At 32.8% G+C, this 72,089-nt stretch overlaps 1 protein-coding gene and 2 long non-coding RNA genes across 8 annotated transcripts in view; all 3 read right to left on the reverse strand.

Moving 5' to 3' along the window:
* Positions 1 to 2,570: 2,570 nt before the first annotated feature.
* LOC143071024 (sacsin-like) lies at positions 2,571 to 25,251 on the reverse strand. Its single transcript, XM_076245113.1, has 8 exons — positions 24,786 to 25,251; positions 23,467 to 23,586; positions 22,882 to 23,029; positions 19,082 to 20,218; positions 17,868 to 18,281; positions 6,551 to 17,472; positions 5,630 to 5,918; positions 2,571 to 4,460 (listed from the first exon to the last, which is right to left on the reverse strand). The coding sequence occupies exons 1-7, from the start codon at positions 24,909 to 24,911 to the stop codon at positions 5,631 to 5,633; spliced, it is 13,155 nt and encodes a 4,384-aa protein (XP_076101228.1). The 5' UTR covers positions 24,912 to 25,251; the 3' UTR covers positions 2,571 to 4,460; position 5,630.
* Positions 25,252 to 59,524: 34,273 nt separating this feature from the next.
* LOC143072111 (uncharacterized) lies at positions 59,525 to 61,682 on the reverse strand. The gene is made up of 2 exons (XR_012977046.1): positions 60,023 to 61,682; positions 59,525 to 59,990 (listed from the first exon to the last, which is right to left on the reverse strand). It is a non-coding gene; the product is annotated as an uncharacterized LOC143072111 (long non-coding RNA).
* Positions 61,683 to 66,140: 4,458 nt separating this feature from the next.
* Positions 66,141 to 72,089, reverse strand: part of LOC143072112 (uncharacterized) — a 7,546-nt gene continuing 1,597 nt past the window's right edge. For 2 of the 6 annotated variants that reach the window (XR_012977050.1, XR_012977047.1), the window contains 12 exons: positions 71,898 to 71,971; positions 71,469 to 71,542; positions 71,040 to 71,113; positions 70,599 to 70,672; positions 70,158 to 70,231; positions 69,729 to 69,802; positions 69,315 to 69,381; positions 68,888 to 68,961; positions 68,459 to 68,532; positions 68,045 to 68,111; positions 67,621 to 67,691; positions 66,141 to 66,879 (listed from right to left, as the gene is read on the reverse strand). This is a non-coding gene — a long non-coding RNA (uncharacterized LOC143072112). The remainder of the gene's footprint in view (positions 66,880 to 67,620; positions 67,692 to 68,044; positions 68,112 to 68,458; positions 68,533 to 68,887; positions 68,962 to 69,314; positions 69,382 to 69,728; positions 69,803 to 70,157; positions 70,232 to 70,598; positions 70,673 to 71,039; positions 71,114 to 71,468; positions 71,543 to 71,897; positions 71,972 to 72,089) is intronic. The other 4 variants (XR_012977048.1, XR_012977049.1, XR_012977052.1 and 1 more) reach the window with 4 other exon arrangements.

Consider the following 72,089-nt stretch of genomic DNA (forward strand, 5'->3'; position numbering starts at 1 on the left):
TATGTCCTGCTTTTCCTCTTGCTACATGTACAATGAAATAACCCAATGGCTGCCCTGTAATCCTCAATGCTGAATCCCATATTTTGTAGGATGTACAGTAATTAAGAATAACGAGAGCCAAGTGCATTGCTTGTGTGGTAACTTTCACACATCACCATCATCAGAAGTAGAAATAGAGGAAACAACAATAAAACAAGAAAATTAAGAAATAAAATTGTTGGAAAAACAAATAGATATCATAATACCTGGAGTCATACTTGATGATAAAATGGGATTTTACTTCGGTTATTTCTTCTTTTGTAAATCATTGAGAACCGTGATCAAGCCATTATGTTTTAGAGACAAGTTGTGTGACTTATAAGGTCAAAGATAGAGTTGGTTTACAGCTAATTTCCTACTGCATGCAGGGTAAGACTTTGGTTAGCTTGCTTGCTTTGTTTGTATATTGACAATTGTAATTGGAATAACTGTCAATCAAATTTAAATTTAATATATGCTAGTTTAATAATGTAATGCGTGTATATAGTGTTTGCAGACGTCAATCTTAATTACAATGCATGAGCTAATGTTTATACAAACATAGCAAGCAAGCCCCCAAAGTTTTACTCTACAAGCAGCAGAAAATTAACTGTAAAAATGATCTTCCACATAAATGTATTTAGTATTAAAATTGGCCTTTTCTTACTTGCACCTTGAATATACAGTTTTACATAGTATGCATACATTCAGACTCGGACTTCTGTTGAACTGAATTTTAATTTGCGTATTGTTATGCGTTTACTTTTCTGCATTGGCTAGAGGTATAGGGGGAGGGTTGAGATCTCACGAACATGTTTAACCCCGCCGCATTTTTGCGCCTGTCCCAAGTCAGGAGCCTCTGGCCTTTGTTAGTCTTGTATTATTTTAACTTTTAGTTTCTTGTGTACAATTTGGAGTTTAGTATGGGGTTAATTATCACTGAACCAGTATATATTTGTTTAGGGGCCGGCTGAAGGACGCCTCCGGGTACGAGAATTTCTCGTTGCATTGAAGACCTGTTGGTGACCTTCTGCTGTTGTCTGCTCTATGGTCGGGTTGTTGTCTCTTTGGCATATTCCCCATTTCCATTCTCAATTTTATATGTCACATATAATCAAACATGAATATTGTGTAAAATTGTTGATGCTTATATTATATACAATTTTGTAAAGAATTCACTGGGCAAGTTGCCGATAACTTTTAATTAAAAAAAAGATACTTTTTACAAATAACAGCTTGTTATATACCGAAAATATGTTTGTACATTTACAAATTATATTAATCTCTTGTTATGATATTGTTTTCGTGTTTAAGTTCCGCATTGGCGGTCTGACTGTTTTACTCCAGGAATATTTTTGAAAACTTCTTTTAATTTAAACAATATTTTATTTCAAAAAGTGCACAACATATTATTATACAATATGAAATACAGGGATTCGGAAACAATAAAAACTTATATAAATCCGTCTCACTTCTTTTCAGTGGTATTGACATTTTTCAATTACAAGCCATAACAATATTCAATAAGCTGAATTATAGGCTTATAACATCTGTTTGTTCACTGCTTTTCGTTTTTAATTATTGACCGATCATTGTTGAAAAAAATCATACAATATGTACAACATTCTACTTGGTCAATTTGAAATGACTCTTTAAATTGTTGACTTTTATATATTAAATATGGAAAAACTAATTTAGAGGGGATTTTTTTTGGAAGTGGTTTACAGACCCAGGTTGTTATCTAGTTATTAGAATAATTAGAAGAAAATCAGTTATTAAGTTTGACTGATTTAACCTTATACCAGTTATCATAACTTTATATATTACAGAACAAAACATAGAAAAAAAAACAGAAAAATAATTGATCAAACATAAATAACAAATGAAACGAAATACATAATGTTTAGGTTATATATTGATAAACATTATTTTGTTATCAAGTTATTAATAAATCAAATTTTTTACACAGTCACCAATTAGTCATGATCTCTAGGTTGCTGATTTGAATTGTCTGATTGATTGTTAGGCTGATTGTCAGAAGCAGCAGGCCTTTTAAGTAGCGGTCTGAGATTGCCGACGTCATGCCAATTCTGTATAATTATCTTCTGCTGTTTCCGGATTTTTTTACAATTATTTGAACTAATACTTATTTAACATTCACATATGCTGCTAAAAGTAGACTATAAAACGATCAGTTATAACTCAATGCAGAAAATTGATATAAAAAAAAGATAAGGATATTTACCAATAAGGCTGACAAAACCAACAACACATGTAGAGATTTGTATAAAATAAATCAATAACTACATGTATGCATTGATGATATTTAATGAAGACTGCACCATACCAATATGAATCATTGATATACTAGTATGTGGTTGGGGTTAGTACAGAATAAAGAAAGATGGGCAAAAACATTAAGAAAATAGAAAAAATGACCAACAAAATGAAATATTATAGAACAATGAGGTGCTAAAATATTACGAATAGAGGAAATAGGGCAAAAAGAATAAAACGAATATTACACCGTCAAGACCCTAATATATAGGTCGTAACACTATTTGCAATTTATTTCAATTTCAATAAATTTTTAATGTAAAGTTTCATTTCTCAATAAAAACAATGTTACATACAATGAAACCTTTATGCAGAATTATTAGATACTGCTTGACTGTATAAATCTATATCATTAAATAATGGAAATAAAAAAAAACATGGCCGCACTTTTCACTCGTGGCAAACGTTTTATCTCTCAGCTTCAGAAGACAAGCTATCGGGAAAGTGACTTTTCAAAGTCAAACCATTTTATCTCGAAATCCATGATTTCATCCAACCTTTATAATTTTTTCTAAATTCATATTTTATATCCCATTCCTTCCAAGCTTGTTTTTAACATACAAAATGTAGTAAAATAAAAAAAAAAGTTGATTGGACGTATAAACTATTATGCAGATGCGGGCTTAGGGGAGACAGGGCCCCCATTTTTGTGAGAAACATTTGGTTGATTATTTAGGGAATCACTGAAGTATGACTGGACAGGCCCCCTCTTGGGCAGTCAGTCCCCCCTTTTTTTTATAAAAAGTCTTGGTCCCGCCACTGTTTAGGCCTTATGTGTTATCATTGCCTATCATCATGATCATTGCAAATCGATAAGCACAGTAAGTAAAGACCAATTTAGTCTGGTCTACAAGTTTTGAGAAAAGATACAAAAAACAGAGTTTAGTTTCCATACAATGGGACCAATGTATCATATCAACTAAAGTCGCAACCGACATATTCTCGTCTCGCAACTCATTCTGTTTTTGTGTGTGTGTACACATATGATATACATGTAAAGAATCGATGCCTGCATGATAAATATTCAGAAACTTACACATTTCATCACAAACATAACAATTCTTATAAACTGAATAAAACAAACATAAAAAAAGGAAATATGATTCATCACACGTTAATAAGTATTATACAAAGTAAATAATATACAAAACCTTCTTTAAAAAATGTCATCAAGTAAAAAACAATTTTAACAAAATCAATAATACGAAACACTCAAACCATGTAAGTGGACAATCATTAGATTTTTCGGAGGGAGGGGTGCTAGAGGATTTTTTTAACAGAATATTCATGTCCCCCTTTTGCCATACTTGTTTATTTTATGAGACAGATTATTCACAATAAATCTTTTCGACAAGATTTTTTTTTTCAGTTATGAATTTATTTAAAAGATCCTCCTCCCCAGAAAATCAGATGGCCTGATCATCTAAAATGCTACAATATACATGTAACACTATTATTAAATATAATATAAACCAGAAATGAAAATGAACGTAACTTTTGTTACATGTAGGCAGTAAAAATAAACAGTTTAATATAAGAAATTGACAATAAATCCGTCACCTTCTTTAACATTTAGAAAAAGAATACAGTTTTCATCAATATTTATTTAGGCAATAGCTCTTCCGAGCACAGTTTTTCAAAAGATTTCTTTTCTCTAAAATATTGATAATGAAATGTGCTAATAAACTAGTTTTCTTATCTATTTTAGTAATTTATGTGAGATTCATATTTACATGTATTGGAAATCATGTGAAGAAGTGTAAATTCAAGATTGCAATTTTTTGTTATGTGTAAAGATATCTGTGACAAAGTGGACCAGTAATGTATATAAATTTGTCAAATTTCTCCTTTGCCGCATTTGATGAATATATTTACAATGAACATCCGACATTGAATATTAAATAAAATTAAATATTAAAGCAGAAGAATGTATATACAGAGATATACAGTTATTTGCCTTATATACATTTTGTATAATTAAATATCGTTTCACATAGTGACCAAATAACAAAAAACAAACGTATTTGGATCATTTTGAACAATTGTTTCAGGAACTTTTCATCTATTTTATCAAAGTGCAGTGCTATTCCATTCCGAATCAGTATCTACAATCAAATTACAAGAAAGATATAATAAATCACTGCACATTTTTCGAGTTAAAATTGAATATACAAGTCATGCAAACAGTTACTTTCAAGCCTGAGTGATACGCCAAACAACATTGCATTAGTAGAAAGAATATTAAATGACAAATAATAAAATATATGTTCCAAAAAAAATTATTTGGAAAAATGATAACAATAGAAGACTCCAACTGATCGAGATATAAATGAAGGTTGAGATCTTCAAACAGTTAGTTGAACCCGCCACATATGTATAAACATGTGCCACGTCACGAGTTTCGTCAGATGTTTTATTATTTTATTCTATTTTTAAGAGAATTGTGTGTTGATGACAAAGATTTGATAATTTCTGTTTGATTTACTCGGGAGATCTAGAGCCTTGCATATTGTAATTAACCACCTGTAAATTGATGACGACTTTCTATAGACCTTTACATATCCTTTCGTCGTTTGTGTTGCTCGGTTGCTGTATCTATTACATAAAAGAACATCAGAATTTATTCACAGTGACACATTTTCAGCTTATAGGTATTGATTAAGGTAGATCATAAGTAAATATTTTTTGAGACAGAATTTTCTTATACTTAGCCAGAATGAAGATTTTAATATGCTCTTTTCAAATATATAATAAAAAGGAGGGGTCAACTTGCTATTTTTCAAGCTATGAGTCGTTGAAAATTGCCTAAATTTGGTTAGATTGTTCATGGGAAAACACATTTGTGTGCATAAAAAAAAATCTATGAGATAGAATTTTGAAAAAAATTGTGAAAAGATAGGTTTTGTAATATGTTTTAAGAAAATAAAAATAAAAATGGTGTCACCGAACTTGTTTTCTTGCTACAAGTAAAAAGAAAAAAATTCCCTATCTGTCCAGTATAAATTTTTTACTAAAAGTGTTATCTTCCCTTAAACGGCTTGTTTGAAAAAAAAATGATTCTAAAAGCAAGAAAAATTATATTTGTTTAAATATTTTGGATTATACAATAAATTGCCAAGTTTTCTTTATATTATTAAACAGTCTAACCAATAAATTGCAAATATGTCTTCAAATTTGCAGATTTAGGCAAATAACTAGACCGATTGTTTACTGTGATTGTTCAATCCAAGATGGCGGTATACCATGAATCTACCTTAAATGACTTCAATCTTACCTCAGTTATATAAAGCTTTTTGTACGAACTCTATTATGTCTGTCGTTAACTGCAATGCTTGCTCAGCCATGGCTTTAGTATACATATCAAGTGGAGTCCTTGGATAGTCTGACCGTGATGGGTACATCATATTTTCTTGTTTTCCTAATAATGTTGTTAGCTGTGTAACATGTGTCTGTACCTCGCCATCAAAGTACCTTACGAGATATTGAAGATTATTTGTCCTTAAGATGTCCGTATTATTTGCATCTCTATTGTATTGTAGTGCTTTTAGAGCTTTTTCAGTAGCCTGTAATCAGAATGATTCACAAACAATCAATTAATCTTACTCGGTTTAGCATACACTGAGCTAGAACACATTTTTGTTAAGGGGCTACATGAACTCCACATGCAAGATTTTCTCGCTGTATTGAAGACCAATTGGTGGACTTCGGCTGTTTTTTGCTCTTTGGACGGTTTGTTGTCTCTTTGACACATTTCCCATTTCCATTCTCAATTTTATTGTTTTGTTCTTGATAATTGATGTAACTCGCTAGCACGGAATTCGATTTCACAATGAATATGGAATCGTGAAAATAAAGAATTCTTATATGCATTTAAGAAAGAGTACTCGAAGTTATCTATTAAAAAATCTAAAAAATGATTGAATTAACATGAATATTCGTTATAAATTTGATATTTTGAAGGGAAAATACGAAGCGAATATGCATACTAGAAGAACTTCATGACAAACATTCATAAATTGTCGTAATTTCATATAAATAGAATTAAATGAACATAATCACTATGTCACTAAAACATGTATTTGAATTTCCAAACAAAGAAAGTCAGGAAAACGAACATTAATGAAGCTATTTGCTCAACACAGGATATGCCATACACATGGAACCAATTGCCTGCATATCAAATAACAAAACTTACTTGGTAACAGAGGAAGCAGATCCAGTTATACGCAAATTCCTGCTGTTCATCTAACATCATCTTAGAGGCTACACTAATGTCACCTTTAGCTTGTTTAAACCAAATCCTTGCTTCTTGTGGAGATGGAACCGTCTGTACTACGTGATGGTGGACTGTATTTTGCGCAGAATTGTATGAGCGTGAAGCACTATTTTGTGCAAACATATTAGATGATCCTGAACTATAAGAATTAGTGCAGCTTGGCATACAGCTAGGTTGCGTCACATATATTCGATGGGTATTTTCTCTCTTTATCTGATGATCCCAGAAAATGAATTCCTCCTTAAACTCACCAGATTTTGTCTCCCTTTCATTTACTATTGACTTTATGTAGATGAATATATCATTAGCCTGCTGGTCATTCTCTATGTTTCTATCTGGGTGGTACTGCATGTACAATCTTTTTACAAGTTTTTTTCTTTCTTGCTCTGGCCTTTGCCAAGCTCGATCAATAAAGTCCTTTGTTTCTTTGTAAATAAGTTCATTGTCTTTTGACTGAACTTTTCTCTTAGGCACTGTATCAGCCGGAACAAGTTCGGAAGATTTGGGCTCTCTCGTAAATTTGTACAATCGGTAACCAGGAAGGATTTCATATCTTCCGACATCAACCTCCACTTTATATGTTAGCTGGCTGATTGAAAATAATGAGTCATCAGTTTTATTCTGGACAATTTTATCTATTTTTGCATACACATATATTGGATCGTCGCCATCCGCAGAGGCCTCACAAATTAAAACAGCAACATAATCACCGACATAAAATTCGTAAAACCCGTTATCTAAATTACAATGCCATTCATTTGGAACGCATATTCCTGGGTCAGGGAAAACGGAGTCTTTATATGGCATATCAAAGGATAAAATGCCTAAATTATCCAACATTTTTGATATTTTATCAACATTCTCACATTTTAATAGTATTTTAAGAAGGTGTCCTTCATTCCAAGAATATCTATGATTCGTGCACTCATGAAGAGCTATATTAATGATATGACTGTTGTCTGTTAGCCATGATTCTAATGTTTCCTCGTCTGATATTGCACAAAATAGTAGACATTTTTGTAGATCAAAGTAACAAGATTTTTTACAACTTCCTACTATTTCTTGCTGATAACACAAGTCAAAAGGAATTGCTTTTACAAGACATACACGTATCTTCTTTATATTCGTAAGAAGTTCGCTCACATCTTCAACTGTGAGTTTTTTCTCCAAAGTAGTGTCCTTTGATCGAGAATGAACGATGATTCGTACACATCCCTGAATAAATTCTTGCGTCTTGAACAGTTTTGATAATTTCATTCCCTTTTCATTGTCTTGGTAATCTAGATTTTCATTCATTTTTTGTTTAATTATCTGCGACAGGATCTTAGGTCTAATATTTTCTGGCAATTGATTAAGGCACCAAACAGGATCATCCACATATACTTCTAGTGCCTTTAAACCAATAAATAGGTTCTTTGAGAAATTGTCGTTTTTTATATACGCTTCAAGATCTTTGTTATCTGAGTATACGATATTGTTTGCATTAACCAGCTGGTTATTTCTTTTTGGTAAGTAAAACTTATCTACATATTCAAGATCATCTATGATATTGCCATTTTTTTTAACTACCTCTTTGAAAAGTCCAATAAGTGCTGTTTGAACTACCAGAAGATCATTTTTATTTAATACGTTAGTACCCACTTCATTGTATAAATATTCTGACATTTTTACATAATGGTAGGAACTGTTTCGAGGTTTCATGCCAAGTTTTTCGAAAACGTCAAAGTATTTCCCATAATGCGATGGAGCAAGTAACAAATATTGTTTGAATTCATCGACATCTAATTTCTGAACAATTCGTTCACAGGTAACAAACCGTCTTTGAGTAGGTAAAAATACTACTGGCTTATATCTCAAACACCGAACAATCTGTGGATCTTGGCCGATATTTTCTTGCATCCATCTATAAAGCATCTCCATTAGGTCTTCTATGGTTTTCATGTCTTCAGTTGGTATGTCTTCCTTATTCCCTTTTGCATGCAAATCATCTACAACATTGTGTATATGCTGGATCACATTTTTATTTTCTGGTCTTAGGCCAAGAGTCACTCGTAATTCTTTTCTACGTTTCCAAAAGGTAGAAAATATTTTTGGAAGAATAGTACAGGCGCTCCAACAAAGATCAGTTTGTTCGCACATTACAGATCCGGACAAACATATCAAGTTCTTCCGCTTATATGGCTTAAAAATATTTTGCAGAGGTGCAGGAATTTCATGTGGTACAATAAACGTGGTGTGTGCTATCTGTTTTAGAATACTAGCAGTAATAATGTCTGATTCTGATAAAATATGTTCGACAACAATATTCGATTTTCGAATAATATCTTTAGTAATTTTAAATTTTCCTGCCTCTGCAATTTTTTTGGTAAATTCAATTACCATATCCACTGAAATTTCTTTTTTTATTCCTGTCCATTCTAGAAGTTTTTGCCATTCTTTCTTACAAAATTCTATGCATGGAAATCTCGTAGCATCACACATTTCTGCCATTACTTGATTAAATGGGCTACAGAAATAACGTGATTGCTGTAAAATGCCATGCATATCTGGGACAAACTTAACATCTGCTAGTCTTTGTATTAATTGTAGCTGTTCTGCGTGCATTTTTCCAGAGAAGGACATTGCTAAAAGTTTATCTCGGACATACTCTAAGTGTTCTATATGGAACTGTCGTGGTAAGTTATGGAAAGATGCTAACACAAAACTTGTGTAAGTATCTCGTATACCACTTGGTACACATCTGAGTAGAAGATGCATTTTGTTTAGTTTCTCGTTCTGTCTGAGAAGAGTTATTCTTGACTGATTAGCCCAGATCCCTATGCCATTTGTTGGCATTTCGTCTGGTAGAACAAGTATCCTGTGTCCACCCTCAAGCGATACAAGGTGTCCAGTCAGAGTAACGTGGAGCGGAAGGGCCGTCATCCAAACAATTACATCATTGTCTTCTGACGATCGTTCACTTAGATATTCTGATATATATTCAAGGATTGTATTAGCCTGGACTTGAGATATATGCGACGATCTATTTTGAATGATATCTCTGTTTAAATACAAACATTTTAAAACGGCTCGTGTTTTCCTAAATGAAGGCAATTTGGTTTGTAAAAAATTGTTTTGTATGTCTAACGTAGGGAGTTGACAACCATCCTGCAACACATCTGCGAAATTACGTCTAAATGTTTCGATATTCAATACACATTCAAAGAAATTTATTGGGTAAAGACAATATTTATATCTTTTATCAGTGTTATGTCGTCCTATTCTCCCTATACACATGTCCATAAACATGCTTTCCACTGACTGATTTTTCTTACAAGGTAATAAACACCATGGCATCAGTTTGGTCCAACAAGCTGTTTTTGCCTCATCATTCATTTCTTTATTTTTTTCTTCAATGAATTTCCAGAGTCTTTCTATCCAATGCCCATTAGGTAATGTAGTTGAAGTTGGATTCCATTCAATAATACGGTTCAAAGTTCTGTAGGTTTCGATGGACAATGAGTATGGAAGCAACTCAATTAAATCATCAAGCCCGAAACATTTCATGCCTCTCATAATATTAGACAATATATTGACTAAACTTTCATGAAGAAAGACAGAAGCTGATTTTGGAAGTAAGTCGTTAAAACTCGTACAGAAGATAGTGTGACCATCGTCAAATTTTTGAATAACATTGTCTTGTCTTAAACAAAGTGGAAGTCCTAAGATTTCATTTTTGAATTCTTTGCATTTTAAACAATATTCCAAACAAAGTTTTAAATTTTGAATGGTGTGGTACTTTGTATGGTCTACTCGACATTCTGACTGTCCTTGTAAAACATCTACAGATTTGAGAAACATGATTAGAAATGCTGGTGAAATTTGCTTGACCTTCAAACCTGTTTTCTGCATATTTTCATAAACAAATAACGGAGTATCTACAAGTCGAATGCCAAGACATTTGAATATATTGGCAAGTGTTTGGATGTCAGTATTGTCGTACATATCGGCCAATTTACCTATGTATTTGTGGAAGAAAAATCGTGATTGGTCTCCTGGGAGTAATGTATTCCATACTGCTTGAAAAACATCGTTGTTTCCTCTAAGGGATACAAATTCTATCAATTCTGTCGTTGATCCTGGTGGTTTCCACATTGCAAGTAGCTTATCATTTTCTTTAAAGATGTGTTTATAAACACATTTAACCAAATATTTCACATATTCGTTTTTAGCGTTGTCAATATTAGGGAAAACATTGTGAAAAAAATGAAGTTTGGAGGCGATTTCATCCTTCTGTTGTGTGTCATCTGATAGGTGTAATATCGTGATCAACTTTAGTAGACCAGAAACATAACAAGGTGCAACAATTTGATCTAATATGAGCTGATTCCAGATTAGTTTGTAACTTTTATTAGGGTCGTTCCACAGATTACGCCGAGTCTCGTGGTCAAGAACAAAGTGTCCATTAAAATGAACTGGTAGTCCTGTTTTATCAGGAAGAGGTAGAAAACAGAAAGGTTTTCCTTCTAATATTGTCGATTTTGCTATATCGTCTATTAGAAACGCCACTCCACCTCGCGGAAGCAGATTTAGTTCTTCTCTGTTTATAGCTCTTTCAACATCTGTGTTGTCAAGACTATCACGCAGGCCAAGCTGTCTCACAATTAAAAATGTTTTGTTATTTTCTTTGCTGTCCCTTACAGTAAGGTGGTACTCAATATCTGATTTCTGTATTTGCTGAACTGATCGAACATCTCGTAAAATTTTAGCAGCTTCACATACTTTATGATTAAATTCATCATGGTTTGTTTTCTGTGATTTGATACCTTCAACCCAGTAAATGTCTTTTAGAGAGCCCTCTACAATTTCAGAAACCTTTATCTTTTCTACATGATTTAAAAACAACAGCAATTCATGCAGCTCATTGATTAAATTTTCCAAATTGTTCTTGACCAAAATCTCACTTGTTTCTATTTTCTTTATTTTGGACTTCTTTGCAAACAATGATGTCCTTAAAGGAAGGCGGAATATTGTTCCCTTTTCTTTAAGAAGAAGATGCGAATGGTAACAGTTAAATACGTCTGAATAGTCATCCCAAAGTTCTTCTAAGTCAAAGTATTCCACACCCGGTGCTGATGGGGTTGCTTCTGGTACATAATGACAGTTCGGGTCTAGAACACACAAAATCTGACCAGATTCAACATTTGGACCCTTAGTAAGGAACGACGGAACGTCTGTAAGATGATACACAACATTAAAGCCAATACCATACTGTCCTGTTTTTGTCGGATCATTTCTTTTACTACCGACGCCTAAATTCTGTATCCCTTCTAAATCTTGTTCCGAAAAAGAACTATCGTTATAAATTAGCAAAGCAGGTCCTTGTAATGGTTTCCAAGAGTCATCAAATACTTTGTCAGATGGGTGATGTTGAAAATCAACAACAATATGTACTTCGGAAGCTTTAGCGTCGTCCGCGTTTTGTATTAATTCTTTTAAAAACCCAGAGTCACAAGGATATCCATCCAATATACCCTTTATTCTAGTAGTCAGTTCTTCTCTCTGACCAAATGACCTTGACCGAGAACAAATCTTTATTTTTTTCTTTCTCATTGAAATAATTCCTATTGAAGATGCCAATGCATTGGATATACTGTTGTGTGAAAATTTCATTGATTTTCTTGTTTTGACACCTGTTTCCTCGACACATAACAATTTTGTTGAAGTTAAAACTCCCTTTTCATCTGGGGCAAATATTCCTGAAAATGCAGTGCTGTCTTTTTTTTCGCGCTTCATAGCTTCCTCTAGTTGGTTCAATATACACACATACTGTCCAAGGTCTGCATCTGGAAGTGGTGTAGTTTTGTACTTATTCCGAAAATGCTCAAGTATTGTCATAACTGTCTCCGTGTCAACATGTTTCTTTATTCCTAGTGAGTGTAATAAATCATTTAATCTCCTCATATTCGATGCATGTTGAAGGCTGTATAAATAAGGTCGACAGTCTGCTGATAATTCAACAAAAACTTGTGAAGGGTATTGAAAAGAATCTGCAACATAGATGCAAGGAGATGTTCGAAGTTCTTTAAATAATTGCAACTGTTTTGAGTTATGTGTCATTCCACGCTTTAGTAAGCCATTAAGATATGCGTAAATATCTGTTGTAATGGTATTCAATTGATCAACAACACTTTCTGCAATGGGTATGCCCTGGCTTTGTTTAATTATGAGTTTCAGATTATCCAAAACTGGCTTCAGTTCCAATTTGTTTCGGGATTTGACACCGAGATTATCTATCAACCCAGGATTCAGGTCGCTAATAGTTTTCATCAAGACGTTTCGTAGGGTACCAACTAGACAATAACAATCTTCAAAACAAAGATTTTCAGGAAATTGAAAGCATATTTCTAGATCCTCATGGTTGCAATCACGGTTTATTGATGTGTGTTCCACTTCTAGGTTACGACTGCTATCACCATCCCAAGAGAAAATCCATTGTTCAGGACGTCTCATAACAGGTAAAAATCTCACTGATCTCAATTGAGATAAAAGCAAGTGACTGCATCCTTGTCTTGTCATGTACTGTATCAGGTAAGAACATCTACCAACAGCACATACCGTGCAAAGGGACGACTTTGTTGTTACTGATTTAGCTCTATCGATCACCATTTCTGGAGACAGTGTGTCTTTGATTATTCGGAGGTCTTCTAATTGATTCAAAAAGTTATTTAATTGAGATGTTTTTAGAATAAAACGTTCCTCGTCAGAGTCAAAAAGGTTGCTCACGTTTCCTCTCCTGTCAACTATTTCGCCTGGGCATTTTAGTTTTCCGTTTGGTTCCGTTGGAATACATGGATAGTCTTGCAACAAGGTTATTAAATTCTGGTCATTCCTTTGTAAAGCAAATATGATAACTTCGTCCCTTTTATCATTCCAAATAGTATCTGCATAATTGGGCAGTATAACTGTTTTGTAGAACTGACAGACATCAACTATTTTATTTTTGATATACTCAAAGCAACCAGCCTCTTCAAAGCACCTTAAAATATTCCTTGGTAGCTCAATCAAAATTCGATCATACCATTTAAACTTATAACTTGCATCAATAGCTGTCTTTCCGAAGTTTGATTCGGTGATATCCGGATGCAAGAATATACACATCTCAAGAGAAACACGTGTATGCTCTGTCCTGAATACTTTTGGATTCTTTTCGCATATACATCTGTATACAGCAATTTGAAGTATGTCAATCAAGCTATGTTTTGAATTAATTGCTATTGTATGTTCTGGCCAACGTTCAAAATATTTCTCGTTTGGGGTAATACTGGTATTTTGAAGATCTTCGAGGAATTTAACATAGGCATTGCAGACAGCATCTTTCATCAATTCTTTATTCCAGCTATTTTCAAATGAAGATGATTTGTCGTCAGTTGAGTCAGAACAAAGGCGCTGGCGGTCTCCAGTAACAGCAAAGAAACCGTTTATATGCACCGGTAAGTTTGTCTCTAATGGTAACGGAAGGAAACAGAAAACATGACTAGTTTTGTAAAATCCAACCGGAAGTGCATTCAAATTTATTGTATGTATTTCCCCGTTCAACTCTTCAACTGGACATGCTATACTTGCAACTGCTAACACTCCTTTCAAATTATTATCCATTGTCATATCCCAACTGGTGGTTGTTCCTCTTTCCCAGGTTATCACCCATTTAGTATTTGAACTATATCCCTTGAATCCAATGTCGTCTTCAGCACGGGAGAAAACGGATATATCAAATATTGCACTTAATAATGAGGGAACTGATAGATTTTGCTTCAACTGTTTTTGAAGTTTTAATTTTGAAAAGGCTTTCAATACAGTTGTGATACTGTTTTCATCAATTATTTCCAAAGGTTTATCTATTGATTGTTTTAAATTTCGCTCGAATCTTAGCACTAGTTTAGATTCTTTAGGACTTCTTTCGTCATCTGGTAGATAATATAGTTCAACAGACATCACATTTTGTGTGAAGAGGAGAAGATTACCTCCGGATTCGACAAACATATTCAAAAGTCGCATCATCTCGTGTCTATCATAAACCATGTGACTGATTTCACTTTGGTCACCCTGCGATGTAGTTCTCAACGGAAACCGAAATAAAGTTCCATCGTACGTCAATTCTCTGCCATGTTTAATTGTCAGATTGCAGTCAAAAACTCCTTCAAATGGTAAAAACTGGGTACGCATGGTTTGTAACATATGTCTGTTATTTGACATGTTGATTTTTATTCCAGGCTGTTTTTTCTTCATTAGAGCTAATCCTAGATGTTTTGTATGAGGATCGAATATAACAATATTGTTTCCACTTATAAAACTTGGTACATCAGTTAGATTGTAAACTGAACAAAACCCTAAACCAAATCTCCCGATTTTAGCAGTATCTAGTTCTTTTGTTGCACCATTCAATTTTGTAATGTTTTCGAGGTCATCATTGGAAAATTGTGCATCATTAAAAGACCATAATGCTGGACCCTGGCATTCTGCCATTCCTTTATCTATCAGCCGTGTGCGAGCGTTTTTGTTTTGACGTTCGTCATATAAGAAACAAACCTTGGTTGCACCAGCATCATCTGCGTTTTGTATAAGTTCCTTAAATACTGAAAACCCATCTTTGTATTCTTTTAACAGAGTTTTGAGTCTTGTTGTTAGTTGTTCGTGTTGTCCCCATTCTTCTAACCATTCTGTATTCTGTAAGAGTCTGTCAGTAAGTGACGGCACGCCAAGTTTAGCTGCAGTGTCCATTGGTATATCATGATGTACATAATAAATATCGTCTCCGTCGTCATCAGCAGAATCTTTTAACCAATCTTCGTTGCAGTAATTGCATTTCGATGCAGGCTGCAGAACCAGTTTATTTGCTTTTTCTGTGTGTACTGGAAATAAGATAACATCTTGGTCTATTTCGTCTTCTTCTTTCAAGACATTTAGGATCTTAACGACTAGCTGCAAGTCCTCTTTGGTATCTTTTATGTTTACTTCATTAGTATCGTGTTTTTTCTTTATCAATTTAAGGACTTCAACACATAAATCCGAGGGATTATCAGACAAGCAGAATTTTGTTTCTGTGAAAAATGTTCTAAATTTTTGAAGTTGAAATTCTCCTGGCAAGGTATATAAGTAGGGTTCAAAATTAATGGCTGGAAGCTCATCTTTTGAAAAATAAATCTCGTGTGATCGAACAAACTTTGAACCTACCCATATCCATTCTTTATCTTTGAATTCATCAAGCGCCTCTTTTGGATAACTGTCGTAATTATCAACTAGAAAGTGAAAGATGTCGCTTATTAATGGCAACAACTGCGGTTTGTATATATCTTCATAGCTATCAGCTATTATCAGTAATTGTACAATGACATTTTTCACATCTGGCGTTTTGTTCCATGAACATTTTGTAGATAAACTCGCACATGCAGAACTGCTTACCAACGGCAATACACATCCCACTAGTTTCTGATATTTTTCATCCAACAAATCATTTGGTTTACAAAATGCAAACTGTGGATGGAACCATTTTAATTCGGATGGGAATGAGCACGGTTTTTTTACTGGTTCAACAAAATGATAGTCACAGATGACATCAACCAAAAGCTCTGGGCGAGATGACAAAAGCTCCATAATTTTCAGTGACCTTGCAAAGTCGATGTCACTACATCTACCATTTGTGCATTTATCATGTATTTCTTTGGTGCATCTGATAATATGGTTCTCTGTTAAGTCTTTGGCGGATTTGAGTCCTAATTTTCTTAAATATTTCAAATCAATATTTGTCTTCTTCAGATCTGGAAAGTCTGCTTCCACAAGGATAAGTTTTAAACCTTCGTCTTCTGGATCAAAATATTCACTTGCACATTTTCGTCTCCCCTCATGGTCATATACAAACCGAATATGTTTACACACTTCCAAAATTGATACATGTTGTTTATTTGGAAACCGTTTCAATTGCGTAAGTGCGTAATTGAGAACATTCCACTGATCAATTTCTGAATAACAACCGATGTCGTTTTCTAAATACGCTAAAATATTTATCACTGCACTGCTGAAATCAATTTCGTCCATCTCTAATGCAACAGCTAGGTTATGATGTGGTTTGTTACTTGCATCGATGTTTTCAACAAAGTATTGTACTGGTAGATCTCCTGTATGAACTATTAACGCCAGTTCGTTTCTTGAAACATGACGTCCCGTGTGCCGCTCCGTAAATAGTTCCAGTGACGAAAGTATTTTCGGCGCTCTGCAAGATATCGATTCAATAACAGACATGAATGACACAAACTCATCTCTATCAGCTGCTATGCATTCCTGGTTGAAAGTTTTAATGAGTTCATCCCTACAACTGCTAAAACTAACGGTCTCTAAAAGACGGCATACATTATCGACTGTCGGTTTGAAGATATATTGGTCGATAGCTGGATGTTCTGAGATCTCTCCCCACAGCGCTGGAAGTATAACGATATCCAACAAACTGAGACATCTACATACACCATCTGGTAGCTCTTTAAAGTCTTTAGATGATTTGATGATAAACTGCTTCGATAACGTACATAATATCGCTTCTTGTGTATCATGTGTATCGTCAAGCAACAAGGTATCACCACTCATGATTGGCACTATAAATAGATCTTTGAAGAAGCTGAGGTCACACTTTCTGTCCTTCAGGAAATTCCAAATTGTTTTCATCCATGTTTCATTTGTTTTTCTGTTGGTGGTTTTCCATGCAAGTCTCTCCAGTGTTGTTGTTCCAATATTTTTCTGTATGGTTGTTCCTAGTAGACCAACTATTTCTTTGTCTGTTGACCTTGAGAACTCGTGCAACTGAAATAGACCTAAACAAAAACATATTGATTATAACACTAAATATCCAAACAGATAAGAGGGAACCTGATTGTTATTGAAATCCTTCAATTTGTTTGATTTGTTGATCTTTTATACAATTAACTGATTAATATTCTGACCCAAAAAAATCACCTATTTGTTTCGTTTCCAATGCAAGAATAGCCGTAAAAATATTTAACACATTTGTTTTATGGTTCCAATGCAAGAACAATCGTAAGAATCCGAACTAGCGGTGAAATAAAAAAAAACTTGGTATAACAGTTAAACGACCAGCACAGCATAACTTTTTTTCATTTGTGCTGACCATTTAATTCTTAATGCAATTTCAATTAGACCTATTCAAGATTTAAAACAAAAATCAATATCTATAATTTACATGTATTACCTTTTGTGCAAATATTTAGAAGATTGTCATATATTTCCTTTTGAAGATCTCTTCTTGTAAATTTCTCTTCAAGTCCGGGAAACAACTCAGTAGCATCTTGACTCACATACACTATGTCGTTGGAGTTGTAGTCAAAGTCAGTAAAACATCCATTGTGAAGAGGAAGCAGCGGAACACCTTGTAGAATGCCCTGGTCTTCACAGGAAAGCAAATACTGTAAAATGTTCATTTTTTCTGATTCTGGCAAACTGTTTAGGTATGATGGGTTCATGATAGCTGCTGCAGCAACCAAGTTCCCTGTTATAATCACAATGTCGATTCCTTTTTGTTTAATGGCAGCTACAATTTTCTCCTCGCTGTGAACTATGTTTTCGTTGTTTAGCAACAGAAAATCTAGAACACTTCTTCTTATATCTATAATAAGAAGATGTATTAAGCTTAAAATGCAGTTAAAGTTGACTTTTCAAACCGTTCAGCATTCTACATGTAGTTAAAAATTAATCGGCATTAAAACTTTCAAATTGACAGTAAACTCTTTGGCCACGTATAAACATTGATAAATATTGATTTGTATTTAGAGCTTATTTCCTAATGCATGTAGAGCAAGACTTTGGTTAGCTTGCTTGCTGTGTTTGTATATTTTACAATGTATAGTAATTTGAATAACTCCCAATCAAATTCAAATATAATATATAGGTTTAACTATGCCCATATATATTGTTTTAAGATGTCAATCTGAATTACAAAGCTTGCTCATTATGGGTAAACGTTTATACAAGCAAAGCAAGCAAGCCAACAAAAGTTTTACTCAACAAGCATTAGGAAATTAGCTGTAAAGGCTTTACTCTTTTAGATGATTCACTAAACGTCCATAAAAACATTTCATGAAGTCCTGTGGTGTAGACGACAAACAATATTTGAAGGTAAAATTCAAAATTTTAAGTTATGAAAATAAAGTGCATAGTAAAGTTTATTTTATCGATGGTATCAGAGCCAAAAATTTGCCGATATCTTAACATATATCACAAGCCTATTTTTGCCTATAATTTAGGAAAACAGTTACAGAGGTAAAATTCTAAATCATAGCTATAGTAAGTCAAGATGAAAATATTAAATTAAAACTTTCAAAGATACAAAGTTGCTGCTGATAGTTTCTTTTTGAATACGAGTTTGCTTGCCGGCTATAATGTCAGTTTTGATATGACTAAGCTTACCGCTGGAAGTGTCTGCTTCAAAATCATCGAATACAGCTTCTTCAATACTAATCCAACACCCTCCATTGTTTTCTGTGAACAAAAACTTGCTTTTAAAGAGTGAATCAAACAATGGCTCTAAAATATTCTTCCAGTGTTCCGTGATCTTTCGATAATCGGGTATAGTTCTTGTAACTATGGCAACCGAGTCTGACGTGATAGTGTGCTCGATCAACTCTTCTATAACATTGTAGTATAGTTCCGCGAGAACTTCCGTTATCAGACAGTTATTCCATCTCAATGACTTGTCCTTGTAAGTTCCTTGTTTCATTTGATCTGCAGTAGGCCATTTAACATGTCGTCTATTCTGACTAAGAGCAAAGTAACCATTCACGTGCACCGGAAGTCCTGTCAAACTATTCTCTGTTAACGGCAAAGGCATAAGACAAAACACGTGCCCCTTGAACTGGTCCTCTTCCATAGGAACTGCAATGCTAGCATATGGACTATAAGACAATGATTCGTCGAGAGAAAGAATTCGCAACTCTTTAGACATATTGCCACCTTTTACACAATGAAAAATTATCCATTCGTCTGTATGGTTATTGTCGTCATCAAGTGTTTCAATCGTCATTCTGTAGTTAATGCGAAATGTTTCGTTTGCTAGCTTTTTACCATAGGTCTTTAGCTGGTTCATGACATGATTTCGTCCTTCTCTCACGTTTTGAACACACGAGTCCGAAATGTTAACACTGTAGACGGGAGAATCATCGTGGTCTTGGTCTCGTCCTAAGTCTGTAAATTTCCAGTGCAGGTCGATTCTTTCCAAACACTTAAGAAACAACAGTTCGACTGGAGCTTCAGCTTTAAATGCTTTAAATAAGTCCATTACTTTTATCTCATCATAAATGTTTTCTGAAAGTTCCGTTTTCTCTTCTCTCAAAGGGAACCTAAACAATGTGCCCTGGAAATTCCCCTTTTCTATGGTCTCTGTGGTAAATCCAAACATACCTTCAAATGCCGCAAGGCAATCAGTTACATCCATTCTCTTGTATTTCCTCATTTTATTTAATTTCATTATCATGCACACACGACCAGAACGTTTTTGGTGGGGATCTAAAATCAGTAACTGGTTTCCACTGATAATCATTGGGTAATCTAAAATGAAATGTATTCTAGATTCTCATTGCGTCTGTCAAAAGATTTTACAAAAACTTTGATGATTAAAGAACCTTAGTGAGCACGCTCACATACCATACGTCCCCACATTGTCATTGGAGGAATTAAATAAGTGTAAGAAAAAAAAATTGTATAAGAAAAAATATTGAATAATAATTTCCTGTCAATATGCACATCTACATAGTATGTCCTTATTATCTACAAATTTTCATGAAATTCTGTTGTGTGGTTTCAGAGGAGTTGAGATGACAAACTGTTGCAGAAGTACATTGAAGCAAATAAGTTCAAAGGGGCGTAACTCCTAGAAAAAAAATGAATAGGAATTTCCTGTCAATATACATGTACATCTACGTAGTATGTCCTTATTATCTACAAAGTTTCATGAAACTCTGTTGTGTGGTTTCAGAGAAGTTGAGATGACAAACTGTTGAAGTAGTACCTTAAAGCAAATAAATTCAAAGAGGTGTAACTCCTAGAAAAAAAATTGAATCGTAATTTCCTATCGATATGCACAACTACATAATATGTCCTTTTCATCTAAAAAGGTTTCGTGAAATTCTGTTGTGTGGTTTGAGAGGAGTTGCGATGACAAGAAACAGGACTGACTGATATGCACATCTACATAGTATGTCCTTATAATCTTAAAAGGTTTCATGAAATTCTGTTGTGTAGTTTCAGAGGAGTTGCGATGACAAACTGTTACAGTAGTACATTAAAGTAAATAAGTTCAAAGGGGCGTAACTCCTAGAAAAAAATTTGAATCGTAATTTCCTGTCGATATGCACATCTAGATAGTATGTCCTTATTATCTTAAAAGGTTTCATGAAATTCTGTTGTGTAGTTTCAGAGGAGTTGCGATGACAAACTGTTGCAGTAGTACATTAAAGTAAATAAGTTCAAAGGAGCGTAACTCCTAGAAAAAAAATTGAATCGTAATTTCCTATCGATATGCACAACTACATAATATGTCCTTTTCATCTAAAAAGGTTTCGTGAAATTCTGTTGTGTGGTTTGAGAGGAGTTGCGATGACAAGAAACAGGACTGACGGACGGACTGATGGATGGACTGACGGACGGACGGACGGATCAAAAACATTATATCCTCCGCAACTTCGTTGCGTGGGGTATGAATATAGTTATTTTTGTTACTGGAAAAAGCAATATCACAAAAGATACTAATATTGGTTTGTCTTTGGATCTTCCAAAGCAAGATATGTTGTCATTTCGATATAATATACCACTACATTTTACCTTTAATGGATTCATTGTATTACAATTAAAAAAACCATTTAGGGAAAAGCTAACTTTAGATAAAAAAAAAACGGCTATAAAATTTTACAAATTATAACAACAAAACAATATCAATGTCCGCCTATACCGAAAATACACGTCCACCAAGATTTAAAGTCAATGTGCTGTGTACTATCCATGTCTATAAACAGACAATTCCTTTCAGAGGACTTATATGGATAGTCATGAAACCGCAAATTGATTATAAGCATTCAGATCTTGGTGCAAATAAAAATAGACAGCAAATTAAAAAAAAACACCTTAAAATTAAAACAACAATTCTTCAGAGACCAATTGAAGGTCTTTCCACCTCGATAATAAGAATGAAATTTAAAAAACGATGCCGGTTAGAAAATGTCATTCCGTGTTGATGTAATGTGGTAAATAAAACTGATATAAAAAAAATATTAAGATTAATAGGTGTATGCAGTAGACTTAATTGTTTTATAATGAACCAGAAAGAATTTTTAGCAAAGGTCAAAATCTAGAACGTCAAATTGACCTTTGACCTTGACCTTAATTTTGAGGTCATAGGTCAGTGATCTCAAATCAACAAACCTCAGGCCATTTACTTGTATGGTGGTGGAGAAATACGGATTTCAAATACATAAGGGGAGAAAACTCCTATAAGGGTTAACCAAAACTCTTCGACTTAAATAGGTTGAAGTTGCGCCTTATTGTAAACAGTTTTTAGCAAACACATCATATCATTTACTGTAACAGTTTCTTTTGAATAACGATAACAAGCAACATTCAAAATTCATAACATGACCTTGACCTTTGACCTTGACCTCAATTTCCTTCAAATGAACCAAGGACTTCATATCAAAAGACCGTAGACCTCTACGACTTATGACGTATGAATTGATTAAACATTTCGCCTATCTTAAATTTTTAAGGGGAAATAACTCCCATAAGATATCTTCCGATCACTCCAGTCGAAAATAACCAAACCATTCTTAAGAGTAGACAAACAATTTGGTGAAAACAGTTTGAAAAAATCTTTTACGGTTTTAGAGATATAGTGATAACAAGAAAAAGGGGACGCAGGGAGATAACTCCTATAAGAATAAGTGTTCCGTCACACAGGGTTAGTTTTCAAACCCCATTACTGTACAACATCATTGGCCAAAAATCCATTCGATCTGTTGTAAGACAAAAAAGCATCTCAGACGGCAGAAGAAGAAAAAAATAATCAGAAGAAAAACAAAAATAATCAGAAGAAAAACAAAAGGTCTTTCCACGAAAAGTGGAAAGACCTTATTACAATGATTGAATACATTTATAAAATAAATATGCATATTGGAGTCCCCTTCCAGTTCCTCTTTCCGGTGTGCGTTGCATAATAATACCTGTTATATGAAATACAGATTTAAATCCTAGACCAAATCGTCCAACTTTAACCGGATCGAACTCCTTTACACTACTATAGATCATTCGTATTCCCTGCCAATCGCTTTCTGTGAAAATTGCATTGTTATAAATGCACAGCGCAGGACCCTGTAAAAACATCAGCAAATTATATAAATTTAGATCACTAGAGGTTAGTATAAGCTTCAAAACAAGCTTAACTTAATTCACTGACCAAGGTCACTATTTATTTACAATGTATTTCTTATTACAATATTACATACATCTCAATATAACTCAAGCATGATATTCAAACAATAAAAAATCTTATATCATAAAGTAACGTTTTCTGAATGAAACCTTCACATGAAAATGTAATATGCGATGAAATGCACAAAAGTAAACTCATGCTGAATGCGCTATTAATGTTTAATACCTTAAACCATTAATAGGGAATATGATGAAATGGCTCAAGCTTGGTAAATGCACTACAGCCATTAACTATGCTTTCATACCTTGAAAATTCATATCATAATTACTTAAAATAATTTGTGTGGAATATACATCCATAATTCATAAATATATACCTTGAAATACTTCTTGAAATGTTGTTTCTTAGTGCTTGATATATCTTGGTTGATTTTTCGGTCGTCATACAGAACTTTCATTAATGAGGCCTCAGCATCTTCAGCATTCTGGATTATTTCCTGCATATAAAAATGTTCACACTATAGCAGCTATGGCAACTTTAGGTTCCAAGGGCCTGAGTTGACCAGACCAACTGGTATCTATTAATACATTAGGAATCATACAAGACCCTTTATGATTATATACGTCGGCTCTATGTGGCCTACAAAATATACGCAAGGAGTGCAATCACTTGTCAACAATAGATTTAGTTGACTTACATCAGATTCTCAGTCACTTTAAGTTTGATGTCAACTATCCTTATCAATAAGAACAAACTTCCTGGACACAAAACGAGATTTCTAGAGCAAAGGATGGATTTCATATTTACTTCCAAATCCCTTCCCCATATTTTTGAAACAAAGGCATTGCATAGAAAAGGGACATCTATGAACAGCTATTCGGAAAAAAATTAACAAAACTTTAAAAACAGATTTTAAAACCAAAAACAGACTTAAAAAACGAAAACAAACATAAAATAAATTTGTACAAAAAGACGTTACAAACTTTAAAACAGAAATCAAATACGAAAACAGACCCTAAAACGAAAGCAGACAAATTTTGTTCAACTTTTGTACTCTTATGAAAAATAAAAAGCTTTTCATTAAAGCTGGCAGTGATCTTGACAAATTGGACTTAAAATCAAAACTAAACAAAAAATGATTGTCATTTTTATACCAGGAAGAGCTGAAAGAATCAAGCGTTGGTTTTTAAAAGTTATGTCCTTGGAAATCTATATATTTTCAAATTAAATTCATGATGTCTTCTCTAGTATTAAGTTCAAATCCTTTTAAAATGTGATGTACATGTAAACTGATCCCGAAAATTTCAGATGAATACAACATTTATCCCGCCAAAATTTCTAACTTTTTAATACATGTTTTTCTAATTCTTCATAATTCTGACGGATTACTAGTATACATTTACTAATACGATATAAAAGCATTTTTGTTTTCATTGTCATTAATGAGGAGCCTGATGGGTTGTTTTCGTTCTTCGTGATCAGCGCATTTTCGCTATCGTGATCCGTTTTTCTACAGATTTTTTAAGTTTTTTTTATTTTCGTGATCCGTGATCATGAAAATTTATTTTCCGTGAATCGTGATTGCCAAAAAAAATAACTCGTGAATCGTGATGACCCCCCCCCCCCCCACCCCACCCCACCCCCCCAATCAGGCCCCTCATTAATTAAAAATGAAAGCATTTAATTTCTGTATACCTTTAAAATCTGTCCATCGTCTGGGTATTCGTCTAAGATTTTCTTCAGCTGATTTATCAGAGGAGGCTGCAACATCTCCGAATACTGAACTTCATCGTCAGACGAGTCATCTGATTCCTCCTCCATTTTGTTTTCAATCACTCTCAGTTAATCTCTCCAATCTGAAGAAGTTTATAGTATACTTAGAAGTAAACATAAAAAAAAAAAATCTTTGAAACTTCATGCACCTCTTACCCCGTGCTAATTCGAGTCATATCTAAAACGAAAACGGAAACGTAGTATTGAAAATTTGAAAAATTAACGGAAACGCAATACGCCCCTTTCCTGTTGCTTTAATTCTTCCGTTGTTTGCTGTTAACATTATGGCTTTTGTATTGTTCGCATAAGAAAATCAATACAATGGTGCATAGAACGCACAAAACTGGCGACACACTTTACTTAGATTTATTATACATTCCTTCCTTTTTTGTCCCCAGACATGTGTGCTCCAAAACTGGATAGTAGGGGTAAGCTTTATATTTAATAAATGAAGTCGATATATATCTTACCTGTTGTCAAGTTTCAATATTCCGATAGTATTTATCTGTAGCAGTTTTTAAGATAATAGACTTTTAACTACTTTGCTCATTTTTTAACCATGTTAACCATGTTGGCTAGAAAGCAGAATCATCGGACACTTTCTTTGATATGGGTACTCAAATGATGATTATGACAAAGTTGATTCAGTTTCAGAGGAAAAGAGTATTTGTAAAAAACGGACGCCACGTAGTGATTAAACCTCACTTGAGCATTCGTGTTAGGTTAGCTAAAAGGAGATGTGGGATAATTACCAATGAGACAAATGTACCACAGAGATCAAAGGGTATGGGTATGATATAAGCAACTACGGGTCACTATATATGCGTCCTTCAACAATGCGCAAAAAACATACCATTTAGTAAGCGATATGCTTATGATACTTTGGGTTTCGAAAACCGTGCAGAAAATTCTATAATATAGTATTGCTTTTTTTATTAATTATTTGCTCTATCAAAAATGTATACTATCGTTTAAAAACTGGCACACATTTAATTTAGATTCATATCTCAAAACATGCAAAATTATATAAAAGGCTTACCTAATAAATGATCGAACAAAACAATATCATAAATCTATTGGGCGCAACGAAATGTGTCATTTATATACTATCTATCTGTGTGTTAGTACATGTAACCAATAGTAACCTGGTATACAAGTTACACTCAAATATTGAATTTATATTTTATGAAATAATGTTATTGAAACGTCGCACGCTACTGGTGTTACTTTGGTAAAATCACGGACAAGACACATTCATCTTATTAATTTTTAAACATAAAAATTGATATTATAAAGTGTTGTATATCATTTTAAAGCTTTTAAACTCTTCTTTCAGATTATTGCAATTTTGTATATGTAACAGACCATTTTCATTAATTAAAAATCAATAAAACCTTTATTTTGCAATATGATTTCCATGTCCCGCGTTACACTTTTAGTTTTGTGAAATTCTGAATACCGTAAAAAACATATAAATTTTATAACCAAACGATGCAGTCCAACGTTTTTATTTTGGCTTACGTCTTTGAGTGTGTAACGTTAGGTGACACCAGTATCGTGCGACGTTTCTTTACAAGTAATTGTTAATTTAACTTTTACTTTCGAAACAATGAAATGGGTCAACTTTTGAATGTGCGAGTCGTGTCATCTATGATATTTAATTAACCGCTTTATAAAAATAATCTATTTTTTTTCAAATACGATTTGTCTTTTTGAGAACAAAATTGTTTGACACTTTGTAATTGTCTGTTTCGCCTGCAGCAAGAGACTTATGGTACTAATAGCTTTAATTAGTTTCTGTAGTCTCTTAATGGTGGTTATAGGGTTGACGTAGGATTTTTTTTTATTACGGGGTCCTTTTTTGTAACTGTGTCACAGCCCTAGATAAAGCCGACGAGGAAAGGCATTACTTGACCAAAGAACGTTTTATTTTATTTAGGCCAAGTAAGTCGAGTAGTTGAGGGCGCTGGGCACAGTACAGGTAGTAATGCCACATGTGACAGAAAAAAAGGTCCCCCCCCCCTTTGAGATAAGGACAAAAATATTGCGGACCCAAAATAACAGATATAATATTGTTATATGACTTTCGTTTTATATATTTATTACATATTGTGACCTGATGTAAATCAGATTATTGTGACATCCGCTATCTTTTATCTTTTATTCAGTTACAACTTTTCTCTTTTTAAAGTTACCAAGTATGTGCTTGTCTTATTAGTGTGGCTACTCAAAAGGAATAAATCCCTTCTGAAACCTAGTGTCAGTTGCATCGGAGAATTTTCAAATTTTCACGTTATGATGAATGCATATATATAGTAAAAGCTACCATTTTTTACATCATTCTTTATTAGCCAACTTCTTCGAACATAACCCATGCTTTTGTTTAGCGTCAAGTGGCATTTGATTTGCGCAGAATCAAATCTTTCATTGGCAACACAAACCATAATTATATTCATTTGTTCCAAAATAAAACATTTCATTTGCGCCAATTATACAGGTTAATAGTATAAGACATATATAGAAAAGAGACAGACCGTGCGAGACGTTCTTAACGACCTTGACTACATATGAGTGACGTTCTTAACTACCTTGACTACATATGAGGGACGTTCTTAACGACCTTGACTACATATGAGGGTCTCGCATGGTTTGATTCTAGTCGTCCGTAAAAAAGACTTATTATTACAATGTTGCAAAATAAAGCATGACAACAATTAACCCTATGGTTGATTCGAAGTCGGTTTTCAATAGACCCGAAGGATGAAACAAACAAAATCTGTTATTGCAGTACCTCTAAATATTTTAGAACAAAGTTCAGAGTGCACACTTTTATTCATGGAACACTTCTAATGTTCCAGACTTGATGCAAGAAAATAAAACTAAGGAATAAAAGGAAAGTTATCAGTACAAAATCAGATGTTGGGTAGACTCTCGAATTTTTCGATTGTTTTTAAGATTTATATTGAATAAGGTAAACGCGTCCATTTAATATAGAAAGTTATATGCGTTGTTTTAGCCAATGAGACACACACAGTGCAGATGCATATCAACCAGAGACCAAATGACGTAGAATCTATCTATACTATTAAACGAGAAGACCTCATTTTTGGTGTCGCTTCTCTTCCTTCCACAATAAATTAATCATCATGCCTCTGTGTCCTATAGGTAACATGTATAGTCGCATTTGTCATCCATTCTTATGATCATTCAGTTTGGGTTATTTAGGGATAAAAACGAAAAAGAATGCGTCCGGATATTTTCCCGTCATTGGACAAAACTTTAAGTCAGATTAGACTTCCGGTTTGTGTTTTTCTGTACTTTGAACATATAAACACTATGAATAAAGTATAAATTTGCTTTCTGCTGTCATTTTGAGTTCTAGCATGTATCATCCTTGCTTAACGTGTTTCAGTTTGGGTTATTTTTGGAGGAAAACGAAAATGAATAATATTTGCTATTTACTATCAATTAGTTTACAGTGGCGGATCCAGAACTTTTCATAAGGGAGGGGGCACTGACTGACCTAAAAGGGGGGGGGGGTCCTCTCATGCTTCAGTGCCCCATATAATCAACAAATTTTTTCAACGAAATAGGGGGCAGGGCCTACAGCCCCCCTCCCTGGAATCCGCCTATGATTTATAATCAACGGCGGTCACTGCGGATATATTTCTGTACATACTTACATACATTTACTATGAATAACTGTATTTGTTATAATTTACTATAAATTCCTTTTCTGTACCTTGAACATACAAAGACTATGAATAAAGTATATAAATTTGCTTTCTGCTATCATTTTGAGTTCTAGCATTCATCATACTTGCTTAACGTGTTTCAGTTTGGGTTATTTGGGGAGGAAAACGAAAATGAATAATATTGGCTATTTACTATCAATTAGTTTACAGTGGCGGATCCAGAACTTTTCATAAGGGAGGGGGCACTGACTGAGTATATATGCATGTTCATAGAGTACAGAAAAACAGAAGGTATAAAAATCGGTATTTGGAAAATAGGGGGAGGGCAAAAAATGTGCCCAGTCCCTAAGTACCTTTGACTTTTGATATCTCTCCTGAAATTCTCCAGTCAGTATATTTTTTTTACAGTTTACATACGCTCTATTTCCCCGCGATTTCGCGGGTGTATTCTAGTAGATGTTAACAACTCAAAATCATTCATCATGTGGCCTTTAACAATGATCAAAAGTACATACTCGGTATAGAAAGCTACGGGATACATATGGCTAAGCTGTTGGTTACGGACGACCTTGTCATTCATATATATAAAAATAATTATTTGTGTTGTTTTTGTTGCTTAGTTGCTGTAACGTAAATATGTGTTCTTTAACTGCCGTTTAAAAGATAACAAATATTTTATAATAGATTTATATCTTAAAACATGCGAAATGATTTATTAATCTTACCTAACATATATAAAATACTCTTGAGTATTTCAATATCTATTATGAGGAAGGAAATGTGTCTGAGTTGTTACCAGTACATGTAGTTACAAGGACAAGTTGCAGCACATGCACTTATCGGGCATATATTGAGTGGTAAACGGACAGAAAGTCACAGGACAAAAAGTCACAGGACATAAAGTCACAAATTTGGTAGGACAAAAAGTCACAGGACAAAAAGTCACAAATAATTTGTTGACAATTGTTTGAATATATAAGAGAAATATCTTGAAATATTTACTTTTTAATACATATATTTATATTAAAGTTTAGGAAATGTGTCATTATGCTTGAAAAATCAAGATTTATTTAATTTTAATCATGCAAAAGATATATTTCTTGGCACCATGAAGCAATTTAAGTGCCAAGCCATTTTGACATTTTGTTTTTTTTAACAATTATTTGATCATCTTTGATATTTTTTGGATAAATTTTGTTAACAAAGTTGGTTTATATACAATAGTTCAAGAAAAATACAAAAATATTTTTCTAGAAATAAGCAGTTTTTATTCAAAGAAAATAATCAGAAAAAAATGAATTGTGACTTTTTGTCCTGTGACTTTTTGTCCGTGACTTTTTGTCTGTGACTTTTTGTCCTGTGACTTTCTGTCCTACATTCATATTGGGTCATTTCCTGAAATTATGTTTACAGGAAATTTAACGTGTACTTTTCAAAACAAGCATTAGCCTTTCAAAAAGGGCTAGTCGACTCTTAGCTGATGAAAATGGAAAGTGCTCTCGCTTTGTAGATTAATTCATTTACTAGAATAGCCACGTGCATCAATCAAAATTTTTTACCACACACGTGAGGTTACACGTTATGAAGTAGTATATATCTTTTAACGTTGTTGTTTACGAAACTCCAGAAGATTCGACTATTTATAGATAAAAGTTACCTGTGTACCAATATCATGAATATGCATGATTAATGACCAGGCAAAATCTAATTGCTAAAATAGAAAGGACAAATCCGATACTCTACGGGATTGAAGGACATTTACTAGGTTTGGATTGTCCTAACCAATCAATAAACTTTGATTATTCACGTCTCGTAACATCTTCCAATCTGGTAGCAAGAAAAATTCACGCACTAACTGTCCATAGTTCAATTCTTAATATCGACTCCTGATAAATGATAAATAAATGATAATGATAATGATAACAATAACAATAACATAGGCCAACATTTGAATAAGTGAATCATGGCAACTATGATATTTTAAACGCTTTAGTTAGTAACATCTGACTTTAAAGGAACTGCTTTGATACTATTTATGCACTTGAATTTTTACTTGATAACATTTTTGTTCGCTTTGGAGATTCCGTATATCGTCAAGTTATTGGAATTCCAATGGGGACTAACTGTGCACCACTTATTGCGGACCTGTTTTTGTATTGTTATGAGTTACAATTTATGACTAAAATTAGCAAAGACCCATCAAAACAACATTTGATACAAAAATTTAACAATACTTTTAGATATTTGGATGATATATTGGCTCTAAATAATGACGACTTCAGTATGTATACTAAAGAAATTTATCCTGTAGAACTTACTTTAAATAAAGCTAATGATAACAATGACCACTGCCCTTTCCTCGATCTTGATATCTATATCATAAACGGGAAGCTTAATACAAAAATTTATGATAAAAGAGATGATTTTTCATTTCCTATTGTTAATTATCCATTTTTAGATGGTGACGTTCCCTTGTCACCATCTTATGGTGTTTATATATCTCAACTTGTACGATTCGCTCGTGTATGTAACAATGTATTAGATTTTAGCGAGAGAAATTTATGTATTACTGAAAAATTATTACACCAGGGTTTTCGATATCACAAACTGGTCAAAACATTTACTAAATTTTATCACCGGTATAAGGAAATAATTCGTAAATATAACTCAACATGCAGACATCTTATACGTTCAGGTATTTCACATCCAAAATTTTATGGAAATATTCTTTATAAAGCACAAAAATGTCAGTATTCTCCTCAGAAACTAACAAAACCTTTAAATAGACTTATTAAAAGGGGGTATAGTTACGATACTGTTGTCAGGTCATTAAAGATTGCATATTTTGGCTTTAACATTGATTCACTGATAGGGTCTTTGCATCGGAACTAAACACATTTATTTCTAAAAAAACGGTTGTTGGCATGACACGGGTTATGTTCTTCTCATATATTTTATGATAGTATGATTCTAAACCCCTAACGGGAGGGATTGTACCTGATATGCATATGATGAAGACATAATCTTTCAATCAGTTTAATTGAGGTCTGGAGCTGGCATGTCAGTTAACTGCTAGTAGTCTGTTGTTATTTATGTATTATTGTCATTTTATTTATTTTCTTTTGTTACATCTTTTGACATCAGACTCGGACTTCTCTTGAACTGAATTTTAATGTGCGTATTGTTATTGTTTTACTTTTCTACATTGGCTAGAGGTATAGGGGGAGGGTTGAGATCTCATAAACATGTTTAACCCCGCCGCAATTTTGCGCCTGTCCCAAGTCAGGAGCCTCTGGCCTTTGTTAGTCTTGTATGATTTTAAATTTTAGTTTCTTGTGTATAATTCGGAGTTTAGTATGACGTCCATTATCACTGTACTATTATGCATATTTTAGGGGCCAGCTGAACGACACCTACGGGTGCGGGAATTCTCGCTACATTGAAGACCCATTGGTTGCCTTCGGCTATTGTTTGCTCTATGGTCGGGTGGTTGTCGCTTTGACATATTCACCATTTCCTTTCTCAATTTTATTAATTGTTTTTCGCTAAAATTGGGGCCGATTGGCGCTAATTGCCCCTACTCCTCTCTCTTTCAGATACAGTTTGCTTTTTTGTATACCAAAATTTAGTAACTTTGTTTTATATAAGAGGGATCTCCGGGTACTGGTCTGTAACCAATTTCTCATACATCAGTCTATTGTTCTAACGGTAGTATATTAGTAGATTATTTTTTAAGAATCTATTGTCAACCGAATTATCTATTATTCTAACTTTCAACTTCCAACTTTTTTCCCCTCAAAAAACATACCACACATTCGTGTTTCGAACTTCCGAGTATTTTCTTCAATAAGGATACAAATCCACAACGACGGCTTATATGCAATCTTTACGCGAGGGTACCCAAATAGGACCTATATAAACAGGTTTTTCACTTACTATAAATAAGAAGATGGGGCATGAGTGCCAATGTGACAACTCTCTATCCAAGTCACAATATGAAAAAAGTAAACAATTATTATAGGTCAAAGTACGGCCTTCGACACAGAGCCTTGGTATACACCGAACAGAAAGCTATATAGGGCCCAAATAGAAAACTGCAATTTTTTTTTAAATACTCCAAAAATGCGGCAAAATGCTAAAAAAAAAAGGTAAAATATATCTTCGGTGATCTAAATTATACGTCCAAAACAAAATAATTGTTTGGTATCTGGGTCGAGGATTAATTTTCAAATCCAACTATGTTTTTATTGTTCCTAAAACATCACGATGCATTTGTTTGCACCTGTCCTAAACGAGGTACATGATGTTCACCGGTAGTATTTTGTTGATGTGGTTCATAAGTGTTTCTCGTTTCTCCCTTTTTATATAGATTAGACCGTTGGTTTTCCTGTTTGAGTCGATTTACACTAGTCATGTTTGGTCTCCTTTATATCTTGCTGTTCGGTGTGAGCCAATGCTCCGTGTTGAAGGCCGTACTTTGAGCTATAATGGTTTCCATTTACTTAGATACATATTTGTATCATTGGCACTCATACCACATCTTCTTACAATTAATATATATAGGGGCCTCGGTGGCCAAGTAGTCTAAGTGACAGCTGTAATAATTAGCCAGTCAACAGTGAGGTTGTGGTTTCGAACCTAGCTCGTGTGGGTGCACTTGACTCTAATCTTAATATAATATGATAGTCAGATTTCCTATAGAAGGTCGGTTGTTTTCTCCGGGCACTCCGGCTTCCTCCGTCCATAAAAACAGACCTCCACGAAATAGGCCATAAGTTGCGCTTTAAAACAACCACCAACAATCAATCAATAACATCTTCTTATATCTCATTTTGTATATTATTTTAAAGGTTTTGCAGTTCCCCGAAAAGCTGCCATTTGAGAAAATCGATCAGTTTGATTCTCTTTGATTATCAAATCTACTATTGTCAATTTAAAGTTTCCATAAGTTAACAAGTTGTATATGTAAAACTCGAAAAGAAATAAAAGATCTAAATATTGTACCGTGACACTTCTTCTTTATCACGGGAGCGGATGTGGTACTTTTCCAAATGTGTTTGTAATTTCATATAACTGAAGAATACTGCCGATGTTCTACATAACACTTAAACTGGGGATATTGTATGATACTAAAAGGTTGATAAGTGAAACTTATTCTATAATTTCGCACTATAAATTAAGGTCCATCTCTCTTCGATTAATATTCTTCTGAGTATATTATTAATTGAAAGAAAACACGCCAATAAATGTATACTCAATTACCTAACAGGTATGGTTCATCATAAACCAAATTGAATCCAAAAGTACAACAGTTGAATCAAATACTGTAGAAGTTGTTAGTTGTACGTCAATGAGACAGCAATCAAAGTTTAACGACAAAAATAACGTAAGGACATCTAGAGGACAACATATAGTAAACAGGTGCACAATATGTCAATTTTTAAAAGTCACGATTTTATATAAAAATTGTGAATAAATTTAAAAGAAATAATTAAAGGTCTTCCATAACAACGCAATTCTACAAATAATATAACTATCTAGGAGAAATCCTGAATACAAAACAAGTTCATAATTAAGAAGTTACCAACTTTTACTATTTCTCCCTTTCTTTTCCGTCAAGAGAACTTTCCTCGGAGGTGCGGATTGAATAAATCATTCACGTATTTTTAAAACGTTTATGTAAATTGATGGCGTCATGTGGTAAAACAGTTATTGGCCAATGAAATCGGTATATATCATTTAATCAACATGGGCGGAACGACCCTTTAAATCGCACGACAAAAATGCTGCAAAGTTAACTACAGAGAACTTATGTAAACAAAGAAAACAAATCTACAAAAAATAGGTCAATTTTGGAACGTTGACATGCAACTAATTCGAAATCATGATTAATTGAACCACAACTTTCAATATTATATCAGCTGTCTTAAAATTATTATGTAATTATATTTCCTGCGTGTACATGCATTACCTTTCAATATGCAAATTGTTAGTCAATGCGGGACAGTTGATCTCCCGGAAGTCACCGAATGCATTTTCCGTCATGTTTTCTGAATAACTTTGATGAGAATATTATGTAGAAGCACATCTACCAAAGTATTTCAATGCATAACCATAGCCAAGAAAAGGTGGGCTCGTAGTCGTTCAAACATATATTTATCTCTCATCAAATATTTCGTTATGCATTTTTTATATATTTGTTTTTCGTTATCTTTTATGTCCCACCTACGATAGTAGAGGGGCGTTATGTTTTCTGGTCTGTGTCCGTTCGTCCGTCCGTCCATCCGTCTGTCCCGCCTCAGGTTAAAGATTTTGGTCAAGATAGTTTTTGATAAAGTTGAAGTCCAATCAACTTGAAACTTAGTACACATGTTCCCTATGATATGTATGATCTTTCCTATTTTAATGCCAAATTAGAGTTTTACCCCAATTTCACGGTCCATTGAACATAGAAAATGTCCGAATGGGACATCCGTGTACTGTGGACACATTTTTGTTTTTAGATAAATTGACCGTTGGTTTTCTCGTTTGAATTGTTTTAATGATGATTGGTAATTTCAGGGTCTTTTATAGCTGTATATGCGGTGTGACCTTCAGGCTTTGCTCATTGTATAAGGCCGAACAGTGACATATTATAGTTGATACTTTCTGTGTCATTTGGTCTTATGGTTTACAGTTCTCTCCGGCATTGGCAATCATACCACATCTCCTTTTTACATCAGAGGCCCCTGAGGGGCCTCGGGTGTATTGCCATCGCCTACTTTTCAATTCGCGCAAAGATCAAAGAGATGCATATATAATTAGTTTTGGAATAATAACCGACATTATAGACCCGCGGACCTATATAGTGCAGAATAAAATTCCGTATCGCTTCTTTTAAATTCATGTTTTCAATGGATACTCAGTTTTTTTAATTTTTCTTAATGCAAAATTAATAATATGAAAATGTTTTGTCGTTAGAAATATTTGTATCTTCAATATCAATGACGTGTCGAAAAATTGTTGATTCGGATGAATACCACGAGTGCGCAAGAGGGCAAGAGCGAGCGTGTAGAAAATCGAGAGGAAATCAATTCACACATTTATACACAGAAAGGTAATTATATTTCAATTATTTGATTTGGAGTAACCTTTTTAAACCGTTTGTAGCATATTTGTCTATAATATTAACGTAGCAAAACCAGGAAAATTTAATCTGTCATAATATTAAAATAAATTATCAGGTCACGTCCCCCGCAGCCATTTTGAAAATACCAGCAGATTGGGTAGGAAAATCCCATCTAGAAAATCCTTGGGTAGGAGTAACAAGAACCTGCAAGGCCTTTAAAGATAAGGTTACTATTTGTGTATTTTTTATAACAACAATTTGTTTTTATAAAGATCTCAACAATTTTTTTAGTTTTTCTTTTCTTCGTAAATAACAAGTAGATTGATCACTTGGACACACACACGGAACTATTTTCTGTTTTTTAAGATACTGTTTCGGATTTTCGCTCCTTCTCCGACTTAGTTTGTTGCATTAGTATATATGGTGAATATGTCCCGTCCCTTGACTGGAAAATACGCGGAATTTGTAATGACTTTGACTATGTCTATGTAAGTAATTCTAATATATAATTATTGGTTGAATTTATTGTTTATATAATATTCAGAGAATCTTCGACTTTTTCTTCTTTTTGAGTGTATAAATCCTCTTGCTCGTAAAATCAAGAGTCTTACTTAACACTGAAATGTCAGAATTTGGGTTAATCACATTTACTGAATTACTATAGATATATTGGGAGAAACCTTACAGTTTTGGAGATATAAATATAGATTAACTGTCCTGTTTTTTAAGTCTTCCTTAGCTTGTAGTATTGTATTATTTTGACCATACATGACATGTATCGTCAAAATTATATGATAATTTGATGACATACTTGTGATTATTTAATTTAAATGTGTAACCATATCCATGTCAAATTTTAGTAACTTATATTAGACATTTTGTTCACACATACATGCATATGTGCATATGAGAACTTGAATTGAGCAAATATGATTAGTTATATCTATGAGAAATACAATCAGTTAACTTTATCTATGAGCACCCATGAGATCTTAAATTGAGCAAATATGATCAGTTATATGTTGAGTAAAATTTGAGCTAGATCTACTCAATTGAGTTAGATATAGATCAATATTGAGACTAATCTAAATGGTTATTTGAGCACACATGAGTGAGAGCAATATTGGGATACTGCATGAGCAAACTAAGCAAATCTTTATTGAGACAAACCTATGAGCGCTATATTTTTTAATTTGTTCTTGACAATTTTTTGTTTATTTTTTAAAAAAAATAGGGACAACAGAGTTGGTGTATGTGGGTTCGATTCCCACCCTAGGCATTCATTTATATTGGCTGGTGCAAAGCGGGCAGTTTAGCTTAGTGGCCCCACACTGACTCTGTTGTTCATATGTTACTTAAAAAAATTAGGCGGCATCGTTCAGGTCTTGCCATCTTTATTTTTCTATTCGAAAATCAGACACAACAAAACCATTGAATAATTGTGAAAATTATACCACAGATAACTATGGTAAAACTTTAATTGTTTTTGGCATAATTAAACTTGGCTGCCATCCAAGATCTAAAAAGTTTTTATATTGATGAATTATATATATCAGATTTGGATTCTTTTGGTTACAAAACATTTTGGATGGTACATGTAGGTAGCGGCCAAATCTTTATTCCTAAAGGCTTAAAGCTTTCAGGTCTGAAAATTGCCCAAAATCATCACATTTTGACAAATTTGGAACATAAAATGTACTTTTATGAAAAGAACTGATTTATTGAGTGTTAAGACTTTTGAAATAGACCCAAATTACGAACCAAATTGAGAACTTTTTGGAGTTTTATAGTTTAGGCTATTTTGGGCAATAAGTGAAACTTGTCCTTTGAATCAGTGGTTTCATAATAACCATAATACAAAGTATCTGTTAGAAGATAGCTCTTTCACAGTACATTGTTAAACTTAAAGATAAATATATACCGACAATGACCAATATTAATGATGGAATGAGATTATACATGTATACTGTTTTATATTGTTACATGTACATACATAAATGAAAATTAAAACCAAACTTTTCATTATTCATAAAAAAAGAAAAGGGAGGTATGATTGGTATAAATCAGACACCAGCTCTAGACAAAATGATGAAAAAGAAATAAAACTTATAACCATACAACATTTTTACAATCAGAAAAAAACTATACATAAATCAGTTAGAAATAGCCATGAAATGTCAAATGTTAAACAATATATACAAGAAAACTAATGGCCACATCAATGTACAATCGGGAAATCAAGATATACACCAAAAAATTACAAGGCCTGTTTTACAGGTTTCTTACAAAGGACCGACACATTCATATGGTAGTTGTGTTCTATATGTAGAGTGCAAAATGTTCTCATTGCTAAACCAGTGGTATCCAAAGAATTAAATCCAGAACAAAGTAAAAAAAACCTAACAGTTGAAAAACTATCCAAATGTTGTGATATTCAATTAACAAAAATACCATCATTAGCAAATGGCTATCTACATATAATACATTGTAATATTTACAATGAACCATTTAATAATTAAAAACCAATTGTTCAAAGAACAATTGAAGGTCTTTTTCACAAGTGAAGATCTATTTTATTATCAAAATATTAAAAATCAATCTAAAATGTCAGTTCCTATGGCTTTATAATATATAAATATGAATTTAAAGCAAAGGTCAAAATCTAGAACGTGCAAATTACCTATGACCTTGACCTCAATTTCAAGGTCATAAACCAAGGATCTCAAATCAAAAGACCCTAGGTCTTTATTATGTATGGTTAATGAGTTATATGACTTTACGCATAATTCTAAATATAAGATGGGCAAAAACTCCTATTTATTGCTTACGCACCCTTTCAACCAAAATTTATAAGTAACGGCATGTCGCAACTAACAATTTAGTGAAAATAAGATGTAGATATGTTATAAGGTTTTGAAAATAAGTAAAAATAAGCCAAAATAAAAAATTTAGAATATGACTTTGACCCTTGACCTAATTTTCATTTTTTTGGACCAAGGATCTCAAATTAAAAGACCCTAGGTCTCTAGCACTTATGGTTTACCAGTTAGAAATGCAAATCACTTATATCAAATACATAAGGGGGAATAACTCTCATATGGAGTATCCGGATAGCTTCGGTTAAAACTAAACTCCGAATCCTGAAGATGTAACGAGCAATTTGGTAAAATAAATTTGTCGTAATCTTTTACGGTTGCGAAGGAGTAGTGGCCACAAGAAAAACAGTGTTTGGGGAGATAACTCTTACAACGCATAGTATCTAGTTGCGCGGTTGTCAGTTTTAAAGCGTATAAACTATACGATATCATATTCCAAATATCTAAGCGACATCTTTTGAAACAACAAAATTACGCAAGAAAAAAATTAGGCGGCAGGAAAAAAAAAAAATAATAATCAGAACAAAATCAATAGGTCTTTCCACGGAAAGGTGGAAAGACTTAATTAGAAAACAGAACCTACAATGTACATGTATAGCTGCTAATTTAAAAAAAAAATATAATGGATAAATGATTGACTGTGTTACAATAAAACCAAGATACAAATGTAACTCAGTGAAGCTATTTATGAACATTTAAAGAGTTTGTGTTGACTGCAACAAAAATCTAGAATAAGGGATAGTAATCTTGCTGTGTTAACATCCATTTAATTAGCAATTGATCCAAAAGCTAAATGTATCAGAAAAAAGACCTGGATACTACATGTACAAACATTGTTAATTAATGCCATTTGTAGAGCAGGATCTGCTTACCCATCCGGAGCACCTGAGATCACCTGTTTTGTTGGGGTTCGTGTTGCTCAGTCTTTAGTTTTCTATGTTGTTTCTAGTGTACTTTTATTTGTATGCATGTCTTTTTCAGTTTTAGTCATGGAATTGTAAGTTTATTTTCCATTCATGAGTTTGCTGTTCATCTGGTATCTTTAGCCCCAAAGTTTCCCCTGGGTCAATTATTTTTTTCGCCACCCCTTTTGCCAAAACAATATATTTTTCCCCACTTTATTTTTTAATTAGCCACAATATTACAATTTATCTGTTTTGATATGATTGTCTTGAACCTCTTTTTCATAGTTCAGTGAGTGACTATATAGCTACTCGAAGAATTGTTTGCTATGTGATTATCTATTATAAGTTATACGCTAACGATTTTTGTATGTGTGCAACTATAAGGTCATAATGCCAATCTAACAGTTCTCATTTGACCAAGTAATCATTGATAATTCACAAAGTTAAGTTTCCTAGTTCAAGTCAGTATCTCAGATATGATAGCATATTATATTTAATATTTGTACTATATTGTATGGTGAACATATCTGTCTGGTAGGTATAATATAAACACCTGTCATTTATCAATAATTCAACACAACTTAAGGTCCTCTGATTTTCAGTACTTCAGTACTTTGATTTATATTTGCTACGTGTAATCAGAGACATATATACGTCTCTGGTGTAATTTAAGTAATCAGCAACATTTAAAGTGATTTGTTTTGTCAGAGGAGGTCTTCTATGGAAGTATACTTACACGGTAGAATAAGTATAAAATGATAATAGATAAGTGGGCTGATATACATAAAAATGCTTTATAATAAAATAAAGATTTGTTCCGAACGGAATGATGTTTCAACGTGTTCTATTACAACATCCACACGCAGAAATGTCCCGCCTGTACTAATGACCATTTATTTTATGTTCATAGTACTAAATATAAAGCAAGTTAACTTCAAGTATCACAAAAACTTAACATGCTTCAAGGTCAGATAAACGTAACCGGAAATACATGTGCACCCAACAATCATTTCATACACCAAATATAGTTGACCTATTGCCTATATTTTCTAAGAAACACACTTAACCAGGAAAACTTAACATTGACCAATGAACCACGAAAATGGTTCAAGGTCTGATAGTTCGTTACCTGTTAGACAGACATATATACTTATAATCTTTCCATACACCAAAAATAGTTGTCCTAGCTATTGCTTAATAGTTTAAGAAAAACAGACCGAAACATAAAAACTTAACACTTAGCAATGCACTATGGAAATGAGGTAACTTCATAACATAAGGCATGTATATACAAAGCATAACGCATTAAGGTCTTCATCCTTCTATGATTTTAAGTAGATATATTAATAGTTAATTCTGCTGCCGCCGCTGGATCACTATCCATATGTCGAATTGTTTTGCGACAGAAGTCGCAGGCTCGACATTAAATTAATACTACGATTTGATATCTTAATGTTAGTCGTTTTATGGATACCAGCCCTGTTTCTTACCTTGTTAGAGACTATATTATACATAAACAAATAGGACATTATAGTTTAAATTTACATAACCGTGAGATATGACTTTGCCAAATCAAATAAACAAAACACTTCATGCGACAGATCACGTGGGTTGTATTGTTGCAAAATAAGTATATCAGATACATCAAACGTCGTATATTGATTTTATTTTTGTTCATGTTACGTAATACATATTTGAAAAAAAGGGGTATTGTATTCTTTAGCAACTTTTAATTAAGATATATATCAAGTACTTGTAAAAAAAACTATTACATTTCCTCGCTGCATTGAAGACCCATTGGTGTCCTTCGGATGTTGTCTGCTCTTTGGTCGGGTTGTTGCCTCCTTGACATACTCCCCGTTTGCATTCTATTTTTTTTTTTAGAATGTTGAGCTCTACCTAATGTTCATCACGTAAAAACAGTCAAATGACTTCTTACAGGAGTTATCGACCTTATATGACGAATTTTCTCACTTGCATGTTCGCCTGTTATATTGAAATATATGGTTGGTTAATAGATTAAACTTTTAATAGCAAAATTTACCAGCAAGACAAGATCTATTGATTTTCATAGTTATGTATTCCCCCCTTAAACTCCGTCTATATAAAAGTTTCTTTCCGTTTCCGTTCCGTTTTCCTTTTCCGCCGTTTAGCAACACCCCTTATATACATGTACAAAGAATCAGATTGGAGGCACACTCGACCTCAGTTGTGTCTTAATGCTTTCATAATGCCACACAGTGTCAAACTTTGTATGAAACACTATACCGTCTGTTGTTCTTCACGATAATTATGTTCTCTCATTCAACGACGGAAGCCACATGTAGACAGGATCTGCTTTCCTTTCTGGAGCACCTGAAATCACCTGACATTTTTTGTGCGGTTCGGATTTTTTTTTTTTTTTGCCGTGACATTCATAGTTTTGTTTTCGATTTATAAGATTATCACTTTGTTATACATATAATTGAATGATACGACTGTCTGAATCAAAAAGAAGGTTCTATTATACGCACGAACTACTTAAATTAAGTCAGAAAGGCTGAATCGTTGTATTATTATAAAATTATCGCATTAATTGCCAAGTTTATACATTTGTGTGCTAAAACTTGCAGGTATTATTTTGTGTTGTTATACGTGTTTTATATAATTTTATGTATTCAAGAAATTTCTATAATTTGTCCAGATTTAGAAGAATAAAATTGAGAATGGAAATGGCGAATGTGTCAAAGAGACAACAACCCGACAATAGAGCAGACAATAGCAGAAGAAATTTACTTTTTTTTAATTGTTTGCAATTCGCCTATATTTTTTCCGTATGCAGTGAAATCAGAGGGACCTTTCTCGTAAAAATTCTGTGATCGCAACATGCAGGTATCTGTCATTTAAACAAACTATAATGATCTTATTGTATATGTTAGTGGCGGATCCAGAAATTGTCGTAAGTGGGGGCCCACTGACTGCCTAAGAGGGACCCGCTCCAGTCACGCTTTATTGATTCCCTATATAATCATCACAATTTTCCCCAGAAAAGGGGTACTCGGGCGCCAGCCCCCTCCCCCTATAAATCCGCCCCTGGTTATACATGTTCTCAATATCCATGCCTTTTTGTTGATTGTTTACTATTAGGCAACAATCGGAAAACTACGGCTTTAAAAAATGACTCCCATATTTTCACATCATAACAGACGATAGAAAAAAAGACGATCATTCGATAAGGATGCGTAAGTAATAATAAAACCGTTCACAGAAGACGAAGTTTATGATATAAACATGCATTGGTTCAAGCATTTGAATAAACATTATTTTTCACCAGTCACTCGTTTCATGTGACTTAATTTAATATATTGTTTACGTTATTATTTGAAATAATATATAAACGTTTTCGTGTTGTCTATTCAGAATGAAATTTGGTGATGGTCACAGTTTGGTTGTCTATTCTTTTTTGTTCATTTTAATCGAATCATATTTTACTTATTTAAGTAAGCTTTTGTCCATTTGCTTGTATTTTAGCTTTTTGATAATAGTCACTTCAAGAGGGGAAAATACTTCTTGCTACATCCTTTTGATTCATCGACAATATACGAATATTCCTACATAGTTCATAACTCAACCATTACGTTTTTCAGTCATTTAGACACGGTGCATTATGTGTGTTCGCATTACCATTACATTTGTGCGCATTACCATTACATTCACTGGGGTAAAGCTGATGACCGTAACTGCATTCACGGTCATCCCAAGATGTCGGATGAAAAATTAGGTCAGTTTCTGTATTGTCTGTTAAAGTGTTTCTATATCATTTTCTTTACAAATCATACATTGAAACGATGTAAATTTATAAAAGAATCACTCGAAAATCACTAATTACTTCCGAGATATGTGCATGAAACGGGAAATTCGATTTGAAAAAATCGTTACTTCTCTACTTGAGATGACCGTAAATCATAATCAAAATATTTTCAAGATGACCGTAACATAAAACAAGGATGACCGTAACTTGTAAAGGATGACCGTAATTTGTAAAGACTGACTGTAATTTATATAGGATGACCGTAACTTTCATAGGATGACCATCAATTCTAAAAAATATCCGTATTGTATTCACAGCTTTTTTGTTGAGTTTGTCGATCTCAATAGGGGCTCGGTTAGCGGATATAAATATGTTTCATAAATTTCTTTTTTTAAACTATACAAGCATTATGTAGTGCGACGTTAATGTTGTGAGAAATAAAATTCCAAAGCTCGTAAATACTATGTATTATGAATAGAACATTAAAATTATCAAAATTTGAACAACACATTTCTTCATATTATATATATCTTCTCTAATGAACTTTTGTTTTATTCTAAACAAAATGCAATTAAAATGTAACTGATCTAGGGGAAAAGAATGTAAGTTTTTAAATTGTGTTCGTATTTGTGCGTGTTTCGATTCCACAGTAATTTTTCTGATCATGATGGACAAGAATATTTTTTTTAAATTAGTTAAACACAAACAGCTAGTTATGTGCTTGTCCAAAGTTAGAAACGTCTCCAAATATTATCTTTACTTATATCTAACCTGGCTCCTTTTGGTGAATAATGTGGTGATGAAAGATATTCAGAAGTCCATATTTAATAATTTTTTCTTCTTCGAAATATAGTTATCAAAGGTACCAGGATTATAATTTAATACGCCAGACGCACGTTTCGTCTACATAAGACTCATCAGTGACTCTCAGATCAAAACAGTTAAAAAGCCAAACAAATACAAAGTTGAAGAGCATTGAGGACCCAGATTTCCAAAAAGTTGTGCCAAATACGGCTAAGGTAATCTACTCCTGGGGTAAGAAAATCCTTAGTTTTTCGAAAAATTCAAAGTTTTGTAAACAGGAAATGTATAAAAATGACCATATAATTGATATTCATGTCAACACCGAAGTGCTGACTACTGGGCTGGTGATACCCTCGGGGACGAAACGTCCACCAGCAGTGGCATCGACCCAGTGGTGTAAATAGTTATCAAAGGTACCAGGATTATAATTTAATACGCCAGACGCGCGTTCGGATGCGATTTAGAAGTTCCATAACGTTATTTGATAACGAAGACTCGGTTGTAGCCAGACTGGCATACACTCGCCATCGATTGAATGATAGTTTTATTTATTTTCAGTTGTTGTTTAGAATTAAAGTGTCAGTAGAAAAAACTTTTACTTTTCTTACTTCACGAAAAGGAAATAGTAAATATATCTGTAACATCATATCTAAAATAAGAATTAGCGAATATGTAAATAAGTTACGGATATCAACTGAGTACTCCGGGCCGAAATAAAGCAATGAAGGTCAATTTTTCGCTTTGGAAAATCCCCAAAATATAATTTTTATAGCACCGGGATACAAAGGTGCACTATAGTGTGTGGATATGACAAATTCCATGTCGGTCAAAAACTAAACCAAAATAATAATAAAAAAAAAATAGCAAGCGACCAAGAAGCAGTAGAGGAATGCTTTAAAAGGCGAGTAATATAAATGTCTTAAATGTATATTAAACTTGAGAAAGCGACACTGAAGTCGAGAGTAAAAAAAATTCAAAAAATCTGAAGAAAAAAATCGCCGATCTAAAAAAACGAAGATAAATACGTATATCACAATTCAAGGCGTCAATACAATACAAAAACAATGAATTGTCTTACCTATCCACTTCGATAGCATTTTCGTAGTTCCCTGGTTTAGCATTGAGGATAATTTTATACTGCTCCGAGCCTTTAACGGAATATGATCGATAGACCCGTTATTTTATAATGAATTATTAAAGGTTGAAATCACATTAAAAATTAGAGACAACACTTGATATGTTTTCGTTCAATTTAAAATATAGCTGACACATTGAATTTAATAACACAAGTGGTACATAATGCAAGCTGTTTTAAATGTTTTAAAATTAACAGGCATAATGGCATAAAGATACAATAAGTTAATCAAAAATTAGTTGACCACTTATCTATTTTCTGTTAAGGAAATTTTAGAGATAAAATAGAAGGTAACAAAAAGCAATTTCATGCGCTGATATAAACATGAGTGGGGATACTACAAGAATATGTAAGATAAACAATATGCAACAAAGGAAATAACTAGGTTCATTTTGCTCTTTTGATGCATATATTTGTTTATAGACAAGTGTGGACACAGATCAGTGTGGATAGTATGTTTGGATGTTTGACACTGTTTTGTATGACAAAAGAAGTTCCATGTTTTTCCCAAAGGGTTCTATATTATTAACTGTCTTGCACAATTTGACAACCAACCTGAGCATTAGGAGAGTTGTTTATTAAATATTTAGTTTTCTATGTTCAAGACGGGCATGGAAGAGACACTTATTGCATTAATTACCAAATGATTATGGTAGAATATGTTCCACATCTAAGATTTTGGATACATTTTGAAGCTAGAAGAGGAACACATAACAGGTTCATTATTTTAAGATGTGATTTTTTTATATGGGAGATGATATCTGAGAACATGTATTAATTTTGCTTACTATTTGTATGGTTCTTTTTATATTAATTTGTGGAGGATCATCATTATCATAAGTAAAAGATTTCGTTTAAATGTCGAAATTGTTTCTCAGATTAGAAGACATTTAATTGTTTTTAGTAATTAATTTACTCAGATTAGAAGACAATAGTAATGACAATGCCTGACATGATGCTTGGGGCTAGATGAGCTAGAGAGTAAACTTCTGTGTTATTTTATATTAATTATTTGAAAATATTTCCTACAAAGCAGGTTAAAGCAAGAACCTTTGTGAGCATGCTTCAAAGACTCATAACTGCTACAGAAGTCATCTGATAAAATTTCAAGTGGATATGAACATCTACTTAATATGTCTAAAGATCTAAAAAGTTATAGTTTTAAATAGGAAAAAGGTTTTGCAAAAATATTCTCTTTTCAATTTATTTTGTTATATGGATACAACTATAAGTAATACATGTACCAATACAGTAAGGCAGTTTTGTTGTGGTATGAAAGTATATTGTAGTAATTAATAATTGCTGTTAATTCACACAAATTAAGAAATAAACAAATGAATGATAAATGTTGAACATGAACAATGAAATATAGTTTTTGAATTCAATTAGGCCAAATAGGCCTTATAAATTTTGGTCTTTTTTTTAACATACTGAATGACCATTTACACTCAGGACTAAGGCGTCATGTTGGCAGTATAGATGTACAAAAATAAAGTGTAACATAACAATCTTGCATCATATTGCTCATTTGCAGCATTAATTTGCTAGTAGCAAGAGTAGCGTTGTTTGGTAAATTTGTGTTTTTTTTTTTTAAATTTGGATTATTTGGCTAATGGACAAAAAATGTTTGATTTAAATCTAAATAAAATGCTATTACAATGTACATGTATCTCCCTATTACTTACATTGTACATAGAATGGATACTACTTTGATAATTCCTTGTACGTACATCAGAGTTGTCTGTCAAATCTTTATTTCCCAATGAATGAATTGCATAACAATGAACTGAGCTCAAAGCTAAGCACTTTCATAATACACGTAGACAAAGAGCTCAATCCAGTGATATACTTTGTACTACAGGTCCTTCATGAACATCCATCGACCAAAACCACATCTTAATAACATGTCATACTACATGGTTGGATCAGAAGTCCTGAAAGACATGAATTTTATTATTGTATTTTAAGTATATATATACAGGTTAAAACTTTCACAAATTTGTGGTAAAAGCATTCAGTATCTATCAACTATCAATCGCTTCATGCACAAATTGATATAGGTTGAGTACATGCCCCTCTGTTGGAAATAAGAACATATCTCCACTTAATTTCAGTTAACTGATGAACATGATGAAGAAACATTCCGAACTATTAAATTGTATCTTAGACTTGTGAGTGTCTATTTACCATCACCACTAATCAATAATATATGTAAACATATACAAAAAATCTAGATACAATGTACATGAAGATAGAGAGAGAGAGGTATTGATGATTTTATACAGAGTTTTATGTAGTTTACTTTGGAAAAAAAGACATTCCAATGAAATGGATGTATCAGACATGTCAGATGCAGAAGCCAATCTATTTAACTCTCCCAGTCAGGGGCGGATGCAGGAATTTTCGAAAGGGGGGGTGCTAACCCAGGGCAAAAGGGGGGGGGGGGGTGCAGGGGGTGCAAAACATATGTCCCGATACAAATGCATTGATCGGCAAAAATAAAGGGGGGGTGCGCACCCCCGGAACCCCCCCTGGATCCGCCACTGCCAGTCATCCATTATGGAGTCAAAGTCTCGTGACAGTACTCATTTACAATTAAAACTATGCCTAGTAATTCATCTGATTCAACAAATGCAAGTACTGTGAAATGTTTCAAAACAGCCTATTAATTGTGAAGTAATTGCAGGTCTCCCCATTTATGCAAGGTATAACAAATTGACAAATAATTAGATGACCATTATTCCATGTAGTCCAAAGCAAGGTGTCACAGAAAAAAAATAAATAGCTAACAAATTGACAAATAATTATATAACCGTTAGTTCAAAGGAATGTGTCGCAGGAAAAAAATAAAATATCCTTTCAACATTGTCAAGACCAGACGTCATAATTATTTGGCTTACATGTAGATGACCATTTCATATTTTGGGGGGCCAGAAGTAATTTTTCCAAATTGAATATTCATTTTCATCTGTTATGCTTATTTTATTCAGTAGACATACATTTTGTACATGTGGATATGATTATTCATTTTCAAAATCATCCTCCCCAAAAAGTCAAAGAATAATCCCCTTTCCTTTCAACTTTATACCTATATGTGCTACCTCTGTACCTTTGTCTTCAGATCTAATCCTCTTGCACCCTGTTTTTGTTGCTCTCCAGAACATAACTATATTAAGTTTAGCTTCTACAGACCCCTTATCTGGGATCTGGGAAATGTCCTACTATAGTGAGAATTTCTTCTTACAATCGATAGGGATTTTTATTTGGGGGTCAAAGTTTTGAAGCTGTGTAGTAAGGGGAGTGGGGTCATTATGTCACAATTTATGTGGTTCATAAAGTTTGTTTTTTTTTTTTGGGGGGGGGGTCAATAAATTTGAACATACCCCTCAGCTGATAAACAATGACCGTTCCCTAAGTTTAGCTTATACAGACCCCTCTACTATAGTGAGAATTTCTCCTCGGTAAGGTTCCAGTTTTCATTATTTAAATCCGACTGAAAACATATGAAAAAGCATTCCGACCTGGGAGTCCTTGCCTTCACCTGTGATAAATCTTAGTGTCAAGAGACAGATTATTCCAATGGTCCACTAAGAACAAATTTCACTGACGTCTAAAAATGTTTGCATATATATATATATACTAATGCTTACCAAATCCTTGTGCTTACCTTTTCTTTGATGCAAAATATCCAAATGAAAAGAAATGATAAATGTCCAGCTGGCGATATACGATGACCTAATTTTGGGAGAAAATATAAAATAGAGAACTCTATCAAAATTTCACGGAGCTGAATTTCCGGATTATATAAATCGAACGTTTTGAAAAATCTCTCAGGTTTCCCACACAAAACGAAGGTGTCAAGTTAAGAATTTTGAAACAAAAAGATCATTTCAGCGATACAGGCCTAATTTATATGTATGTTTATGTGCTTCGTGTCAACCTCATTTAAAAGTTTTCAAATAATACACTTCCGCCCGCCATGATCCAGTAAATATATATTTTGTTATAAGTGTAGTTAATTAAATATAATTGGCCATATTTAGGATTTATAACAATGATAGTAAATTGCATATTTCTCGTAAACAATGAAATATTTATTGATATCGACGTTAAAATTTTAACACAAATTTACAGCGATACGACGAAAATTTGAAGAAACATGAATGTGTCTCTAGTACACGGATGCTGCCTCATCTACACTATCATTTTCTATGTTTAGTGGACTATGAAAATGGGATAAAACTGTAATTTGGCATTATAATTAAAAAGATCATTCCATAGGGAAAAAGTGTACTAAGTTTCAATTTTATTTAACTTGAAGCTGGACAAACGGACAAACAAACAGACGAACGGACGAACGTACGCACAGACCAGAAAAACAGAATGCCAATAAATGAAGCATTAAAAACATTAATAATACATACGAATATATGGTAATCGAGCCCATGTGTATGGGTCCAGAGGAAGCAGATTAAAATCTTAATTTGTCTTGATATATGCAGGCGGAAACACTTTTGAAATAGAACAAAAGAATCGAAGCTATGTGTTTATCGAGAAAGCGATAAAAGTTAACTTTAATGTTTGATATAGTAACAAAATTTTAAAAAATTAATAGAAACAAATAAAACGACAATTTTCTTATTTTAAAAACACCATTTGCATAAGTTTTCAATGTATCTATTACATAGTAATGCAAAACAATAAGATATCAAGTCGACGACATGGTTCTTATCGGGGCCTTTTATAACTGACTATGCGGTATGGGCTTTGCTCATTGTTGAAGGCCTTACGGTTACCTATAGTTGTTAATGTTTGTGTTATTTTGGTCTTTTCTGGATAGCTGTCTCATTGGCAATAATACCACATCTTCTTTTTTTATATAGTATCTATAAGTTGGATGTAGAAAATGCATAACCTCCGATTTTTTTTTATCACGGACGGAGAACATATCAATCTTTTAGTTCAGAAATTTTCGTGTCTGCCCTTCCATTATGTGAATCAAGAAAAAATTCCCCAAAACAGGTAACGATTGTATCGAAAAGAGAAAAAATCGAGTGCACCTTTTTATGTTAGGGCATGTTTGGGGTATTTTATATAGCATCTCGCTTCAGATTCTATCATTATTATATATCAAAGCTACAGGTTGACTTTATAACGTAAAAAAATGACAGTACGAAAAGATGAAATATATGGGTCAATTGAGATACCTATCTAATGAATCACAAAAACAGAGTAGGTGTGTTCGAATAGCTATTTTTTCTAAAAGTACTTGACGACAGTCTTTTAATTTGGATGATGAAAATGTGTGTGTGATAACTAGGGTTTATAATCTTCAACCACTGAAAATGTTTAGTCTGCCCTTCTACGAAATATTTAATTAGAATTTTTTTAAATGCTTAAGAATTTTCAAAAATTCCATCTGACATCCAAACAGACAATATTTTTAAGTTGAATCAATGCAGACAAGATCATTAACTAATGCTCATTAGCTAGTAGATACATTTGTATTTTAAAATATAACTGACATATAACGATCGATCGTAATGGTGCTATGTGGATACATTTTATTTATCAGTTTTTAAGAGCAAAATTGGCAGAGCGTCATCCCTACAATGGCTTCCATTTCTACGACTGTGAGCATGAACTGGCGTAATGGGGAGATAATTTTGAAGAAGTAGAATCCTGACTGTATGAATAACATTTCTGTATATATATACAAATTGACAACGTTCCGCCTTGTGATACGCTTTTCGTACAATACTATTTTAAGGATCTACTTTGCTGGAGCTCACCTTCACTAGTTTATTCGAATGATATTTTCAAAATATTTCTGTTATTTTATTTGCACGACAAAATGAAAGACGATATAATATCAATGGGTGTACATGCAATTTTTTGGCATTTTTAAAAATGTGTATTTATTATATGTCATTAAAAGGAATCCCAGAAACAAAAAAAAATCTTTTGTCGAGCAGTTGAAGGCTGTGCACCGCATGTCTTTTGGCAAATTCATTTTAAAAATTGAACCCTCTACTGTAAAAAAGATACATATGGTAATCTTTGCATTTGAAGCACGTCTTATTTTCTTCTACCTATAGGATAAAACTTTCATATTTATATGTGTATACCAACACGATTAATCATTTGATACAAAAAGATAGTTATATAAATACGGATATTTCTTAGAATTGAGGGTCATCCTTTAAAAGTTACGGTCATCATTTACAAATTACGGTCATCTTAAAAGCAGTTACGGTCAGCATTGTTATGAATCGCTGATTCTGTTACGGTCATCTCGATTGTGATTTACGGTCATCTTGGCGATTTTTTCAAATCGAATTTCCCGTTTCATGCACATTTCTCAGAAGTAATTAGTGATTTCCGAGTGATTCTTTTATAAATTTTCATCGTTTCAATGTATGATTTGTAAAGAAAATGATATAGAAACAATTTAACAGACAATACAGAAACTGACCTAATTTTTCATCCGACATCTTGGGATGACCGTGAATGCAGTTACGGTCATCAGCTTTACCCCAGTGATTACATTTGCGCGCAAAAATCATTTCGTTTGCACGCGGCTTTTGATTACATTTGCGAGCATTATTTTACAGGTAAAGTTAGGTAAAATACAGGTAATAAAACTAATTTATTTATTAGTTTGTTCAATTATTATTTACAAGTATAACTTTATAAGTACCCCTTCCACTGGTATTAAAGAGATACTCGTAACTGGAATTACGATTATCTCAATATGGCGACGGCAGATATAGATAAAATCTTTACAGTCATTTTTCTCAAATGTAGCATGTTTTTGTCAATAGTTACTCAGCTGCAAGGGTTTTCTATACCATTACATCATATTTGAATCGTAACGGTGCACTGGAATTGTCTAAGCGCTTTGAAAATTGCCGTTGAAAAATTATGGATGATAATCGTAACTCTATATGGAATTTTTCTTGTTTGTTAATCGTAATTTCTTTATCGGATAATATATATATATATATATATAGTAACTGAAAAATAATAAATTTGTCCTTCAGCATTTCAATGGTATTTTGTGTGTTAAAATGCAAAAGTCCAGTTAATTGATGACATTAACGGAAAATAAAAATAAACGAAGAGGCTAATATCTAAGACAAATTGACTTATATATCTCGATTTATGGGCGTTTTTCAACAAAACCGTGATTTCTTGTCCCTGTCACTTTTAAAAAAAATGTGTTTTATCTTTACAAGTGAGTTTTTGTGCAGTCAGTGAATGGAATTATATTTAACATTTTTAAGCAAAGAAACATACTTTTTTTTAGAGGGACTTAATAAGCTATTGATTCCTGAATGATTCAATATAACCAAATTAGCATGTCCCTAGACGCCCTATTCAACATTCATTCTCAATGTTTGCTAGAGATATAAACATAAGGGTCTTACAAAAGAAGTTATGCTTTTATAACGGCAGTTTAATTGTTGGGAAAAAAAGAGCACATCATACGGAGCAGAGTGATACTGTATTTCTGTTAATGTACACTACGAAACGGTTCAAATCTCCTTCAGTATCTGGTTTTAAAATTATGAAAAAAATATCAGTGTACAGCTTAGTACGTGCTTTGATGAATAGAATCATTCTTGTTACTATTGCAATATAGGGATTGTGGGGGGGGGAAATAAAACATGTAAAAATGTCCACTACAAAACGGTCACCTACGAAACAAGTATTGGAGATTTTGTATTTTTTCAATTATATTCGTGCAAAACAAATAATAGGGATCCGTTTCATGTAATTTTCAGTATGTTATCAACATAAAATAGGATCAAACTGTCTCTGGCGAATACTTAACGTTATTCCTACTTCATTATGGCATAATAGGGTATGGGCTAGAATTGAATCAGCAGTGGCTTCCAGGGGGAGAAATAACACATATAGCCACCTGCAATAAATGATTAAAAACAATATTTGCTACATTTACTATGTTTTTATTCAGGATAAATCAATGTTTTTAACAGTCTTAATCCCAAATCTGATGTAGGGTGACACATGCGTTTCGCCCGACAATTATTGCCATATATCATAACTTCCTTTAAAATTGCCTTTTCGCTCATTCCCATATTTTGTGACATTCCTAGTTCTTGGAGTTTTCTGTATTTTAACATTGTTGATGTTTTTCCAAATTTCTCGAAGCTTGTTCAATCTTCCAATTTTTATGATATAATAGTATGCAGTTATTTTCATTAGAACTATTAATAATATATGCACAAAAAGAAATGTCATAAGATGTTGAAACGTGATTAATTCATCACCATAATTTCATCATGTGCTATCATATATACGTTTTTAGTGTCAATATCAATAAAACACTTTCAAGTTACGATTATCTTCTCATTTTTTAATACCATAATTACGATTATCTTTTTTCTGAGTTATGATTATCATCCCGAATTTTTCAACGGCAATTTTCAAAGCGCTTAGACAATTCCAGTGCACCGTTACGATTCAAATATGATGTAATGGTATAGAAAACCCTTGCAGCTGAGTAACTATTGACAAAAACATGCTACATTTGAGAAAAATGACTGTAAAGATTTTACCTATATCTGCCGTCGCCATATTGGGATAATCGTAATTCCAGTTACGATTATCTCTTTAATACCAGTGCCTTCGTTAGTCTAAGTCCTCTGCTCACCAACGAGGAGGAAAAGGTGGGATTTCGAGCAGCATAAATCCGTTTTATTATGTACAAGCACTAAATCTTAGAAATATAGACATATAAATGTTAAAATGTTAAAACATGCGCTTTGCTGTCAATAAGACAAAATGATTTCTTTTTGTTGGGTTTCAATTCTAAGACATCCATAGTGTTGTGAACGTCATCTCTTGACTTTCATGTCTTTTCAATAAGTATTGATTCTTAAATTCATCAATTCACAACATACTTATTTCATAGGTGTAGCAGTTAGTCTTCTGTTGATTTTTTCTTTACCACTATGCTGATAATCTGTTTATGTTCACAGTTACTGTTGAATGTTCGTCAGTTTGTATTCTGCCTTTGCAATCCTTATGCCCGCGTCACACTGTCCCGATTTTTATATACGATGGACACCCGAATGCGAAAATTGCAAGTTCGTACGAAGTTGGTCCCGATCTCGTTAAAATACAAAAAGTGACCGAAGCAAGTACGATGAATAACGAAGTCTATATGATGGTGCCGAAATTATATACGATAGCAAAAGATAGACATACGAAGGTTAACCAAAGACGGGTATTTAAGCTTCATATCTCAGCCGAAGCCTACACGATGGATCACGAAGGCTACACGATGGATTACGATGATGGCGCGATGGCCATACGATGTCTAAAAGATACGAACAGAATTTCGACAACATATCGTTTCTGTACAAGCCTGCCTGGCATGCATGGCGGGAAATCGATCTTTTTGTCTAATTCTTATAAAACTAAGTTTATTATCCCCACGCCTACTACATGTAAGTTGCGTGTAGATAAAATTGTTTTGGACACTCTAGAACCAAAATCCTCAAAACTTGGTATGGTGTTACTCGTTAAGAATATCTTAAGCGCTATTGACTTTAAAGTTCAAAGGTCAAGGTCACAGTGGCAGTTGTAATACAAGGCAATATCACTCTTGTGGACACTCTAAAACCAATATGCTTCAAAAGATTTTAACCCCATTTGGTATATTGTTCCTCCTTGTAATGATCTGACATTTTTTACGTTCAAGGCCTAAGGTCAAGGTCATGCAGATGGACTTGTTTTTTCTCCTTGAAATAGCATAATACATAGGAAATTGGTTGCTCATTTTTTTACCTGCTGGTTCTAAAGACAATATTAAAGGTATTTCCAGTTACTGAATGTTTTGATTGATTTCTAAAAAAATAGTTTATGTATCAAATATGCATATTCAATTTACCATTTTCTGCATGTGTCACATACAAATATAGTGTCCATATTTGTACCCAATATGTTACATACGAGGGGATGCCACGCTCGGCATTGCCTTGTTTGAACTGTAAAATGTGTGCACTAGTCTGAATAATCACCCATAATTATGCCCATGTTTACTGATCTATCTTAAAGGTAAGGTAATGGGTTCTTTGATCCCTTTTATTCAAAAAGAGCTCTTTCCAGGAGAATATCATAATAATATAGACAAAAGGAAGGATTGGGGAAAGCAACAAATGCGGCAAAATATGACATATAGAAAACAAAATGGTTATGGAGTAAACATTCGTGTGACAACAACTCAGACGATACATCAAAAAAATCAGAATAATGAAGAAAAAGTTGGTTTCCCTATATACGTGTACCTGCAGTGTTGGTGTACGAGGCGCGTTTATGATTTTCATTATGTTACTTGATATGAAAAATTGACAAAAAATAATATTTTACTTGTAAAAGTAAATCCTGAGCCTGTAATAGCTGCTCTTCTTGTTCCATTTGAATTAATAGAAACAACGCTGTCGCCTTTCTTGTTCTCATAGAATCATATGATATGAGCTCCATGTTTTGTGAACGTCTTTCTTAACTGTCGTATTAGACTGACCAGTGCATATCGCGCATGGCACTTTAAATGTATTTTAGCGCGAAAATTAACTTACATTTAGCTGGATTTATTGCCGTCGTAGTTCCATCTTGTCGCCTTCTTACTTTTATTCGATGGCAACACGACGGGATTGCGAGGTCTTCACGAAGTCGTGTTGCCATCGTAAGACCTTCGGGTATCTTCGTGATTCATTCGTGTATACATCGTAATGTCAAAACTACCCGATGGAAACCGGCGATGGAATTTAAACACGAATGCAATACGATTTGCAAAGATGCATTCCCGGTGACATTACGATGGTGAGGATGGTGATACGAACCCTCAACATCGGACGCACCTTCGGGGATTTTTTAACATGTTAAAAAATTTAGAACCCTTCCCGAAGTTGTCCCCGAAGGCTATAAAAAGTGGCCGATGGTTCTACGATGGTTAAAGATGGCACTACGAATAGACCGATCTGGATACGATCAGTCCCGATTTTGAAAATTTCCATTATCGTGTTGCCATCGGCGTAAACTGAAATCAGGACAGTGTGACGCGGGCATTAACAGTTCATCTCCAAGACATATCCGCAGACTTCAGTTTTCTATCAATATGGAAAATAAATCCATCGTATATTAATGAAGTTACATGTGTGCCTTAATTTTTTTTAATTAGCATTCAACAAATTAACAAAGATTACCTGTAAATGAATGTGCGCAAACGTAAAACTTTTTAATCCTCAAATGCGCGCAAACGTAGTGCGCCCATTCAGACAACGGTGTGGTATTAGAATGACTTACTAAAATTGAAATTGTGAAATATTTTGGACGTCAAGAAAAGGACTGGTTCATGTGACCTCCATATCCAAATAATTAGAATAACCGCTGTGGCGAATTCCAAAGGGGGATCCAGGGGTGGGAACCCCTCTTTTTTATGATCAATGTTTTTAAATGGGGACATATGATAGGACTCCCTCCTTTTAACAATAGTAAAATCCGACTCTGTAGAGTGTTGTCAATTGAAAGATATGGCAAATTCCCCTCTACACTTGTATTTATTTCACTCGCTTGGTCAAATCTGAAAGTTCTTTTCAAATTCTATAGGGAATTAAATATTTAATGGTTGAAATCATTAATTATTGTTTACTTAAATAATTTTTCAACAATTTTACATTTTCCAATCACTCAATATGATACTCGTTGCTTCAGCCTGTTGCTGTTGAAATCCGGCATTTGAATTTAAAATCCCGTTAAAATGCATAACACTGGGTGCCATATTCTGTGCGTGTCTGTCACACGTCAGGAGCCTGTAATTAAGTGGTTGTCGTTTGTTGCTGTGTTACATTTAGTTTTCGTTCATTATTTTGTACATAAATCAGGCCTTTAGTTTTCTCATTTTTCTTTTCGGAGTCATTTACAGCTGACTATGCGATATCGATTTTGTACGTTGTCGAAGGCCGTACTATGACCTATAATAGTTTATTTCTGTGTCATTTTGGTACCTTGTGGAGAGTTGTCTCATTGGCAATCATATCCCTTTTTATGTAATATTGGTAGAACGTAAAAAGTAGATATTTAGGCTATGCTACTATGGTCTTAGTACAGATTGAAATACTTTTTGAAAAAGGTCATGATGTGAATCAAATTCAGGGAATATTTCCCCATTACCCTGACTATAATACCTAATGACAGTTCTTCAGAAAATAGAATGTACCGATGAATGGAAAGCCTATTACAGAATATTAGTTCCTTTAAATCATCTTCAAAAGCATAGGATCAAAGATTATTTTAGTACATAAATCATATTTGTATATTGACTGTCTCTCTGATATCTTTCGTCCCTCTTTTAAAGCCCTTCTAAACAATTTCAAGATTAAGGAGTGCTGTACAATAGATCGTTGGAACTGATGTCAGACTTGAAAAACTGTGCATGACCAAAACTTTCATAATTGTTCAGATTTTGAAAAGGAAAAACAAACTGAAGGTCTATACAAAACAAAATTGAATAGTCAATTTCAAAACCTATTGTTCTATTTCATTCTGGTCATTTTATATTATTGGATGCAGCCAGAGTGTCCGGAGAGAACCATCGACCCTCGGTAGGAAATATGACAATCATTGTCTATCGACCCCTCACTCAAGATTGGAGTCGACCGGGATTTGAACTCGAATTCTCAGTGTTGACAGGCTAGCACTATGTATGAGAGTCATAACATATGAACATATATTATACCTCATTTTCTTTTCTCTTCCAAAGTTTTAGGCTTTTTTCTGTTGGATTGAAATAGGAAATCAAATTGGAAATGTCGTTTAACGCTGTGATTTCAATGACTAAAATATGTACACAAACGCAATGTAGGCCGTTAAAGTATACATGTGCATTATTTTCATGAAATTTGATAAAAGTTACAAATCATCATGTTTTAGGCTATGATTTTATAGAACTGAAATATTTTGTTGAAGCATGAAATCATAAATATGTTTGATATGGATGTTTGATCTCTGAATTATTTCAGTCTCGCCTGCCATCATTTGTGTTTGCAATGTTAGTAAATTGTTCTCTTGTACACTCAATGCAGCCGAGGTCACATAAAGAATTTTGGAACTTTGATAAGACCGCGGGTCATTAATCAATATGAAAAATGAATATCCGGAGGTCTTACGGATAGGTCTACATGCAAGATGGCAATGCTAATTTTTGAAATAATAATTTTCTTCAACTGTTTTGGAGACGTAGCGAATGAAAAGTTTATCTATCGAAAATATTTCTGAAAGGTTATAAACACTCACATAACATTACGTTTTATACTGCAACTAGTTGTGTATATTTTTAAATATAGTACCACAGCTATATTTTGTACAATGTCAATTTCATCATGGAACACTTTTTTCCACAGTTTGGGGTTCATTAAGAGATGAAAATAAGTCTGAAATCTGTGTTACAATTCAGAAAGCTATAATTTATTTATTCAAGTTGCAGTATAAAAACAGTATTATGTAAATGTCAGAAAAATATCAACTTTTTTGTACTCGGCGCAAAACTGGGGAAGGGCATAGTAGAACCTCGCCCTTCTCCAGTTTCTCAGACTCATACAAAAAAGATGATATATTTCGGACATTGACCTAATATATAAATGATTAAAAAGGTTCTGTTTTAACCCCTAAAACCAACAAACATTGTAAAGTGGTTCAAAGAACAATGCCCCCTATTTGGGATCAATTGATAATTTCGGCCAGGTTTGTTTACATGTAGATGATATTTTGCTGCTTAGTTTATCTCTGTAATCGTATGCAAAAATTGCATAAAACATCTTTAAGGGCAATTCCTATGAGTGGGCAATTGATGATTTTGTTCGAGTTTTTACTTATTTGTAGATCATTTTTACAAACTTATTTGTATCATATTCAACTAAAGATTTAAAATGTGGGAACAATTGATTTTAAGGCTCAAAAACTCCAAACGAAATAATCCACTTTTTTTCTTCTGAAAAGTACGTATGAGATAGATCATTTTGGTCAGTCAGATACTTTGAAGACCCATTGTCGACCTTTGGTTGCTTTTTGTTCTCTGGTTGGGTTGTATCTTTGACACATTCCCTATTACTATTTTCAATTTTATCTAGTTTTATAGATCATAGATGACGAAAACCTGATTTTAGCCCTGTGTGCTATTCTAAGCAAAAGTTACCATGTTTGTCGATGTATAAAATGTATATATATTATCCATGTATACCATTTTTAAATACTGTACCTATTCATTGAAATTAGGTGTCAATCTTAATAACAATGTCTGAGAAAACAACCAAACAAAGTTTGCAGGCAAGCAATGTAAACTCTTTATTAGCATTCTTTATTATATATTCTAAATAAACAATGTGAATGATACTATTTACTACAATATATAAAATTTTTAAACCTTTTTAAAATCAAACAACAGGTTTCGGAACACACATGTATCATATGAGAATAAAAGCACTATCTTTTGGTTATCTGAATATCATCTAAAGTATTAAATGTACATTAAAAATGTCAGCAACATAATAAAAAAATATTTTCATGTATTTGACTTAAATTCAGTCCAGAAAAGAAGTTACTTACTAAAAAGTTCCATCTTTTAACAGTTATGCTTAATATGCATTCTATCAGCCCACTTATAAACTTTTGCATTTTTTCGATTTAAGCTCAAGTTATTTAATCTACACTACACACAAAATATACTTTTCCACTGCTCAAAAAGGCTCGAGCCAAATATGAACAACTCACATAATCTTAGTTTGCCTTGGTTGTATAATAAATAATCAAAAGTTTGCCTTGGTTGTATAATAAATAATCACAAATTCAATAAATCATTATTATTACAATCATATATAATTCAACATCATACAATTCCTATGAATACATTATCCTAAATACATCAAAACCACTTAAATGCACCCCTGCGGTATATTGAAACCCCTATAAAAGACCTCTCATTAAAAAAATTCTAGCTTTTCTAACTCCTTTACATAGTAACAATACTCCAATAAGTAGTTTGTATGTATTTAACATGATGGAAAAGATGTTTTGAAAATTTTACTTAGCCATGGTATTTTGATCCCCGCCAATGCGGTATATTGAACCCCCCACTATAGACCTCTCATTTTAAAAAATCTAGCCGTTATAACTCTTGAACATAGTAATTATATTCCAATAAGCAGTTTGTATGTATTTTACTTGCTTGAAAAGATGTTTTGAAAATTTTACTTAGCCATGGTATTTTGACCCCCTGGGGTATATTTAACCCCTACTATAGACCTCTCATTTCAAAAATTCTAGCTATACTAACTCCTTAACATAGAAATAATACTCCAATAAGTAGGTTGTATGTAGTTAACATGATGAAAAAGATGTTTTGAAAATTTTACTTTGCCATTGTATATTGACCCCCCTACCATGGTATTTTGAACCCCCTACTATAGAATTTGGATTTCAAATAATCTAGCTGTTATTGGAATATACTTACTATGTTAAAGAGTGATAACAGCTAGATTATTTGAAATCCAAATTCTGTAGATAACTCTTTAACATAGTAATAACTCTTTAACATAGTAATTATATTCCAATAAGTAGTTTGTATGTATTTTACTTGCTTGAAAAGATGTTTTGAAAATTTTACTTTGCCATGGTATTTTGACCCCCTGCGGTATATTGAACCCCCTACTATAGACCTCTCATTTCAAAAATTCTAGCTATTGTAACTCTTTAACATAGTAAAAATACTCCAATAAGTATAACATAGTGATATTACTCCAATAAGTAGTTTGTATGTATTTAACATGATGGAAAAGATATTTTGAAAATTATACTTTACCATTGTATTTTGACATTTACCATGGTATATTGAACTACTATAGACCTTGGATTTCAAAAAATCTAGCTGTTATAACTATTTAACATAGTAATTGTATTCCAATAAGTAGTTTGTATGCATTTTACTTGCTTGAAAAGATGTTTTGAAAATTTTACTTAGCCATGGTAGTTTTACCCCCTCCCCTTTTGTGATATATTGAATCCCCAACTTTAGAACTCTCATTTCAAAAATTCTAGCTATACTTAATCCTTAACATTGATAATACTCCAATAAAACTACAGATATAATGAATAATAGAGATGTGCGGTTTTGTACATATACCAGGGGGAAACTTGATGCAAAGCATTATTATTTACTGTTTTATTGCGTTTAATAGAAAAAGAGGGTTTAATAGAAAAAGGGTACTTTTTGCAAATAAACCAAGATTTTTATAGAAAATCTACAGCCTTTAAAAGCTATTTTGAAAATTTTACTGTGCCATGGTATTTTGACCCCCTCTCATGGTATGTTGAACCCCCCTACTATAGACCTTTGATTTCAAAAACTCTAGCTGTTATAACTCTTTACAATGACTTGACTGTTAGTGTTGCTCTCCATCAATTGCAACTCATTCAAAATTTTGACCAAATTGCAATTTGTTTTATTAAACCAAATTGTTCAACTGGTCAGAATATTGAACAAATTGTTCAGTCAAAATCCTATAAGACTAACTCCACTTAAATGATGTTGTGACAAAATTAGTTTATCAGTTTGTATAGTTATATTATAGTCATTTCCATGCTGAAGAGGAACTGTTTATTTTGAATTGCTATAATAGTTATCAAAGGTACCAGTATTATAATTGTGTACGCCAGACGCGCGTTTCGTCTACATAAGACTCATCAGTGACGCTCATATCAAAATATTTATAAAGCCAAACAAGTACAAAGTTGAAGAGCATTGAGGATCCAAAATTCCAAAAAGTTGTGCCAAAATACGGCTAAGGTAATCTATGCCTGGAATAAGAAAATCCTTAGTTTTTTCAAAAATTTAAAGTTTGGGAAACAGGAAATTTATAAAAATGACCACATTATTGATATTCAGGTCAACACCGAAGTGTTGACTACTGGGCTGGTGATACCCTCGGGGACGAAACGTCCACCAGCAGTGGCATCGACCCAGTGGTGTAAATAGTTATCAAAGGTACCAGTATTATAATTGTGTTTTCTATAAAATTGTCCAAACTCAGCTTTCATATAGTTTTTCTTTCTAAAAGTATACAAAAACACGTATGTATAAACACATATTTTACTGAATATGAAATGTTTTAATTCACATAATGTCTGATTCTTATAAATATAGAATACTTTTAGAAAGAAAAAACTATATGAAAGCTAAGTTTGGACAATTCAATAGCAATTCAAAATAAACAGTTCCCCTTCAGCATGGAAATGAATATAATATAACTATACAAACTGATAAACTAATTTTGTCACAACATCATTAAAGTGGAGTTAAAGTCTTATAGGGTTGTAAGTATGTTTTATTTTATCACCTTGCACTTTCATGACTTGGCTGTGGTTTTCTACAGCAGATGGTTCAAATTTCTGACCAGTTGAACAATTTGATTTTATAAAACAAATTGCAATTTGGTCAAAATTTTGAATGAGTTGCAATTGGTGGAGAGCAACACTAACAGTCAAGTCACTGTAAAATATTAATTATATTCCAATAAGTAGTTTGTATGTATTTTACTTGCTTGAAAAGATGTTTTAAAAAATTTACTTAGCCATGGTATTTTGACCCCTCTGCATTTACATTTAATCCCTCACTATAGACCTCTCATTTCAAAATTTCTAGCTACCGGTATACTTACTCCTTATTATAGTAATAATACTCAAATAAGTAGTTTGTATGTATTTAACATGATAGAAAAGATGTTTTGAAAATTTTACTTTGCCATTGTATTTTGACCCCACTGCAGTATATTGAACCCCCATCTTCTCCCAGACTACAGACTACTCATTTCAAAAATTTAGCTTTACTTACTCCTTAACATAAAACGTAAAAACGTAAAAATACTCCAATAAGTAGTTTGTATGTATTTAACATGATGGAAAAGATATTTTGATAATTTACTTTGCCATTGTATCTTGACCCCCTACCATGGTATATTGAACCCCCTACTATACACCTTGGATTTCAAAAAGCTGTTATAACTCTTTAACATAGTCATGATAGTTATTATATTATTTGAAATCCAAATTCTGTAGAAAACTCTTTTACATAGTAATTATATTCCGATAGTAATTATATTCCAATAAGTAGTTTGTATGTATTTTACTTGCTTGAAAAGATGTTTTGAAAATTTTACTTAGCCATGGTATTTTGATCCCCTGTGGTATATTAAACCCCCTCCTACAGACTTTGGATTTCAAAAAATCTAGCTGTTATCACTGTTTAACATAGTAATAATATTCCGATAAGAAGTTTGTATGTATTTAACTTGCTTGAAAAGATGTTTTGAAAATTTTACTTAGCCATGGTATTTTGATCCCCTGTGGTATATTAAACCCCCTCCTTACAGAACTTGGAATTCAAAAAATCTAGCTGTAATAACTCTTTAACATAGTAATTATATTACAATAAGTAGTTTGTATGTATTGTTTTTGCTTGAAAAGATGTTTTGAAAAATTTACTTAGCCATGGTATTTTGAACCCCCTGCGGTATATTGAATCCCCTACTATAGACCTTGGATTTCAAAAAATCTAGCTGTTTGAACTCTTTAACATAGTAATCATATTACAATCAGTAGTTTGTATGTATTTAACTTACTTGAAAAGATTTTTTGAACATTTTACTTAGCCATTGGATTTTGACCCCCCACTATAGACCTCTCATTTCAAACATTCTAGCTTTACTAACTCCTTAACATAGTAATAATACTCCAATAAGCAGTTTATATGTATTTAACATGATGGAAAAGATGTTTTGAAAATTTTACTTTGCCATACCTTGGATTTCAAAAAATCTAGCTGTTATAACTCTTTAACATAGTAATAATATTCATGGTATTTTGACCCACCCCCCCCCCACCTTTGCAGTATATTGAACCCCCCACTATAGACCTCTCATTTCAAAAATTCTAGCTATACTAACCCCTTAACATAGTTATAATACTCCAACAAACTACTTATTCAACATAGTTATAATACTCCAATAAGTAGTTTGTATGTATTTTACTCTTGAAAAATGTTTTGAAAGTTTTACTTTGCCATGGTACTTTGACCCCCTGTAGTATATTGAACCCCCTACTAAAAACCTCCAATTAAAAAAAATGATAGCCAACAAATTGTAAATTAGATTATCTGCAATACTATTTATCAAAAACAGGGGGGTTAAAAATACCATATGGGAAAAATGACCCTGGGGTAACTTTTTAAGGGGTTCAAAATACCATATGACACCGGTCAGGAACAACAGCATTTGCATGTGATTTGATGCATATTTTTCTACTTCTAAAAAGAATCTAGAGGCCACATTATGTATGGAATTGGTACAAGAATGTTTTACACCCTTAGCCTTTTCATATTCTATTTGAGGAAAAAACAAACTTTCATATAAGTTTATAAATACGTTGAAACAAACACCTCCAAAAGGTTTATGCTTGGCTATTACCATCCCTAATGCTTTATTTGCTGAATATGCAATGGCTTTTGCAGTTATAGTCTAAATGCTCATTTAAAACTTGACAATTACAATTAACAAATACATCTGATCTAGGTATAGATGGTGGTCAAACTTTTTACCATAACACTTTGTTTGTAAGAATGTCTTCATATCATGAAGATAAAGCATTTAAAAAAAAGTTGTTGCACTTGTCATAGTTTGTCATAATAACATCAGCATATAATAAATTTCAGTTTTTTTTTTTTCACCAATTTCTATTTGGCAGTCTAAGAACTCAAGAAATGAAACTAAATTATTAATATAGAAGACATCCTTGTTTCGAGCCACAGTTTACATCAATCCACTCTGTGAAATGATTATTTATTCCTAAAAACATAACACATTTGTAAAAATGTACTTAATAGAATAATAAAAAGTCTGGACAACACCAATTATATTTAGTTAATACCATAACATCGTTTTCCAAAGTGTTGCAAGCCTTTTAAAAAATTAATAAAGCCACAAAATGTTGATTCAGGAAGTGATTTTCTATCAAATTAGTAAGAGTAGATAATTGTTCTATTGTACTACAAACAGTTCCTAAGCTAGAGCATTGTTATCCTTTATCCACCAAGCTAATCTATCAGTCAGTATATTACAGTATTATAAGTAAGACACTGATGCAGGGGAGACCCTTTATAACAAAGAGGATCTCTCGCATCTTACATGTTAAATTTAGGAACCTGATTCATAATACATCAATATTATTTATAGAACATCAACAGGATCCATTATATACTAAACTATACAACACTGTCTAATTGATAAATGGATTATATAACCCTGTTAACCATCAGTGATTTTGCAGATCCATTTAACCAAACATTTTTATGAAGCAGAAATTTATATTTAGAAATTTGTTTTCACTTGTGCTAAAATTTAGAACCAAAAATTAAATCAAGTTTTTCAAATTTTTAATTTCCATTCATCAAACGGTGTTGAATACAATTTAATTCTGATACAATCAATTTCCAAAATCGATTTAAAAAATTATAAATTATAAAGTTTAAATATTTTATATTCACAGTTCAAATGTTCATGCACTTATATTTTTTCTTTTTCAATGACAATAAATTACCAAATGTATATCATTTCAGAATTACATTGACATTCCCTTTAAATGACAAAACCATATCCTGAAGACAAAGAAACTACAGATTCCTCCATAGAAAAAACAAGAAACACACCAATAAGAACAACCTCAATAACTCCTAAACCCACAATGTTAAATGTTAGTGAAGAGTATACCATGCAAGCGAAATGTACTTCTGAAATGATATTTCCTTAGTCCACAACAAAACTTTTCAGATATAAATTCTGGGGTGCATGAACTAAACCATAAGTTAGTCAATTATAAATTTAAAATTGATTTCTTTTGAATTTTTAATTTGAAATATATTTAACCAAATTTTTTTAACTACATATACATTTTTGTTATTATCTTACAAAAGCAATGATAGATACAACAGGAAAAATATTTCACCAAATTTGAATTTATTTGGGTGTTCTGATTCCTTATTCAAAAGATGATACAGAATATTTACAGAATATTCTATATAAACTCATCATTTATACCAGAATTAAAAATTTGTAGATATGATAACATGTCAAATTTGAATATTTTTTTCTAATTCCGGAATTTAAAGATAGTATGAAGAGCTGCATTTATTGCAACCAACACTATTGTTCAATTGATCTTTTGGCTATATATCATTAAATATTTTCATTTCAAATTTCAAAACTTGAAATTACTGGTCAAACTAAATTGTCTGATGTATATATCTGGAACAGAAATGATAAAAATTTCAATATGAATATCTAAATAAAATCTTGTTGTTCCAATTACTTTTAATAAGTAAATATCTAAATTGACAATCAGAAACTACTTGTGAATATTAAAAAAGAGGTTTACAATACCAGTAAATTCTTAATTATGCATGTTATATCTTTGTCCACATATCGAGGGCACTTGGCAAATTATCATCTGATATATTAAACATAAATGAATTTTATTATCTAAAGAATTAAACTGTCTCATCACAACTCTATTTAACATCTTCTGCTGCCATGCTGCACCTTCTACAACTCAAACATCTCATAAGTTGCATCTGTAAACAAAAACAATCAATTCAGAAATTAATGTGATGCATGTTTTTATATGTCAATTTCGAAATTAGAGACAAGTTATAATATTTAAAATTACTTTACATTCTTATTACAGTTATTAATTAAATAAAAGAAAATATGTTGGACAAATTTGTTATAGCATTTCAAACTGTTGTTCAAGGGGAAAACTGTAGGTAGGTCTAGTATAGAATTTTAATATAAGTTTAAACCCTTAAAAGTTCAGGGCACATTATTACATGTAAATGTTGAAAATATGCTGCAAACCCCTATTTTTATTACCTTTGAATAAAATAGTGCATATAAACTTTCTGTTCTTAGATATAATTTTCATGAAACTTCACATTAAAATTGGCAGCTTTAGCCACAAAGGGAGTTCCTATGGTAAATTGCATTATCTTTATTTTCAGAATTGCAATCTAAAAAAACAATTAGTGAATTTAATCTTTTAATTAGCATGTCCACGTTACATTAAAACATAAAGTTTGCTCTTTGTTGAGGACTGCTTTTAACATTTTATGATTTGAGCGTCACTGATGAGTCTTTTGTAGACCACACGCGCGTCTGGCGTTAATATTAAATTTTAATCCAGGTATCAATGATGAGTTTATTTACAAGTCCCATTTTAACATGAAGAATCTTTTTTTCAAATTGTTCAGGAAAACAACTTATTTTATTGCCTATCAAATATAAACATAAACTTAAGCAAACTGTAATGTACATACATGTGGCCAGTCCTATAATCATGAGTCCATCTTCATCTGTCGAGGAGGGCAACATATACTAGATGCTGTATCTGTAACAAAAACTATCAATTAATATAACCTTAAAATAGAGGGTATTTGCCGTTTCAATTTTTCAGAATTTAATCTTTTAATTAGCATGTCAACGTTACATCAAAACCTAAAGTTTGCTCTTTGCAGAGATCTGCTTTTAACAATTTCTGATTCGAGTGTCACTCAGATGAATCTTTTGTAGACTAAAGGCGCGTCTGGCATAAATATGAAACTTTAATCCAGGTATCTATGATGAGTTTATTTACAAGTCCCATTTTAACATGAAGCATCTTTTTATCAAATTGTTCAGGATAAAAACTAATTTTATTGCCTATCAAATATAAACAAACTAAGCAAACTGTAATTTACATACATGTGGCCAGTCCTATAATCATGAGTCTTCATCTGTCGAGGAGGGCAACATATACTAGATGCTGTATCTGTAACAAAAACTATCAATTAATATCACCTTAAAATAGAGGCTATTTGCCGTTTCAATATTTCAGAATTCAATCTTTTAATAAGCATGTCAACGTTACATCAAAATCTAAAGTTTGCTCTTTGCAGAGATCTGCTTTTAACATTTTATGATTCAAGTGTCACTGATGAGTCTTTTGTAGACTTAACACGCGTAAATATTAAATTTTAATCCAGGTCTCTATGATGAGTTTATTTACAAGTCCCATTTTAACATGAAGCATCTTTTTGTCAAATTGTTCAGGAAAAAAACTAATTCCATTGCCTATCAAATATAAACATAAACTTAAGCAAACTGTAATGTACTTACATGTGGCCAGTCCTATACTGATGAGTCTTCATTCTTCATCTGTCGAGGAGGGCAACATATACTAGATGCTGTGTCTGTAACAAAAACTATCAATTAATATCACCTTTAAATAGAGGCTATTTGCTGTTTCAAGTTTTCAGAATTTAATCTTTGAATTAGCGTGTCAACGTTACATTAAAACCTAAAGCTTGCTCTTTGCAGAGGACTGCTTTTAACATTTTTTGATTTGAGCGTCAATGACGAGTCTTTTGTAGACGAAACATGCGTCTGGCGTAAATATTAAATTTTAATTCAGGTATCTATGATGAGTTTAATTTACAAGTCCCATTTTAACATGAAGCATCTTTTTGTCAAATTGTTGAGGAAAAAAACTAATTCCATTGCCTATCAAATATAAACATAAACTTAAGCAAACTGTAATGTACTTACATGTGGCCAGTCCTATACTGATGAGTCTTCATTCTTCATCTGTCGAGGAGGGCAACATATACTAGATGCTGTATCTGTAACAAAAACTATCAATTAATATCACCTTTAAATAGAGGCTATTTGCTGTTTCAAGTTTTCAGAATTTAATCTTTGAATTAGCATGTCAAGGTTACATTAAAACCTAAAGTTTGCTCTTTGCAGAGATCTGCTTTTAACAATTTCTGATTCGAGTGTCACTCAGATGAATCTTTTGTAGACTAAAGGCGCGTCTGGCATAAATATGAAACTTTAATCCAGGTATCTATGATGAGTTTATTTACAAGTCCCATTTTAACATGAAGCATCTTTTTATCAAATTGTTCAGGATAAAAACTAATTTTATTGCCTATCAAATATAAACAAACTAAGCAAACTGTAATTTACATACATGTGGCCAGTCCTATAATCATGAGTCTTCATCTGTCGAGGAGGGCAACATATACTAGATGCTGTATCTGTAACAAAAACTATCAATTAATATCACCTTAAAATAGAGGCTATTTGCCGTTTCAATATTTCAGAATTCAATCTTTTAATAAGCATGTCAACGTTACATCAAAATCTAAAGTTTGCTCTTTGCAGAGATCTGCTTTTAACATTTTATGATTCAAGTGTCACTGATGAGTCTTTTGTAGACTTAACACGCGTAAATATTAAATTTTAATCCAGGTCTCTATGATGAGTTTATTTACAAGTCCCATTTTAACATGAAGCATCTTTTTGTCAAATTGTTCAGGAAAAAAACTAATTCCATTGCCTATCAAATATAAACATAAACTTAAGCAAACTGTAATGTACTTACATGTGGCCAGTCCTATACTGATGAGTCTTCATTCTTCATCTGTCGAGGAGGGCAACATATACTAGATGCTGTGTCTGTAACAAAAACTATCAATTAATATCACCTTTAAATAGAGGCTATTTGCTGTTTCAAGTTTTCAGAATTTAATCTTTGAATTAGCGTGTCAACGTTACATTAAAACCTAAAGCTTGCTCTTTGCAGAGGACTGCTTTTAACATTTTTTGATTTGAGCGTCAATGACGAGTCTTTTGTAGACGAAACATGCGTCTGGCGTAAATATTAAATTTTAATTCAGGTATCTATGATGAGTTTAATTTACAAGTCCCATTTTAACATGAAGCATCTTTTTGTCAAATTGTTGAGGAAAAAAACTAATTCCATTGCCTATCAAATATAAACATAAACTTAAGCAAACTGTAATGTACTTACATGTGGCCAGTCCTATACTGATGAGTCTTCATTCTTCATCTGTCGAGGAGGGCAACATATACTAGATGCTGTATCTGTAACAAAAACTATCAATTAATATCACCTTTAAATAGAGGCTATTTGCTGTTTCAAGTTTTCAGAATTTAATCTTTGAATTAGCATGTCAAGGTTACATTAAAACCTAAAGCTTGCTCTTTGCAGAGGACTGCTTTTAACATTTTTTGATTTGAGCGTCACTGATGAGTCTTTTGTAGACGAAACATGCGTCTGGCGTAAATATTAAATTTTATATTATATTTTAATTCAGGTATCTATGATGAGTTTAATTTACAAGTCCCATTTTAACATGAAGCATCTTTTTGTCAAATTGTTGAGGAAAAAAACTAATTCCATTGCCTATCAAATATAAACATAAACTTAAGCAAACTGTAATGTACTTACATGTGGCCAGTCCTATACTGATGAGTCTTCATTCTTCATCTGTCGAGGAGGGCAACATATACTAGATGCTGTGTCTGTAACAAAAACTATCAATTAATATCACCTTTAAATAGAGGCTATTTGCTGTTTCAAGTTTTCAGAATTTAATCTTTGAATTAGCGCGTCAAGGTTACATTAAAACCTAAAGCTTGCTCTTTGCAGAGGACTGCTTTTAACATTTTTTGATTTGAGCGTCACTGATGAGTCTTTTGTAGACGAAACATGCGTCTGGCGTAAATATTAAATTTTATATTATATTTTAATTCAGGTATCTATGATGAGTTTAATTTACAAGTCCCATTTTAACATGAAGCATCTTTTTGTCAAATTGTTGAGGAAAAAAACTAATTCCATTGCCTATCAAATATAAACATAAACTTAAGCAAACTGTAATGTACTTACATGTGGCCAGTCCTATACTGATGAGTCTTCATTCTTCATCTGTCGAGGAGGGCAACATATACTAGATGCTGTGTCTGTAACAAAAACTATCAATTAATATCACCTTTAAATAGAGGCTATTTGCTGTTTCAAGTTTTCAGAATTTAATCTTTGAATTAGCGTGTCAACGTTACATTAAAACCTAAAGCTTGCTCTTTGCAGAGGACTGCTTTTAACATTTTTTGATTTGAGCGTCAATGACGAGTCTTTTGTAGACGAAACATGCGTCTGGCGTAAATATTAAATTTTAATTCAGGTATCTATGATGAGTTAAATTTACAAGTCCCATTTTAACATGAAACATCTTTTTGTCAAATTGTTGAGGAAAAAAACTAATTCCATTGCCTATCAAATATAAACATAAACTTAAGCAAACTGTAATGTACTTACATGTGGCCAGTCCTATACTGATGACTCTTCATTCTTCATGTGTCGAGGAGGGCAACATATACTAGATGCTGTATCTGTAACAAAAACTATCAATTAATATCACCTTTAAATACAGGCTATTTGCTGTTTCAAGTTTTCAGAATTTAATCTTTGAATTAGCGCGTCAAGGTTACATGAAAACCTAAAGCTTGCTCTTTGCAGAGGACTGCTTTTAACATTTTTTGATTTGAGCTTCACTGATGAGTCTTTTGTAGACGAAACATGCGTCTGGCGTAAATATTAAATTTTAATTCAGGTATCTATGATGAGTTTAATTTACAAGTCCCATTTTAACATGAAGCATCTTTTTGTCAAATTGGTGAGGAAAAAAACTAATTCCATTGCCTATCAAATATAAACATAAACTTACGCAAACTGTAATGTACTTACATGTGGCCAGTCCTATACTGATGAGTCTTCATTCTTCATCTGTCGAGGAGGGCAACATATACTAGATGCTGTATCTGTAACAAAAACTATCAATTAATATCACCTTTAAATAGAGGCTTTTTGCTGTTTCAAGTTTTCAGAATTTAATCTTTGAATTAGCATGTCAAGGTTACATTAAAACCTAAAGTTTGC

This window comes from Mytilus galloprovincialis, chromosome 4, assembly GCF_965363235.1.
Source record: "Mytilus galloprovincialis chromosome 4, xbMytGall1.hap1.1, whole genome shotgun sequence".
Classification (NCBI taxonomy): domain Eukaryota; kingdom Metazoa; phylum Mollusca; class Bivalvia; order Mytilida; family Mytilidae; genus Mytilus; species Mytilus galloprovincialis.

Excerpts from the sequence above, each read along its gene's own strand:
- LOC143071024 (XM_076245113.1), bottom strand. The coding sequence starts at position 24,911 with ATGGAGGAGGAATCAGATGACTCGTCTGACGATGAAGTTCAGTATTCG. Across the intron at positions 20,219-22,881 it reads ATCTGTATTTCATATAACAG|ATTACCCAATGATTATCAGT; the intron begins GTATTATTATGC and ends ATTTCATTTTAG. Across the intron at positions 5,919-6,550 it reads TCTGCTTCCTCTGTTACCAA|GCTACTGAAAAAGCTCTAAA; the intron begins GTAAGTTTTGTT and ends TTCTGATTACAG.